Raw genomic sequence first — 72,089 nt, forward strand, 5'->3', positions numbered from 1 at the left:
TACAACCCAGAGAAATCATTACACGTGAAATTAGATTCCTGTAACCATGCAAGTCTGTTCAAGCCTCTCCTGAAATTCCTTCATGATGTTGGAGGAGGCACACAGCAAGATAATCATCCCTTGCTATTTTCTCCAAAACCTTTCCATATGGGAGGCAGAGCATCCATGGTTTCAGGGAATGGAGTGGGCCTTACACTGATTTTTTCTTCCTTCAGTCTTCTCAGTGTAGGATGCAACCATGTTCTCTCTCCTTTGAATGACTGTTCAGGTGTAACTAATTTCTAGGGTACCTGAGCAGTGATCCTGTATTTGGGATTTTATGATGATTCTCTTCTATTTTCTGGGGAAGGTAACGTCCAGGATATGAAGTTCACTATTCCTTGGTTATCATGAGACTTAGGAAGGCACTGTCAAGTATGTGAAGGACAAACATCACACATGTAGACAAAATGGCAAGTAACATCTCCACTCTGTAGTATTTCTGTAGGATCTGAAAAATCACAGAATTCCTTATTCCTTTTTTAATACTTAAAAATGAATGGGTCTATTAAGTTGTCTAGCTGTATTTATTTATTTTGGTAAACAGACTTTTAAAGTAATTAATTCATTTTATAAGTGAATTGATAAGGTCCAGATTTCTTCTACCATGGGGTCACTACATGCAGATATGAGTGTGGGTGTAAGAATTTTAGAGGTATCATGGAAGTTGAGGCAATGTATGAAAACATGAACAGTGCATGCAGCAGTTGCTTAAAACTAATATATTCTTGTGCAGTCAACCACTCCTTTTTTTCTATCTTTCTAGCAAATACTGGAATAAAATTGCTTGCTGTCTCCTTATGAGAATAATTGATCCTTCTTGTAGTCCCATTGCAGTACTCCTGCAGAAAACTGTTTTTTTCTTCTGTTACTGTTCTCATGGAGCTTTTTATTGAGAAAATAAATTGTCGGGAATAGTAAAATCAGACATAACATCAGAAAACATTTTTGTGAGACCAGAAGTTTATTGTTTGATGAAAAAACAGTAAAGGTTCTAACCTCATCTGCGCTTTAAGCTTTCATTGTCATGAAACCTTCTAGCAGGCAGAACCTAGCCAGACTTGTAAAACAAACAGAGGGAGAGCTGACACGGTTGATTACAATTTCCAAAACTTATGACTTGGCTTAAAGACTGGAAGATGGCCATGGATATAGTTTTGAGTTTTTGTTTTTTTGGCAACAAGGTATGAAAGTTATCAGAAGTTCTGTTGTTGAGACCTTAGATAGCATCAGACCTAGTCAGCCAAATGGAGTTAGAAATTTCTTGTGGTTTTAACCTTGTTCCTAGTTTGATAGCAGATGATTCAGAATATGCAGTGGGTGGTTTATGACAGCCTGTACAACTGAGGTTATAATAATGGCTACTGGGTGAACTCTGTCTGACATAACTAGCTAAACCTTTTTCTACTCTACAAAGACAGGAAGATAAGAATTTGTCCCACATGTGGAAGGCTGCTTTCCAGAGACCATGCAAAGTGAATTTGCCAAAACTGTTTGCAGAACTCAATGATTCTTCATCATTGTGTGGTTCAAATAACTCTTCTGATCTCCAGTCCAAAAGTGGACAGTCAGTATTTCCCTTTGTTTTGTAAAGGGATCTTTCTACAGCTTCAGAATAACCCCAGATGAAACATCAGAACATGGCAAAAACCAGGTGGAAATGCCAGAATTAATGTCACCTCATTCTTCAAGAATATTGCACAGAACATGGATGGAACGTGCACAGACAAAGGCATGGATTCAGTCTAGATGCTGAAGTTCACTCTGCTAAAATGACAAATTGATCAACATTCAAAGGAGGAAAGTGATCTTGACAGCAAAACGTGAAGACTCAAGGAAAGCAGAGCCTGACGGATGCAAAGGCATGGACCTGAGAGGGAGTTAAGGTCATGTAGGTAAGAAGGATCACCTGTGGCTAAGCCAGTTTGGGAGGGTGTTTGGTCTGCAGCTGTTTCTTGAATACTGAGTTTATATGTAGAAAGAAAATGTGAGTATAAGTAAATTATTTATAGAATTTGCTGCTTGCATGGGAGTGCTGGGAAGTGTAGTAGAGTAAATGTAGACAAAGGATAACCTCTCACAACCTGTTAAAGCTCTTATGACTGAATACTGCTTGCTGATGGTAGACTGTCCTTAGAAAAGGTCTGAGAATTCGGAGGCCTCAATGCAATATCTGGAAGCTGCAGAAAGTCTGAAAAGGAGTATTCCCTGCTTGTAGTGGCTTTCCTCAAGAGAAGCTGAAAGCATTTCCCCTGGGCCTTGCTGTAGAAATGCTTACTTCGCAGTTAGCCAACATGCCCAGCTGCCCCACAGCCCGTGCTCCTGCAGCTTGCTTGCTGCTGTTTGCCTCAAGTAAGTCAGAATATTTCTAGTAACTGCAGTCATGCATTTACAGTGCATTGAAGAGCTACTGCTGACCTGGCTGCTGATCTGAAACAGGCTAGACCATTTAACTTCAGGTGTGGAGTGATATTACCAGCAGATTCCACATCCGGCAAGAGTTCATCTCCTTCTGCAGAAAGGGAAACATTGAAAACATTGCTTTAGCAAAAAGCAGGTCTACTTTTTGCACTAACACAAACATACTGTGTGTTAGTATATGTAAATGTGTGTAGTTTAAGGATCTGGCAGACAGACCAACAACTTACAGACTGATTTACAGACTGATACACCTGCAAGAGTGTACAGCTACTTGGAAGACTGCATCCAGGAAGCAGGACTGGAAAAGTTTTGTTTCTTTCTTACATCAGGAAAATACCTAATTATGCAGCTTGGGCAGTTGAACAGCTCAATGAACAGTATAAAGAAAAATAGATTAAAAAATATCCAGGAAAATGGAGGCTAGTTAGCTCTTTCTTTTCTGATGGATCTATTAAATGAAATCATATTCTAGCACACAACTCTCAGCTATGATCTCACAACTATTAGTTAAGCTTGGTCATATGAAAATGCCATTTCTTTTCCCAGTAAGAAACAAAGGTTTGCCTGTAGCTTCTCCCCTGAGCCCCTGAGGGCTTGTGTGCTCAAGACTCTCTCATGTGCTGTTGGCTAATGCAATAGGCAGGTCGTAGTAGCATCCAATTCTTAACCTCTAAATCCCTATCCCAAAGAGGTAGATAACTTATGGTTCAACTGGCAGGGTGCAGTCTTCAACAATGCTGGAACACTACTTTAATTCATACCCCTTGAGCTATTACAGACATGCCACTGCATCCCTAAGAAACATACACGGATCATAAATAAGGTTAGATGTTATTTTAAGTAATAAACATTGAGATACAGAAGCTTCATTGCAGCCTTCTGTCTTCGCCTGTCTCTTCATTTCAACTATTTTTAGTTTGCAGTCAGCATTATGACTGTGAAATCAAGGAACACTTGGACAATAGGTACATAAATAATTATGGATAGGTCTCCAGAGCCTTAAACATTAGCAGAGAATTCAAGTTAAATACTGTCTGGGACTATTCAATGGCTTGGAAATGTTGCTGTGCTTATACATATTGATATAATTTAATTTCCTATGGTGAAAAAACTAACCTGGACATTGGCAGTGGTGGAATGGTCCGCACAGAAGCTTTGAGAGTTGCAAATCTATGTATTACTGAACGCAATTCTGCAGAATGAGCTGGAGCCATCTTCTACGTTTGACTGCTTACACTTCACAACAGTGACCTCTGAGAACTTTATACAGGTTAAAACTGATTAAAGCCGTGTTATTACTCATTTAAGAGTTACCCTGCCTTGTGATAATACTGCAGTGTTGCTGAAACCTGTTTGAGATATTAACTGCTAGAGCTGTCAAAGAAAACATACTGCACATCTGCAGACATGCCTGAGAGTAAAAAGAGATATTTTTACTGGTTTTCCAATCCATATTTAAAATATGAGTTAAAAAAATAGCTTGTAAGGATGAAAGCTAAGTGTATATCAAGGGATACTGCATTGCTCTTGCTTTGGGTTGTGATAAAAAATGACAATAGTGAAGAAAACTTGTGTAAACTACTGAACCTTTTTCAGTAACTTGCTTTTTCTGCATGTGTTTTTCAAAGACAGCTCTTTGATATTAAGTCACCCCTTGAAAAAGTCTCTTATGAAGTATTAGTTAAAGGGTGCAGAAAAGTAAGGCTTTTATGCAGAGATATAAAAATATTTTTTTTAAACATTGAAATTTCTATTTCTGAAAGCACTATGCAGACATTGATGTTGGTAAGAATGTTGCAAAATTATCATGTAGATTTTCTCTATTTGTTTTTATTTCCTTTTCAAAGTTTGTGAGAATAATTTGTTTTGATGTGTCTTTGGAGGGCTGGATCATGCAGGACAGTAACATAGAAGACTTTCACCTCCCTGGGTCACCCCTGCAAATGCAAGGGTAGGAAGAAATAGTAAAGGTTAAGAGTCCACTGAAATACAAATGTATCTCTGCAAATCTATAAAGAGAAGAGCGAGGACCAGTTAGGCAGAGAACTGATTTGAATGACAGCTTTGGTGATCAGGGAAGTTGTCTGCATAGCCTCCCGTTCCATGTTGTGACACTCTAAAATCAAGTGGGGGCCCTGGAATACATCACGAGCCAGAGCCAGGACTTTCTTGCTTAGTAATTAAAAGTCTCATTTTAAGAGGGCAACAAGACCTCAGGTCTTACCTAAGCTTAAAAAAGGGGGAATTTAAATTCACATTCCCTGTTCTTGAAAAGTGTACTAGCTTCCAGGTGACAAGTCAGTCTTTAAACTTGTGGTGAGTTCATGTCTGTGAGAAGGGGAAGCCCTCCTCTTGCTGCTGCACCTGTGCCTGCTGGACCACTCAAGGATCACTGAAATGGCAGAAAACTGCCTCAGAAGAAAGGAAAAAATAGCAAACAAGACAGCATCCTGCCATTCTAGTGAGCTGAAGTGGCTTGAGGGAGCCTCTAAGCAGCCCAAGAACAGTGTAGAGGGAGGAGGAACACTCCTCTTTATGGCTGCGTGCAATTAAACCAGTACATCTGCTTGTGAAATGGTGCTTAGGATAATCTTCCCTTGATTCTGAGATTGCTGAGGTATGTTGAGCCTGAAGGAACACAGAACAGAGCAGAGCAAAAACCTAAAACCAAGTGTGAGTCTAAACTTCTGTTAGAGCATGTGCCTGGTGGTGTCCTGGTCACCTGTGACAGCCTGTGTGTCTTGTATTTCATAAGCTGCAAATACTAGGCAGGAATTAGGTATGTTACCTAGAAGACTTCTGATTGGTACATGAGTGACAGAAGGTGAAGCTAACCATCCTTCTCAGGTAAAGTAAGTCTTCTATTTCACTCTCTGACTGTCAATCTCAGCCCCAGATCAGTCTCCTTTTCTACTTCTCCGCACTCTCCTTCTGTCCCAGTTTACTCCTTTTTTTTATTCCAGTTCAGCTTTTATCTCCACTGCAATGGAATGCATCAGACCACACCTATAGAAGCAAACCACACTATAGCAGGTGTCGCACAGCTGTCTATCTCTGCTCCCAAAATACTTTTGGGCACAGTGTGGTGGTCAGTGCAGGTCAAGGACTATCCCCAGCAGGCAGTTTAGAAGAAGCAAGCCTGCTTTGACAGGCAGTTGAGAAGGGACATACGGATGTGACCAGTGCCATGTCTGTCCACCTCAGAGTCTACGGACTATGGAGATGTAGTGACCTTTATCTACAGCTCAAATCCACTGAAACAATAAGAGAATTCCCTGCAAACAAGTTCTAGCACCCAACTCCACAAAGCGCTGAGACTGTAAATGTGGTCTTACTTCCACATCTCTAAGTGGAAGGAATCGAGTATTTTGTTGGCCTGACGTATACACAGTTGCTAAAGGAGACTGCTCAATAAGGAGAGAGTTACTGGAGACTTTATCTGCAAAGTTTTGAAAAAAGTTTGTAGGATATGCTCAAGTGATCATAAAACAAAACACAAGAAGTTCTACCTCAACATGAGGAAGAACTTCTTTACATTGAGGGTGGCAGAGCACTGGAACAGGCTGACCAGGGAGGCTATGGAGTCTCTAGAGACATTCAAACATCACTCAGATACATTCCTGTGTAATCTGCTGTAGGTAACCCTTCCCTGGCAGGGTACCAGATGATCTCCAGAGTTCCCTTCCAACCCTAACTATCCTGTGATTCTGTGAAATTATAAAAAAAAAAATATAATATATTTAGCACCCTCTTTCCAACCTTTGGCATATGATTCAAAAGAAGAATTTTTCTTAAGACGACACCACCAGATGTTTACTTATCATGCTAAAAATAATGCATGGCCTGAGCCTCATAATTTGAAAGAGGTGAGCTACTTTCATTAAAATTTCAAACATGCTCAATTCTAAGGTAAGATGTGAGGAAAATTTTGGGAATCTGCTTTTGAAAACTGGTGGGCAACTTCAATTATGAGCAGAGCTATTACTGTTTAAGTTTGATCACAGAAATTCACTTTACAAAAACTGAGAAGCTGGTATTTTATTCTAGTAATGGCATTGAGGAGTTGTGATTGATTCTGCAGAAGTGACAGAGATGTATCTGGACTAGGCAAGAGAATAAAGCCTGCGAAATCAAACTGAATATATTTTTTGAGAATTTATTTCAGCACTTGATAGAAAACTGCGGTAACCCTAACAGGAACAAAATTCAAGTCAATATTACAGAAAGAATAAGAAAAATCACCAGTGAATTTCCATGTCAAAGTACAACCATATACCATTCATTCTTTACATGTTGAAATTTGTACATGTTTCTGAAAGACAGACTGGCTTAGTTTGTTGGCAATCCACAACTATTTTGAAAGCACAAATGAAACTAGGTTACTGTACTGTAACATAGTATGACATTACTATGAAAGACTCAAGACCCCTCCCTCCCTCTCTGATCTCATTTTAAGTGTGACAACATCAGATTGGCATTGCTAATGCACAGCCCCCCCAGTGTACACTGGGTCTCATTTTTGCATGCTCTGAACTAGCTTTCCATACCCTCTTCACTTCAGACCTGTAGATGTCAAGGACTTCTAGTCTTGAGTAGGCAGGAATAATTAGTACACACAAACAAAACACATTTATAAAAGACAACATTTTAAAACTAAATGTGCTTGGTCTTGGACCTTCTACAGTCTGCACATGATCTGCAGTTTGATCTCAGGAAAACTATTTCAGCTTCAGACAAAAACATTTGGAATTTTAAGAGACTACTGAAAAGTCCTGAGAACAACCTTAAGAACGTTGCTGTTATAACTCAGTAAAATCCATTAATGTTTCCCATAACATTGAATCTAAACATGCATCAGTGTGAACCATGAATGATAATTTCAAGTTGCAATATGGCCTAAAATTTCCAGATATCACAGAAACAAATGGTTGAGGTCATTCATGACACAACATTGCACAATGTAGAATAGAGTGCCTCTTTTTAATACGTGTATGGAAATTCCAGAAGTGTGATGAGACAAAAGCAGATATATTTATTTGAATTAATTTATAAGACATGTTAAAGCTACTATTTAATAAAATAAAAACTGATTACTAGGTAAGAAAATCTTTTTTGAAATGCTTTCTCTTTTAAAAATGTACAAATTCCCTGCCAGCAATCTTACAAAACACACACATGCTGCAAAAATGAAACATACAAGAGGAGGAGCAATGACAAATTACCTCAGCTTTCATCACTACTTCACTTGATTGAAACTGTTCTCATGTTCCATTAAATATAATAATATATTTGGAAAATGTAAATAACCTAATTATATTTTCTTCTTTCCAGCTGCCAGGCACCAGTCATATATCGCAGTCGTATAAAAAGAAGATCCCTGCCCATCTGCAGCCAGCTCCAAACTTCTACTAACTTAGAACCTGTGATTAATGAAGAAGAAAATCAGGACATTATTAGAAAAAAATGAGCACTGGCAAGACACACACCTAAGCAGTCTTGAAACTCTGCATTTTCAGCACACTCAGTCACACAACCTAGATCTTAATATTAATAAAAATTTATATTTTGAAAGTTATGGCTTTATAGTAATTACATTATGCCGCAGGTGGGAGACTCCAGTTTGTAAGCAGCACAGTAATTCCATGTATGTGACAAGATGCACAGTCCATGACAGGAGTAAAGAGGAACCTGAACACCAATAATTAGTCAAATGATCTTTTTATCAACTTTGGAGAAGAGCACCACCACCTTATCTTACAGCAGTAATATGAATGTGCCAATCTTCAGGCAAGTAAGGAACCTACACCACGAAACGAAGCTTTCTTCCATCTCTGCTAACATTTGTGATAGGTGTAATGCACGTGTGGAACTGCATCGAAAGGAAGCTTTACCTTTCTAGCAAAGCTGTCTCAGGATGTTCTCTACTTGCACCCTTCATCATCACTGCAGTTCATTGCACTATCTGTTGTTCAGGAGTTGTGTTGAGGGGAAGAGATTCAGATTGAGAAAAGACAAAACCACAAAAAGGGTAAAAAAAAATGGAGGAACTGCATTTGATGGGAGGTAAGTGAGCAGAAGCAAGCAGTACCTCTTCAGCTGGCTTTGCTATGACAAAATATGCATGGAGCTATACTTTCCAGTAACCCAGTGTCAGAGACCTCCCTATGGGTCTGAAAGAACATCACATCTTCAGAAGAGATGGTGCCTCAGAGGAGGCCTTAATAGCTGAGAATTCTGGAAGGCAAGACACAGTGAAATGGAGTTGAATCAATAAGCGACAATGGTCAGGCTTCCTGCACAGTGTTTTACAATTGCTCTATTTTTATTAACACATTACAGCAAGAGGACATGTTAAAGTAGTGTTTTGTCCTAGCAGTATAACTACCTGCTTTTGCCTCCAGTGGGAGTGCAGAGTTTCTCTCCCTTTTTACTCCTTCACCTACTCTTCCTGTACCAAGCCATGGAAGGCGGCTGGCAAGGACAGGAAGTTCAAAATTTGTATGGAAAGAAGGCTGTATGTTATCAAAACTGAGTGAAATATGGGCAGACCACTGGACACTTTATTCTGGATTGACATGTAAGGAATCTTACAAGAATATAAACAATTTGCTTACCTTCTATTTCAGTCCAGTTAACAGCAACTTCTGCTATAGGTATTTTCAAGCGCTGGGCTACATAAAGAAGTTCCATGTCAAACGCCCTGAAGAAGAACAGGAAATAGAAAATAGTCACACTTATTTCTAGAAGAAAGACAGCGGCAATGTTAATTAAATCCCTTGCCTGATTTAATTGGTATCAAGTGCATAACTGAACTAATTGTTCCGTTTTACGCAGTTGATATCAGTGCTCTACAGGTCAGATGCACATGGAAGGGAAATTTATTTCCCTGACTGAAAATCTCAGAACACAGGCAATATACCATATTACAACAGTAACAACAACACTTCACTGCATTCTGTTTTTGAAAGTATATATTGGTCATGCTGTATTCAGACCACTGCTCGCTTTTCATTGCGGCCACTATCGTGGTTTAAACATTTTTAAAGACCATGAAGACCAAGCTGTCAAACATACAGTGTCATTCCACATCTTTAGGAGTTTCATCAAAGGGGACAACTACCTGCTGTGGCTTTACGCCAATTTGATGATCTCTCCTTGTACTTTCTAAGTCAAGAAACTCAAGGCAGCAGCACAGAAGGGAGAAATTACCTAAGTTACTGTGCATAACAAAACCTGAACAACAGTTTTACTTTATCCAGTGACCATTTAAAGCACAACATAGAAACCCTCTTGAGACACTTGTGTTTTTTGCTGGCACACTTTTTTGCAGGTTGTGCAGCAAAATGAACTGGGGAAGTGATCCTGCTGTAAATCAGCTGCCCCTTTCTGCCCACTTTGTCCAAAATATACCTCAATCCTCTCAGTTCTCTGCACAGAGAATTGTTTGTGTGTTTCATTGTTGCAACTGCATGCTCAAATGGGCCTTCTGGACCCGAAGCACTGAAGCTTTTGATATCAGACAAGTAACTTAGCAGCTTGTAATGCTCATGTAAAAATCAGCATATGAAACTGCCAGTAGCTACTACTGACAAGGGTGAATGCAAATCACAATTATGAAGATTCTGGTGATTTTTGTTAAATTTCTTAGATTTACTGACTGCTAGGTCTATTTTTTTTTTCCTCTTTGTAGTCTTCGAATGTCACTAGGGATGTTCTTGTTCCTTCAATGAGTTTTAATAACTGGAATTTAAGCTAAACAGTCCCCCATTCCCCTCAGTAAGCAGCTTTTTAAAATACTAGTCCCTATTGGAAAAAAACTGTCAATGGCCTTCCACATGTAGTTTCCACTAGATTTAAAATATATTCAAATATAGAGGTTTTGGGTTTTTTTTCCCCAGAAAACTAAACCTTGAAGGTTAAGGAACTGGAAACATTTTAGCCAAGCTGTTGGTAAGATTCCCAGTTTGAAGTCAAGGGAACAGATGTTCAAGGCCAGCTTACAGAGGGGTCTTGAAAATGCAGCTGTGAGGCAGTCAAGTACGATTCAACATTAGTCCACATTTTCTCTCAGTAACTTCTTAAGTTTAGATTCTCCTTAAATTCTCATTGCTAAGTCCAAGACATTTTTCTTTTAAAATGAAAAAAAATCTTCTCTTACTGGAGAAAATGTATGCAATAAAACCCCCACATTACTCATTCATGCTTCAAGGGTTGCTTGAATTCAAGTCATTGGTAATTCCATTTAACATTACAGAAAGGGTAGAAAGAGACAGACAGGTGATCAAGAGCAGGCACAGAGTCATACTTTAGCAGGCTGCTAGCCAAGTTCAGATGTTACTTCCTTCTACCTCAAACCACCCTTTCCTTCTTAGCAGTGTATTTCTACTAAACTATTAATGAATGCAACAACAGCAGTCAACTTTGAAATGTGCTGCAAAGGCAGCATAAACAGATGTTATCTACAGAGACTACGCTTACTGTGTATGGAGAGTTTAGAGCTATTTTCTAAATTTGATTTTGATCAGGACACAGACCTTTTAATTGTCACCAAAACAGTTACAGGAATACATTTTTTTTTCCTTGGTGAATTGAATCTGCTCAAAGCAGCCTTGCCATTTTACTGCTTTCTTTAAATGAGGGCTGAATATTATTTCATTAATTACGCCACAGTCTCTTTTGCTGAAGTTATATTATTTAATTTTTTTGCTGACATTTTACGTTTGTAAGCCAAAATGTCCATGTATTCACCTTTGAATGTTTATGAATCATGTGTATTAAGACTAAACCTAATTTTGTAATACTTACTACTTAAATGACTAAAAATCTTAAGAGACGCAGAATAATTGTCTGATGAATTAGACTATATGAGCTCCTCTAAAAGTATTACTACATAAGGTATTAGCCTAGTGAACTGTTATTTGCAACAATTCCTGTGGACAACTGATTACTGGAATGTCAGCATATACATCACAGAACAACAACATTAAATAGTTCTGTGAACTACAGTGCTCAAAGTAAAAGATTAAAAGTACAGAAATTAATCAGGTTGAACATGTGGTTGCCATTTGGGTAACAGTGAACATATCCCAAAATTAAAAAAAAACCTATTCAAAGCTGAAGGGAGAATGACTTTAGTAGAATATCACTGGGGTATCTTTTTTCTTCCCTTTCCTCCACCACCTTTCAGAGAATAAAGACCGCAGTATGTTCAATACACTGATAGCATGACATCCATACTGCAGATCACCAGACACAGATGGTATAGAAGAACCATACAGAAGCTTCCACAGCCAGGATTTAAGTGTGGGTATGTCACATGGAGCCTGTCCTAGAGGAGATCAAAGCCACACCAGTGGATGAGTTGGTGAGTGCGATTTGCCAGGAAGCCATTTGTGACTAGTTAATATGAGACAAAAGCACTCTTAGAAACAGCAAGGTATTACTCATACCATGTACTTCATCCTGCTGCAGAGACTGAAAGTAAGTGCCTCTTGGAAGAGGGACACACAGCTCAGAATACCTAAATTTGGCTCCAGCCTGAATGAATTCAGGCTCCAAGCTAAGTTTAGATCCAAAATTTAGACACACAAAAATATATGGTGTGAACAATTTCCCGATCTAACAGTGGCTCCATTATGTGTTAATTGACACTAATATGTAATGTAAAATAAAGAAAAATTTCTCCAGGTAGTTGTGTTTTGGTTAAGTTAAATTTAAGACAATGCTGGCTAAAATTCATTTGAACATCAAGTTGGTAGGTGTTTAATTGAATTCCATCCTTTTAAACTGAACCCTTAAAATGCTTGAGCTTATAAAATACGTATCCTGAAAAATTATTCTGTATTTTAAAATTGCACTAGGACTCTTCTTTTTTTCCTGGTCCTATATTATGAGTTTCAAAAAATAAATTCAGACCTTCAGTTATAAAGTTTTAACTGGAATTCAGGACTTTTGTACACTCACGATATGTTTTTCCAGTAAACTCTTACTGGGTAGAGAAAAATTCCAATAGTCAAAGAGGTCTGAGAATGAAACAAGATGTCAAATGGGTTAGTCTGCCAGCACTGCTCTAGCTAAACTGGGGCTTTTGAAAGTCCACATATTTGTGTGCCAGGAGCAAGACTTTTTGTAAAACAAAAGAGACAAAGTTAAAATAGCAACATGTTTTTGTGTTGATTAGACATTAATAAACAATTCTATGTGCCATGCAGAAAAACAGGAAAAAAAAATCATTCCACTGCTTGTGTTTGTCTACAATGCCAAAGAAGTGGGAAAAAAGTCCCTGTAGCAATATGAATGCTTATTTTTCTGTAATTTTTATATGGTGAGTCACATTTAGAGATTAGTGACAAACTGGATAAACAAATGTTAATTTTTTATATTGATCTTTCCAGTTTTCAAAGTGAAATAGCATGGCTTGTTCAGTGCACAAGGCAACTTTTATAGACAAAAGTAATAGCAACCATTTGATCTAACCAGTGATCTCCTGGCTTGGGTAATATCATAATAAATTGCAACTTCACAAAAGTTTGTCAATCAAACCAGGACTAGAACTATGTTTTTTATCATTATTCCAGGTAGGACAGTAATCGCTGCTATGTCTGGTTCTCCTAAGGATGGACATTTTCTGGCTGGAAGGAAATTTATAATTTTGTTTGGTTGTCAGAAGAAAGCAATGATCAAATTTAAGATAGGAAAATTCTGCCAGTGAGACCATTTAATTTTCCAGTATTTCTCCTGTGCATCAAAATTTAACACAGTTACATTTCTCAAGTCAAGAGTGTAGATGCAGAACTAGACCTTCTTTTGTAGCCTGAAGTAATTACAACTGTCTCTGTTATGTTTTTATAATATCTCTTTTAATTTTCTTTTAAGTCTTAAATTAAAAAATGTGCTCCATCCATTTCTGAAAAACAGATTAATGGTGTAATCAGATTCAGAACCTAAAACACAAAGCATATGCTCTCTGTTCAAAAGGTTGCTCTCATTTCAAACTAATGTCAAAACACTGCTATTTAGAAAGTAAATTTCAAGAATGTTTGGTTTGCATTCATATATACAGAGCCAGCTCTCCAAAGAACAGTTAAACAAAAAGACAATGAGAACACTCACTAAAAAGCTAGTTTAGGATTTAGGCATTACTACTTAATATTGAATATATAAACAGTTTGCAAAATCTATTGATTTTCAAATTCTTTCTAAACTTTAAGGGTAGATTAACAAAATATTCTAGGAAATATGTTGGTCTCTCTTTAAAAAGTGTTACATGATCCTTATTGCCATAATGATAAAACTGTAATTTTTCCTTGTATACTTCAGTTTGCTTTCAAGATTTCCTAAATATAAGCAACTATAAATCAAATTCACCACAGCAAGAAGAAAAATGTGGTCTGTTTCCGAGTATTTTCAACATTAAAGAGGTGATATTGCCATCAATGTCCACTGGAATGGAAAACATGAAGAAAGCATAAAAAAGTGAAGGTCTAAGCAGGTAGGAATTACTGGGTAGCTGATTTTATAGTAATTTTATATTAACATCATGAGTAAACACGTTTTGCATGAATTTTAATCTAAATATTTGTTATGTGCTCACATAAGAATTCACCTAGCATTGTAGTACCCCAAAAAATCCAAGCATGACAAAACTTGAGCAGACAGGACAGATGATCTGGTTTTCGCAGAAGCCTCACATTCATTCCCTTCAACAGCTCACCACATACTCCAGTGCAGCAGCTGGGGAGCCCTCGACAGACTCAAGGACCAGGATGCTCTCAGATGGCTTTTATTCGATTAAATGATGCTTGTTTGTTGAATATTCTCCAGCACTCTCCATTATTCTCCATTATTCCCAGAACATCTGAGCTCTGACCATCCTGAACTCTTCTTTCAATATCTAACAGAGCTGCACTTCACTTGTAGGATTTTAAGACTCCAAGAGAATCAAATAATTTCTTCAGATGTTGAATAGCTCCAGTGCAGTGATGCAGAGGCTGTAACAAACCCAGCTTTCAGAGCCTTTTACCCAATATCAAGATAGTGGTTTCTCTGCAACTCATTCATACTGGTCTCAGTATGAATGAGTTGTTCTGTAACACAGCTGGGGACCCCACATTGTTCCAGGTTCCAGCAGAAATACAATACTGATGACTACTTCTTACTCTTACATCTTCATACTTGTGGTAGGTACAGAACCTCTATGACACAATATCTAACCAGTTTTTATTTTCCTTTTTACACGTTATGCAATGGAAAGGTATTAGGGGCCAGATTTGTTTAAAAGAAAAGGTTTCCACTACTGGCCTATTTCTGCTTCTTACATAATTACATACAAAAGTATCTATGGAAGATCTGTGGGATGACTATTTGACGTCCCTATCTAATTTACAACTGCAATTATTGCACTTGTTTGTACAACACTGACATTTAACTTAGGCCTATAATTTCTTTTAATTTATCCACTCTCCCCATATTCCCCATATCTCCCCATGTCCCAGTTTATTTTCAGGTCTTATAAATATTAACTGGGAAAGGGACAGTACTCAGTTTTGTCCACTGACAAGTTATCTTCCAGTTGCAGATGCTAAATGACTAGCTGTGAAGCTGGTAAGTGCCTTTTGAATCCTTATTGTAGTTTTTTTTTTCTTCAGCGGTGGCAATTATCTGAGTTTCTCTCCTCTAAGAGGGTTTCAGTTTCCACAAAACTTGCCAAAGCTTTTGATCTTCAAATCTCTACTGTTCTGCCAGATTTGGTTTAAATTAGCCAATAAACATGAAATTGAAAGCAGGGAAACACAGAGACTGTTGATGGACAGATGAAGATATAACCAGACAATGTATTTCCTGTTTTAGCAGAAAATTAAACCAAACTAAAAAAACCCAAACAAACTATTGTTGTTTTAGGCAAATTTGTGACTTGGAATTATCTGAAGAGCTTCTTTATTGGAAGAATTTGTGTTATTCTTTCCTTGACAAACAAAACAAACATTCCTCTTCACTAACCAGTACATTTTTGATAAATAAGGGATTAGTTTTTGGATTACTATAAATAAAAGTGCAAGACTAGAATGCCAATTTTATAGCAGTACATACAAGGCGCAATGAATTAAGATATGAAAATCTGGTGTGTTACACATCAACAATATAATTACTATAAGTCAGCAATATCCTTTTTTCATTGCCTCTATTCCCAGATAATGGGGTACAGCACATTTATTTTTACTCTTTCATTCCTTTGGTGCTACAAAATTGAAGTGGCAGAAGAAAACTTGTTAAGATTTTTTCTGTAGAAAACACTTTATATAATCAGTAAGTGCAATTAGAATCAGAATCTTCAGTTTGAAAAAAAAATAAAATTTAAGATTGCATTTTTACAGCTTAAACTGATTATTCTCATTTATTTCTTTCAGTTTTCTTCTTGAAGAACTTAATTTATAAAGTGAAGTTAAATAGGGCAATTTTGGGATGTGCACTTCTGGACCTCACATATGTGTTTAACCATGTATTTAGAAAATCCCTCTATGTGAAATTTACAGAACTTTACAGATCAAGTTTGGGTTTGGAGATAACAGCACAAATCATACTTCTGGCTCAGCTATAGTTTCCTTTAGAGCAATATGCAAACCACTTGGGTAGAAAAGTGAGACAAAGTGATTTTCTGAACATTGACTGCTCACAGTTACAGATTCCATACAACAGAAGCTCTATGTTCCACACTTGTGTGCCCAAACACTACATTCACAATTTCACTCTGGAGGAGCAATGTAGCTCAGCTATCACTGCCAAACCTCAACCTAAAACTAGATGTATTGGAATTGACTAGGCACTGTAGGCTTGTACTCATTTTTGTACGGGAACACTGTTCAGTAATTCTGTTCTCTGTCAGCAAGCAACAGCCCACGAGAGATTTTCTTGAATGAAGACAACAGTTTGAAAATATTTGATTATACTTAATTAAACTATCCTTTTTAGCAACAATTTCGGTGCAGGAAATTTACAGAAATTATAGTAATTGTGTGGAAACAGTGTTTCAGTCCCTTAACAGTACTCATGACCGTATCACTCATAAGGGAAATGTTCTAGCTAAATTACAACAAAAGGAGCTCTAAAATAATTCAAAGAATATGAATCATCTTCTATTGTCTCAAACTAATGATATGTATCAGTAGTCCTCTCATCAAATATTTTAGCAAGAAAAGAAAAGAATAAGCATTTGCTTTCACTTTGAGTCTTCAGCAATTACAAACATCAGATATTGATTCTAGGTAAAAGGTTTTGCTTAAGCAGTACTGAATTGTAAAGAACATAGAATTTCCAGCAATTACCAGGATATTTGAACATAACAAGAAATCTAAGCTGCCATGCAAGCAGTACTACAACTGGTTAAACTGAGCAGCTAGGATTTATACACAGACATGACATGCTTCATAGTAGCTGCAATACTAAAATTACTTTTTCAAAACCATGTTCCATTATAAAAAAAAACCCAACAACAAAAAAAAAGGAACAATTTGCCACTCTTCTATATGAGGAGTTGAGAAAGTCTGCAAGGCAGCTTCTCTGATTAGAAGTTTAAATCCTCACTGTGTGTCCCTGATCTCTTTGACACAGAGAAACCAAACAAGGAAGTGGAACCTGTACATAAGACGAGTTCGAAAATGAGAGCGCTGTGGACAAAAGGCAGTAAGTAAGATGGTTTCATTTAAGTGATGAGTGAAGTGCTTGAACAGAGCTGTCTTACAGGACAATAATCCTGTTTTGTGACAGCTTTCGAAGTTTGTAAACTGTTTCTGTTTTGCACTGGAAGGGAAATAGAACGTATCAATTGTTACAGTGAAACAAAATTACAGCTGAGAGGGAAAGACTTGCCAGTCAAGCCCAGCCTAGGATAAGGGAAGTCCCAAGTTCTTTTTTCTGCTTTCCCCAATTCACAGCAGTTTTTCACTTGGAAAAATGCTTTATTAAGTAAAGCAGGAACCTGCACCTGGATTTCAAATAATGAATAGGAAGACCACAGTATCTTCTGCACGATTCTTTGGGAATTCCCCAAGGAAAAGAAGAGTGAAGGAGGAAGAGCATGGCATGGCATGTTACACACTCTACTCCACTGGACACTTACAAGCTATTTTTTCCCTCTGTCTAGTCCTCTTGTTTTTCTAAAAATTGGCTGAACAGATGCAATAAATTCAAAAGTTACCAAGACAGACAATGGACAATAAGCCAGCAGGACACCATAAAGTGCTACTCCTAAGAATACACATTTAAATTAAACAGGTTCCAGCTGCTAGTCCAACACAAAAATTAAAGAAGTTTTTAATTATTAAAAAACCCAGATGGGAGCATCTCCTGTTATTTGTCACCCAACTTCTTTCATTCAAGACTGAATGATCTCCAGAGCTTGCACACACCATGTTAAGGCACTTAAGAGAATGCTACTCGAGAATGCATCTTTTTGCAGTATATGATGGACCAAGTAAATATCAGGTCTTAAGTAAAGGCTACTGTGTAAGATAATATTTCATTTTATATTTCCAGCAATGTTACACAGTCATCTCTTTTCTTCTTTTGCTTTCAGAGATATATTTTATGTTCCTGGTAAATGTTCTCCCAGCCTACTCTTTGGTTACATTTTTGTTCTTGATGCAATAATCATGTGGATAAGTTTGTCCATGGACTCCAGAGGCTGGAGTTTGGATTTGCAGACGTCGCTCTTAGTCTTTTTTCAAGACAGTTCCTAAACAACCAGAACTCTGATCTACAAATCACTTCTGAACTCACTGCTGGTCTTAAGCTCAATTGAAGCGATTGTATCTAAGACTGCAAACCAAGTAAAATCTTTAGGAGCGATCAATTTAACTGGTAAGCATCTCTGGGTGAAAAGAGATGCCTTCAAAACTAATAATTTAGAACCTCACTTGAAAAATGAGAAGATGCTCAGCTTATTATGCAACAGCCTTTGGCTTAAATTAAAATCCATAGGTTGTGCCTTTCAAAAAGTGCTCCAGTCCCAGGTTAATGGTGGATCTGTTGTGGCTTCTTTGGCTCTGTGACCAAGAACACAAGGCTGCCACTAGTGCCAAAAGGAAGCGCTAAGAGGCTGCATGATTGTCAGACAGTGAAACTGTGCACTTACTTCACAAAGAGGCATTCCTGGGTTATGATTATCACTCCTAAGACTATTTATACCTGTCATATTTTAGATTCATTAAAGTACATTAACAATTCTGGAGACAGAACAGAATTCTTGATGTCTTCAGACTGAATTTAAGGTGAAATTCTGGTCTCAATAAACCCTATACAGCTGCTTATCACAGCTTCATTCTACCGTTTTAGATGCCACTAAGTACAGAGAAACATCCCAACATCCAAAAGACTATTCTGCAACTGTTTTATACCTATTGCACTACAGAATGGGTATTTTCTTCCCACTGTAGTAGTCTTTCTGTCTTTTTGTTTCAGACTAGGGACAGCTGGATGACAAAATGAAATGGGCTATGTATTTCAAACAAATCAGTTCTACCTAATCAGTCGGTGATTCCTTTATTAAAATCAGAAATATGTGGAGAAACAGGAAACAGAGCACAGACACATCCTAAAAATTGTACTTTTGTATTAAAAGATAAAAGTCCTCTCCCCTATGTAGCAAGACCTTCAAAGATGAAAAGAAATATGAGTGCACTGAAGAAAGTTTATCTGCATTCAGTACCTGATCATACAATGAAGCATTTTTCCTGGGTTCAAATTTCTGAACATTATCAGTGTATCTTGCTTTGAAATTTTGTAACTATTTTAGTAGTTGTGTATATATTTTAGAATTATTTCAAGTATTAAGCAGCAGTATAAACAAAGCTTACTCATGAAAACATTCAACATGATGAGCACATCCAATGATGCTGAAAAAATGAGCCCAGCAACGTGTCTGTTGCAATACAAGTCCCATGCCTGTACTTTGTCAACTACTCTCTGCCAAGACATCAGAAAACCAGATGCAAGATAAGGTCATGCGCCTATGCATCACTGTTTATTCCACAAGAGCCACACACAGAACAGTACTGTCTGTGTGTTCAAAACTCACAAATTTTACAATGAGTAATACAGAAGAATTACACCACTTTACCAAGAATTGAGATACTCTTTAAACAGTTGGCTGCTAATTATCCTTAAATCACTTTAAACAGGTTTCAAGATCTGCAGGTCAAGCTCTTGCACTGCAAGGGAATCAGTAATAAATGAACTCATTTTCCTTCCTCTCTAGCCCCAGTACTGGTTACTAGTTACCAATTTTATCAGGGTTTAGAGGCTCTGTTTGTGACCTGTTCTCAACTCAAAAATTTAAATCTATAAATTGGAACACTGACTGAAACAAGTACAAAGTGCCTGAAATCCAGAACACATCCTCTGTATATGACGGACCACAACCTACACTTATGACAATCTTTTCCTTATTTTTAGTTTCCATTCTTTTACAAATATTGATTCTTTAATTGCAAAAACTGTAGAGCAGATAAGCTCTAGAACCACAGGAAATAGCCATTTGGTTCTGTATAGGAATATAAATTAAGAAGTTATTACTTAAACTAGTATTTCAGAATCAGTGGAATCTTGTATTGACAACCATATAAAAACCTCAAAGTACTATACTTTTCTGCTTCTTCTAGCTGCACTTCTTCTACTGCTAAATTCTGAGCCTAAATCAGTCTCTTCTACAGTTTACAGACAATCTAAAGTTTATTACAGTTTGCATATGGTGCGTACAAATTACTTCAATTTATTCAGGTTTGGTTTAGGTTACACTGTTTACTGTATGAATACAGTATATATATTTAACAGCACAGATAAGCATGCAGCATTCCTAGGAACTGAATGTTTTCCTTAAATATTGTGCAATGGAAGGGTAACAGAATGCAGTACTTGTTGCACTGATGTACCTTCAAACAAATAAAATGCCATGGTGTTAGAAAAACACATAACCTCAAATTAAATAAATGCAACGAAAATGAAAGGTTTAGCATTGTTCTCGTGCTACTATTTCTCACATAAAATCTCTCAAATCTACAGCTGCTGCTGCCCTCGTAGCAAAAAGCATCAGGGTCACACTGCTGCCTGTTGGCTCCTGTACTTGTGCTTCTGAACTCACAGGCACATCCCTTGCAGCTCTGGCTGGAAGCTTGCACATCACTTCTGGCACTCTGGGAAACTAGCTACAAGTACCTCACTCATATGTGTTTAAACAGAAAATAAACCTCTGTTCTTTCAAGTCAAGCTCTCAAAAAAGAATGACTATCCAGGGAGGTGTTCTTGTTCCACAGGTTTTTTAATTTTTATTTACAATAAAAGTTCTTCCAAACACTGTTATTTAACTAAGGACCCTGATAAAAGAAAACCTCTTTAAAAGAAGGTGAAATTAAGATGCATCCTTAAAGGTATACAGGATGACATCAGATAAAATGAAAATGCAAAACAGTTAACAAAGAAAACTAAGTAGGCAACACATGGTATTTACACAGAACAGAACAACTTCAAAGAAGTTAAAGGAAGGATAAAAAGAGCATTCTGTACTGTATTGAAGTAGGCCCACTGGATGCAAAGCAGTTAAGAACTCTGTGGAAGCTCTTTCTGACCGCCCATTCTTGAGCCTTCTAAGCTTGCACCTAGGTCTTCAGACTTACACCTACATCTTCAGCTGGATTTCAAAAAAGTTGAAGAGAATTACAAAGGTCAATCTCTGTGCATGTGTATTAAACTAAAGCCATGAGAATTTATACTCACAGGCCATGGCTGGAGATGTTTTAGACCTTCTTCTACTTTTTCAATATCTGCAAATTTTGTAGCTCCATCTGCATCAGCCATAAGAATTTTTTTCCCCTGAGAACAAAAGACACCCTCCAATGAAAATAGTCAATAAAAATCAACAATTCTGAAATCAGTATTTGTCATAAGCTATATGCAAAAGACTCTAAAAACCTAATGTAGTAACAAGAACAGTGATATCTCACAGATTCAACACAACAAGTGAGTCTTAATATTCTGCTACTAACCACAATTTACCAACTTATAATAACATCTAGAGACTTTACACACTGTGTGGTGTCCCACAGTGACACACAGTGCATGAACACAAAAGGCTAACAATCCCTCTGAAGAGAAGGTTCCAAACTAAAAGCTTCACAAACCAAAATCTAAAAGTCAACAAGTTGCTACAGTCAGCTGTAGAAGGGAGCACAAGAAGCAGTGATTAGCAGCTGCCACTGCACTGAATGGCTTTTCTTTGTCATTTCAGCTCTGGAAAGGAGGATGCAGAGGTAGTTTTTCCCAACACTGTTTCAAGAGAATTCAAGAGCTATTTCTCAAAACTAATTTAAGATTCAGTCTTAAGTCACAGTCTCACTGCAAAACGTTTGTGATGCACAGGTCTCACAGCTTGTTTTGCCATATTCTCGGTCAGAAAAATTTCACAATTTTTGAAGGGGTCCAGACAGGAAAACAATTAGCAGTGGGTTTGACCGAAGTACTGTCACAACCAAGCATGTGTGAGTTTGGAAAACCCTGTCAAGGAAGTAGTTGTATACACATCCACTCTACACTCTGCACTGCAAAAGTGTATCACACAGAGAATTTTCTCCTTCTCTTGAAATAACATCAGAAGTATATACTTTACAAAAGTCCCATATGTTCTAATATAATGTTCTCTCCATTTCCTATATTTACTCATTTTTCATAAAAAAAATAAAATTGAAACATTAAAGATAGAGCAAAAAATACAGATAAAGACAAGTCACTGATAACTCACAGATGATACTAGTCTTTTTCGTAAAAGTAAAGTGTTATTCATCTTAGGAAAAAATATTCCTTCAAAATGTCTAACAGCTGTTTTATTTTTAGGACAACATGATTTCAGGATAATGTCTATGTGAAAGCATAAATTGTGCTGTTTCTGCTATCGAGTGTGGGTGATGACAGTGGGCTTCAGTAAAAACAAACTTTGCTGGATGAGAATGCTTCTTTATTAGCCATTTTAAAAAACACATCTATGACCTGAAGAACAAAGTTTGCAAATTTGGCTGTATTTTGTCTACAAAAAGTTAACTTCAATCTGTAACAGTTTGGTTGTTTTTTTTTTTTTTTTTTTGGTTGGCTTTTATAAACACAAGTCTATTTCTAAGTGGAATATGAAATTCAAGGGTTTTTTTACCCTTTGAAATCTCATACAAAAAAATGTCTTCATTATTGATCTTCCTGGCAAGAAAATACTGTTTCCAAGATCTCAAATAAGCTTATTTTGAAAAACAGGTTTTGCTTTAATTTATAGAACCTGTACTCAGTTTTCTCATAATCATTTTGTTAATGCATTGAATTCAAAATGTCAATCAGCACAAGTTTATCTTCTGTATATTTGGTGGTTCAAACAGAGAAGGAGATGAAAGTATCTATTACCATGCTGACTGCTTCTCCTTTCCCTTGATTTTTTACTGAAGAAAGCACTTACACTTTGTCACCTCCATATTTCTTGCAGTACTCCATTGCAACCTGACAGATGCACAAAAAAACACCATAAAACAAACCCAGGAATCAAGGTAGAAGTTTACATTTGCTCACCTTTTAAAACAAAATAAATTAACAGCACAGAGGTATAACCACTTCAGTCAGCACAAATGCATTGCCAGTGTTCGCTGGAGTCTGTTCGGGAAAATAAAAACTAGTTCACAGTCAAAACAAGAAGACTGAAGAAACCAGTCATGTTCAAAAGAACAGGACACTCCAAACCCCATCCTCCCACCTCCAAAAACCTCAAACCTAATTTAACTTATACTATTACAGACCTTTTATATTAACACCAATAGTTAATAAAAGAAATATAATTTTCTATTACAGTCACCTATTTATCACTTGTCTTGCTGCTGTTTGTGGTTTTAAAGAAAAATTCGCATTGATATAAAATCCCATTCACACTGCAAAGATCTGCAGATTTTGTTCCATGCTGTGAGGAAGAGAAAGCATGAGTTTTCTCATCTTAATTTTTTCTAAAGGTTGTCTTGAGTGCTTGTAAGTCCAGAGGCCTGCAGCCGTTGTATGCTCAGTTAAAAGAGATGCCAGAAGGAATGCACAGTAGTCAAAAGTATTTACGAGCAATCCTTAATGGACAAGCTTAAGGAAAGTAAATCAAAAAGCACTATGCATTTTAGTAGCTACCTCAAACATCTTCCAAGCAGTAGTAAAAAAAGCCCTCAAGTTAGCGAGCCTTCCTTTCCAGTGACATACATCAAAGTTGAACCAGAAGAATACAGAACTATTTTGAAAATACTACTACTGACACAGGGATTTTTAAATAAACAATGCCATGAAGAGTGTGAAGAAGAACTATGTCAGATGTTCTGTCAATCACAGTATGAATTGGGTATTTTAAAAGACTTTTTAGCTTCCTCAAGTTTATATTCACATCATCACTATGCATACATAGAGTATTTTGTAAGAAATTTCTTGGAGTTAGGATTAGAATTCTGAGAATCTCAGCTGCAGGAAAATGGCTGTCACACTTGCCAACCAAGAAAACTAGAATTTGCAAAAGAATTATATGTGTATTCATGTGCATATGTGACATCTGTGATGCATAAAGAACAATGACAGAAAGCACTCAGAAATATGAACTTCAATTGTCAACTATTTCAAGTACCAAAATATAAATGCAAAAACTGTCACATTCCACAAACGTAGTACAAAACCCCACACCTCTGATTGCTTGGGAAGACAATTGTTTTTCTTACCTTTGTAGTTTGATCTTTACTGCCATCATTAGCCACTATGACTTCATAAGTCTCGCTTCTTGAAAATAAAAGCAGAAATAATATATTTAATCCAATTTCATAAGTAGGCAGTAGGTCTTTCAAACATTATTATTCTTTTCTCTCCAGCAGGTTTTAAATCATTCATGGTTGCCAACGGACACTAATATGATATAGTAAATTTGTTAACATGGCATAATTAAAGAATTTTGCCATACTTGACAAACGTACCATTACACTGGGTTGTCATGCTACCATCCAGAACTGAAAAATCAATTCAATTGTAAAAGATGAACACTCGGAACATTATCACTGTTGAGAAAACCCAAACAGAACAAATCCACAAACTTTCACAATGGGCTTCTTACCCAGAGAACAAATCATAATGAAGAACGGATACTTAAGAAACTTGTTGGAACAAACTAGGATTTAGTTTAGAAAGTTAAATGTATGGCTAATCTTTAGCTTTGTCTTGGAAAGATAACATTCACATGAAGATTTTTTCATCGCATAGCAGTATATTAAATTTTTACTTAATTTAAAAATACTTTTTTGCAATTGATCTAAAAATAACTGATAAGAGACGGAAGTGTTACTTCTAAGTAGCCAAGTATTACTGTTTAATATACACTAACATAACAAAGTAACTAGATGACTGCTTATTATACATAATACACCAAAAAATAATGAATTTTGAATGCAAAAAGAAAATACCTGTCTTTTTTCTAGATAATCCAAAGCTTCATCCATCATAAGAGGTACTAGAGAAAAGGTGGAGGAGGTCAGGTTAGTAGATTATAACAGGCAAAGCACCAAAAGCACTTGCACAAGCAAGCTGTAAACAACCACAAAGCAAAGCTGAGCAAATCGACTCTTTCATAGGACACTACCTTCAGCAAACAAGCTTAGCAGCTGCAACTTGAAGTTCTGTCCTTTCTGACTGCAAAAAGAACACTGAAGAAAATCACACACATGATAAAAGACATGATAAAAATATTTCTTCTGAGGAACCAATTTTTCATGTTGAAATTTGTAATTCTCTACACAAGATTAAAAAAAAAAGAAATCATTCTTCATGACTGACCTTGAAAACCGGCACTGACTTTATCTACTTAAGCAAGCTGACAGCTTGTGTATTACCATGTTTGATTATTTCTATCACATCTGAAAGCCTTCACTCAGTATCAGGTACTCATATCTACGGCCAAGTCAAACACAAACCTGTGAGATCATCCTTTTTTCTGCTCGTCTGAAGCTGCTGCTGTTTAAAGGGTGGAAAGCTCTCAAATCAGTTTTAAAAGTCTTTTTTTTTACTTCTTGCCTTGCAGCATTTACAGGAGCAATGAACAACCATTCTTCTGGGGTTCATTAAAATAGAGGACTCGTAGTTAAAGTGCCCCATGCTATTTTTTGCAGCAGAAATCAAGTTATACAATGACTTAATTTTGAAATTCAATGTAATTGGACTGTTTTCTGGAAATTGTGTCCAAAATCTGATACATAATCTGGCCTGCCAGAATCTACCCCAAACATAACTGACCTCTGCATTATTACAGTAACAACAGATAGATTTTCTTCTTGTCCTCAAAACAAGAAAAATCTTACACCAGTCTTTGTCATCATGTGAAGGCATCACAACAGAGTTCCCTTGTAGGGGGATCATGTATACTTCGTACAGGTTCTTTCCTGCCTTCAGCGCTTACGAAGAATTTCTCTTCTTTGCGTCGGTGAAGGGTTGGTATTTTTTTGGGAGTTATGTAAGCTATTGCACAAATCTATGATGAAAAAGAAATAAGAAAAGTTGTTGAGCATTCTATTAGAAGTTGACTTAGCTGTTGAATGTGCTACAAAGGGTAACCAAATGTATTTCAATAATGAGGTGGGTCAATGCTGTGGAACTTCATCCACTGATTGAATCACACAGGACTAAAATCCTCTCATGTCGTTTGGTTACTCCTAGTCTGACCACTGTCAGCTTGTTACTATTTTTGACTGCAAAGCATGCAGATGCCTCCAAAGTTGTGGTCCAAGCGCACACAGCCCCTTCCCCAAGTAATCCCGAGCACACAAACTGGTGTGGCCCCTGATCCCACCCTGCGCCACTGAAATCAAGGCCTTGGCTCATGACCAGCCAGCCATGTGCTTGCAAAACAGAGGCTCTGATCACCTTATGAATAGCTACAATAAAGCCATGGAACTTGGGGTTTGGAGCACTTTATTTGGTAACACCACATACAGAACCACAGAATCAATTAGGTTGGAAAAGACCTCTGAGATCATCGAGTCCAACCTACAACCGAACACCACCAGGTCAACTACACCATGGCACTGAGTGCCACGTCCAGGAAACACCTTCATGGACAGGAGGCATACGTGGACAGGAGGATTCCACCACCTCCCCGGGCAGGAGGCATACGTGGCACTGCGGACAGGCAGCAGAATTCCACCTTCCAGGGTGTCCAATTTCTACAACTTGCAGGGTATTTCAGCCACGCAGAGACACAGCGATTTCCCAAATTGTTACCGTGAACGGGCGTTACCAGGACAATTCCCAAGGCGTCTTTATCCCCTCCGCAGGTCCTCGGACGCCTTGCCTGCACCAACCCCCGCACCAGCGCAGCCCCGCCGGCTGCTGCCCGCACGGCTCCAGGTGCCACCTGCTGCTCCAGGGCCAGCCCCCCGGGACCCCCTGGCAGGGCCGCGACCCGCGGGCAGTGCCCCCGCTCCGCATCGCGGGAGCGGGCACGGGGCGGCACCGCGCACCGCCCCCGCCACGGAGCCCCCCGGGCCTGCCGTGACCGCGGTGCGCAGCTCTCACCAGGACGAGCAGGAGGGTGGCGAGGGTCTCCAGCGCCGCCGCGGGCAGGGACAGGGACAGGGACAGGGACAAGGGCAGAGACAGCGGCGGCGCCATCGCCCCCTGCGGCGCGCGGGGACTGGTCGCGCGGCGGCAGCGAGGCGGATGCGGCCGCACCGCCCGCCGCTGCCGCCGGAAGCCGCTGGCGCCCCCTCGCGGCCGGGCCCCGCCAGCGCCGCTGGCTCGACAGCCGCCGCCAAGGCCGGTCCGCCCGCAGAGCCTGCCGGGCGGGCCGACCGCCAGGGGGCGCCACATCCGGGGCGGTGGCGGTGCCGCCATGGCAGCCGCGTTCAGGTAAGTGCAGGGCCTGGCGGCCCCGGTCCCGCCAACCCCGCTCCGGGGTCCCGCCCGCGCGCGAGGATCGCGGCAGCGCCGCCCGGGTCCCGCGGGGCCGCTGGGGCCCTCGCGCCGCCGCGGCGGCACTGCGCGCGCGAGGGGAGCGGGCTCTGCGCGGCCCCCCGGGATGGGGTCGGTGTTGAGGGGGCTGCGGTGCCCCGGTGTGTGAGAGGGGGCCGAGCGAGCAAGGAGTGTCCAGCCGGGAAAAGGCCTGGCAAAGCGCGACGCTCAGTGTGGCCCGGAGCTACCTGGTGTCAAAGAATCGCAGAGTATCCCGGGTTGGATCCACAGGAATCACCGAGTCTAGGTCCTAGCCCTACACAGGACACCTAAGAGTCACACCACGTGCCTGAGAGCGTTGTCCAAACCTTCTTGGACTCTGTCAGGCTTGGTGCTGTGGCCACTTCCTTGGGAAACGTCTTCCAGCACCTAACCACTCTCTTGGTGAAAAACGTTTTCCTCATATCCACCCTAAACCTCTCCTGACACAGCTGATAGCATTACAAGGAGATTAAAACTGTAGGGAATTCAGTGGCTTCTCATTTATAACTACTCGTTTTAGAATAGTAGAATGGTTTGGGTCAGAGGGAATCTTCAAAGATCATCTGATTCCAACCCCCCTGCCGTGGGCAGGGACACCTACCACTAGACCAGATTGCTCAGAGCCCTGTCCAACCAGGCCTTGAACTCTTCCAGGGATGGAGCATCCACAGCTTCTCTGGGTGGCCTGTTCTAGTGTTCTTGCTTCTGTATATGTGTCTTAAATGTGCAAAACAATGTTTAGCAAGTGCTGTTACATGAATTGGAAGAGAACAGGCATTTTGTTGGGCTTCAGAGAACCAGTAGTACAGGACCAATATATATGGAGCCAACAGGAGCTAATTGATGCTTGCCATTATGTTTGTGATATCTCTGTATGTTAGTTCACATTTGGAAAACTTGCTTTTCCCATTTATCTTTTTCTGTTTTTTTCCTTCAGAAGCACTATATTAACAAAACTGTGACTGCTTTGTTTAAGTATTAAGAATACTTTTATAAAGAAAAGATGGGGTCGTTTTTTACATTAATGATCCTTGCTTAAAATACTAATACACGAACACTGATAGTAGTATGTAATTAATAATGAGCGTTAATTATTTCTCACCTGAAGCACTGCATGAAGCATATTTTGTAATTTTATATTTTCTCAAAGGCTCTAAGAAAAATTGTAGCATTTAAAATTGTTTTATATCATTTTGTACATCTGAATGCAGTCCTTGAACTAACAGATATTTCAGACACAGTTATAAAATTATAATTTCTGCGTTTCTTGAAAACCATTCTACAGCCGTCTGTTCAGTAAACACTTCTGTTGATTTATAACTGATATTATTGAGGTGAAAGCTAGTAGTTTTTGTTAGGTATATGTGCAGACAGGTTCCTTGTAAGGAGGAAGCATTTTCGAGCGGAATGTAGGAAAACGGATCGGTTCAGAGTTTTCTCATCTTTCCATAACCATCTTGCTAAGCAGCTTTGCTTAGCATTTGCTTTGCCATACTGCTAGGCATCTTGATTCTCCAGTTGTTTGTTGTTGTGCATTAGTGCTTGCTTATCTTTTTTTTTTGCTATCTCTTGCCTACTCAAGAGCTTGCATGTGAACTTCTCTTTCTATTTGTTTTAGAACTGTGGAACCATTGGAATATTACAGAAGGTTTTTGGTGAGTAAAACATGAGATGCCTGTATAAATTGCCTGTAATGAATTTTTTCTTTCTTGTGGTTCTTCAGATCTAACACGATGGAATATTGTTCAATTTCTAACTTAAGGGTCTTGTACTGTGCAGTTTCTGCCTGATGGTATTTCAATGTTACGGTTTTTTTGGGTTGTTTTGCTTTAGTTCACTCTCTTTAGAGCTCCACTAGGTGGGGATGGAGGAGGGGAATTGCCTACGAAACCTTAGCAGTGCAGACAGGTGGAAACTCTCATTTGAAGTTACCAACGAGTATTCATTCATGGATGATGTTCTGAATCTAGCCTGTAATACTTACCTTTGAGACAATCAATTTATTGTTATATTTTCTAAATAAATTATAATAAATTTTAAAAATCAGGGATTTTTTTGCAGGCCTAGAACCACAAACTACATATCAATTGATGAAAAACCAACTAGAGTGTGACCAAGTTTTTACTAGCATTTTTGAGACTGTATATTTCTGCTAAAAAGAAGAGAATATGATTTTATATCAACTTCTATAGCATAGATATTACTGTATTATTTAATAAAGTATGTTTTCTAATTTGAACTTTGTAATTTTTGTTTAGAAAGAGAACTGTCGACCTGATGGAAGGGAGTTAGGTGAATTCCGAGCAACCACTGTCAACATAGGCAAGTGCTTATTTGGAATAATAATAATAATAATGGGGGAGGTATTATTAATATCAGGTTATAATAGTGACCTTAATGACTTGCTAATCGGTTTTCTTGGTTCTTACTTTGAAACAAGGAAGAGAAAGGATTTTTATTTACCATTTCAGTAAGCGTGAAAGAGAGTGCATGGCACAGTAATATACTTTAACATTGTTTTCAGTCCTGATCCTGGGCTAATGTGCACAGTGTAATTACTCAGGTCTGCTCCTGTCCAGGTACGTGCAGCACAATTTAGGTGGTTGTGGAATCTTGTCTCTGTCTAAGGTCAGCAGCATATGTTATAGATGCTGAAGGCAGCGACAAGGCATACACTGACCAGCACAAAATTGATGCCTGAGCATCCTGGGAGGGACACTGAGTCCTGGCTTCTGCTGTGTTCTGAGCTTGGTGGGCACTTGCCTCAAGCAGAGGCAAAATGAGCCAGCGATGTGCCCTTGCTGCAAAGAAGCCAATGTTGTCCGGGGCTGCATTAGGCACAGCATTGCCAGCAGTTAAGGAGCATGATCCTGCTCTCTGTTCAGCACTGGTGAGGCCACACCTGGAGTGTTGTGTCCAATGCCGGGCAATGTATATAAATACCTGAAGGGAGGGTGTGGGAAAGACAAAGCCAAGTTCTATTCATTAGTGCCCAGTAACAGAACATGAGTCAAAGGGCACAAGCTGAAACACAGGATGTTCCCTCTGAACATGATGAAACACTTCTTTACTGTGAGAGTGATGAAGCACTGGCACAGGTTGGCCAGAGAAGTTATGGAGTCTCCTTCCTTGGAGATAATCAAAAGCCATCTGGGTACAGTTCTGGGCAACCAGCTCTAGGTGGCCCTTCTTGAGTAGGGATGTTGAACCAGATGAGCTCCAGCTGTCCCAGCCTCAGTCATTCTGTGTGATGGTTTAATATAGAGATTCTGTCCCACTCCGGATTTGAGACGTTGCTTATCCTCTGTTTAGTATAAAGTGATGGAAAGTTAACACTTTGTGAAGGTGGATGTTAATTAATGTTCTCTGAATGAAAAATAGATTTTATTGAACAATACTTTTTCTCTTCAGGTTCAATTACAACTGCAGATGGTTCTGCCCTGGTGAAATTAGGAAATACCACGGTGATTTGTGGAGTGAAAGCGGTATGGTTGGTTTTATTTCAATTTATGTGCTAGCAGAATTTGTGCATTGGTGTTTAGAATGAATCGCCCACAGAGTTACAATAATGTGCCAATCAGACACAATTACAGTCTTTCACTGGAGTTATTTTCAGACATGAAAGTTAATATAGAATTTAATTACCTAATCCTACCTGTTTAGTCTGAGAACATGTATTTTTTGTGGTGCCCATCGTGTATGGGAAAAGATGTATACAAATATAAACTCCTTGTTATTTCTAGATAAAAGCTATATAATTGAAAAGTTACTGAATATTGATCAATAAGTGCACTGGGGATTAGTTGGCTGGACTATCAAGTGCCTTGTAGCCTCAACTTTAGTGCTGGCCTGCCATGAACTATGAGCCAAATTGCTGCATGCCCCTGTACTGGGTTTTTCCATAGGAAATTTACAGACAAGGACCAATTAAAAATGGCTTTTGTAAATCTCATTGTAATGATAACTTTCAAGAAAATGACTAGTTTTTATATAGAATAGCTGGAAAATCTTGTCTTTTTTGTTTCTCCAGGAACTTGCTGCACCTGCAGCAGATTCTACTAATAAAGGGTATATTGGTGAGTGTGGATCTTGCTCGGGTCTTGTATTGCTTCAGTTAAGAGGCTGTAATGAGATTGTGTTGGGAAGATTTCTTAAAAGAATGGATTTGGTAAAATTACATTTCCAAATTGACATCTAGGCAGTGGTACCTCAGAAATTTTAGGATGCCCTCTGCTCGTGAGTTTTCCATGTAAAACTACTTTCTTATTGCTGATTCCAGGCCAGGCTGGAAACAGACCTGCAGCAGGAGCAAGTGTGTATATTAAGAGGGGGAAGGTAGTTAATCTATAAAAGATTATGGCATGCAAGGTTGTGCAAAGGCATGTTAACTTCTGTTTTGAAGACAGTAGACAAAAAATGTAACTCTTAAAAACACTGAAATAAACCCTGTTTATTTCTTGGAAAACTCTAAAAGTCCTGGGGGTACCTCCCTGCTCCTGTTTGGAGTTTCTTTGGAAATAAGATAGTTCTGTGGAACTGAGAGGTTAGACCAAATCCCTCTTTTGCAAGGCATCTCCAAAGTATGTTATTTTCAGAGAGCTTGGGTTTTTTTCACAAATGTTTATGCATGTTTTTGCTTTAAGTCTAAAGCCTCAGTTTTTAATGACTGATGAAAAACAGATATCATACCAGTCAAGTCAGGCAGTGGGATGAAAATACTGCTGTTTCTTGATCTACTGAAGAGTGTCTAACACTTAAAGAAGAGTTTGTATGGGGTCATGGTAGCCATAGCAGGATTATAAACAGAAAATGGTAGTTAGGATTATGTGTTCTACCATGAAATATATAGTTTCTAAATACAGAGTACTACAAGTTCTTTAAAACCAACTCATGTGTAACTTTAGTTTTGAAAGGAGTAGAGAGGCTTGATTGAAAAATTTTTGGTCTTGCCTTGCATTTGAAGTACATAAGATGGTATTAAGAGTGATTGTTGACTTAAATCTATTTTTGATATCCCATTGCCTGCTTTTCTGATACCTAGTACCAAATGTAGAACTACCATCCCTCTGTTCAGAGAGGTTTCGCTCCGGACCACCTGGTGAAGAGGCTCAAGCAGCAAGCCAGTTCATTGCAGATGTGATTGAAAAGTAAGAACCATCACAGTGCATTTAAAACACACACAACTCTGCAAGACAGTTTTCTGTTTCCTGGCTTATTCTCTCATGTTATTTTAGTTCACAGATGATAGCGAAAGAAGATCTGTGTATTGCAAATGGCAAGGTACGTTGTATATCAAAATGAAGAGGGGAATACTAACAAGATCTCAGTAATGAGATGTTAAATAAGGTATTTGGGGTTATAGGTTGTTTTGTTGTTGTTTTGCTTTTCAGTCTTCATAGCTTGGTTTACATGTAAAAAAAAATTGCATGATATAAATAAGTATCTCCATTCAATGTGGGTAGAAGTTTCTTGCCTATTGCATGATTTGCTTAGCTGCTGTGATATCTCACATGTGCAAACCTTTTTTGATAGCTTGCTTGGGTGTTATACTGTGATATCATATGTCTGGACTATGATGGAAACCTTTTGGATGCCAGTGTCTTTGCTTTGTTAGCAGCATTAAAAAATGGTAAGTCTTCCTTAGAGTAAGGGACATGTTCTTATTAGTGTTGGTTGGAGAAATGCGTTAATTTTGAACCATGATTAATAGATAACTGGTTCACAGTTTGTTAGGACTGTTTGTTTCCTGTCGTTTGAATGCTAAATTACTAAAATGCAAAGTGAAAATGATGGTATGGGTGCCATAGGTGTGTAACACCTGGAGAGACTGTATTCCTGGTTTTTATATGTCCAGTAGGCTTTTTGGGGGAAAAATACTTTTTGTTAAATATGACTCCAAACTATTTTAATTGCATGGCATTTTAGAAATAGAAAATGCTTCTGTGTAAGGATAAATGCTTCTGTTACCTTGAGGAGAAAAATCAAATACTTCCTTGAACAGGTAGTCCTAAGCTAAATACTTTGTTTGAAATTGAGATTTTTTTTTTTTTTGTACAGAATACTGTTAACGTAGCCAAAACTCTATTCTGATTGATTTTTGGTGGGTTAAAAGGACAGCTTAAATATTTCAGTAGTCTTGGACCTCTTTAGGCCTGCTAAACCCAGCAATGTTTAATATTAGACCACTGTAATTTTTTCATCTCTTCAGTACAATTGCCATCGGTTGTTATAAATGAAGAAACTGGTTTATCAGAAGTGAATTTAAAACAGAAGAGTCCTTTGACTATCAGAAAGCATCCAGTTGCCACATCGTTTGCTATATTTGATGAGTAAGTTCATAACTGTTTTGTACTTACGGAAACAACTGTGTCTGTAAAAGTTTGAGTGAAGGACCGAGGATGCTACCAGTGATGCTTCTGCACTTCTAGTGATGAGTGTGCAGCCTCAGGCAGTGCTGTTTAACTCGTCTTATATCCAGGCCTCTCTTGTTGAACTGACCTGTAGTTCTGTGATGTGAATGAATATGCAGAACAAAACAGTCTACACAGCTTCTTCCTGTGACTTTAAGCTGAACTAGCTCCCAACCTAAAAGATATGCTTAAAAGTACAGGGATAGGTATTGTTTTAGGTTTTTGAAATATCCATGAGATGAAACAATGTTACCAATGCAATTAATGTTTTAGAAGCCTATGTAAACAACTAATATAAAAGATAGTGCTTTTCGAACAGCTTATACTAAGGACATAGTCAACAGAGGAAGTAAGAAGTAACAGTCTAGTTAGAACAACATAACCTCTGGATAACTGACACATAAGTACCTAAGGTGAAGTATGACCAGCACTCCTAAGTCATTGTTTATGTAGGAAAAGAATTGAATTATGAGATTTCAGAATAATCACATCTGATAATTTTACTCCTCACCTGAAATTGTTTACTGGCTCTTTGTTAGTCCAGGTATGTTAAGGATATATTCTGCTGCTGTTTATAAGAAATGCAGTCATTTCTGGTGGCATCCATTTGAAAGTAGAAAATGACAAACAAGACAGTGTTTACTGTACTATTTAAGATTTAGGTCTATTTAGACACATTGGTAGTTTATGACACATTAATCTGTATTCACAGAAGTGATTAGTAGGGCCTTTCACTCAAATAAGAGGGTGGGGAAAACAATAAACTCAAATGTTGACCAAGTAATTACCAAAATGAATCAGAACAGGATTTTACTGGTGCTTTAGAGTGCCTGTGTTAATTGCTTTAATACCAGTTCTGATGGCTCTGAAATTTGATGTAGACTGAGAGAGTTTGGGTAACATACTGGACAGACACACAAATCACACTTACTTACATACAGACAAAAAAATTGCCTTTGTAAGAAAGCTTTCTATGCATATCTCTCAGGCTTTGTTTCCTTCACTGAAATCAACTGTTGTGTCAAACAAGCTACTTAAGTCTCCCTTTAGCCCCCAAAAGTAAATATCGAGGGGGTATGTGCCTATGTTGTGTAGTTGGTTGGTTTGTTTGTTTTAATTCTGATTTGTTAGTTTTTCTACAGCTGTTGACACAGCCCTCTAAATAAAATGCTTGACATACTCTGGCATTCAGAGGCATTTTTCTTCTGTGTGAAAGCCCTCCTTGAATAAATAAGATTTGTAGGTTGCTGGGTGGTGTGGAGCACTGGTGCAGAATGTGGTGCAGCTCCACAGCTGGCTGCTGGGGTGTTGACTTGTACATAAAAAATAAATGATACTTTTAACTCTTCATGTGTCCCTGCATCACACAAAGGGCTGATGTGTCACAGTGTTAGACTTTTAAAAAGCAGCACTTTTGTACAGGGTAGCTATGTTTTTGTTACTATTGCTATTAAATGGCAATCTGAAATATTGGTGAGGTTTTAAAGTTCAGCTTTAAGTTCAAGTTTTTCTTGTTGAACAAGGTTGGCTTATAGTTTAGATCCTCTTTTTTTTCCATTGATTTTGTTCCATTTTTAACTTAAATGGTTCAAAAATAACAGTATTTAATCTCTCAAAGATATGTATCATGTGATGTATGACAGTTTATTTTGTATGCTTTAAGGACAGTCAAACACCCTGTAAATCCATTTTTTAACTATTCCCAGGCTGAGTGATGTTAGAGTTCTCTGACAAGAGACTGAGAACTACTTTGGTGAACTTACCATTGGAAATGAGTTTTGCATTAAGGTGACTGGTAGAGATTAGTGCAGGCTACACCCCATACCAGTCTTTGTGTAACTACACAAGTGACTGCATCCTTCAAATGGCAGTTTAGTGGCATTTTCCTGCAATACATGGATGTCACAAATCTAGGAAACTTTAGGCATAAAGCTGTATTTTCAGTAGACATATACACTTGATTATGTGGAATCTCCCATATTTTTTGACTTTTAAATTTTTTTTAAATCAGCACACTTTGGTAAGAAAACAGCCTGGGCACTAAATCCATCTACAAGTATTTTGTAAGACTACAGTAAAAATTAATGTTACCTGTATTTTGCAATAATGTTAATGGAGCAATATGTACAAACATGTCTGCATGTGTTTTTCTTTCAAAAGCACATTACTCATTGTTGATCCAACTGCTGAAGAGGAAGATTTAGCAACTGGAACAATAACCATTGTCACTGATGAAGAAGGGAGACTATGTTCTGTCCATAAACCAGGTACTTCCAAATTTATTACAGTATATTACATATAGGTTTATTATTAAACCTATGGAGATGATAACGTTTAGGTCAAGAAAAGACTATGTATCTGCTTTGTTTTGTAAGATTTGGGGGTGCTTTACAGTAATGGAGTGTTAAATTACTTCCCCTTGAAATTACTTTTTAAGATGGTGGCATGACTGAAGTTCAAAAAGAAGTCACAGCTTGACTTACGTACAGCAGAGGACAGATTTTAAGCATGTCTTCTGTTACAGCTCTAGTTTTTTTCCATTATCTTTGCCTGAGGCTAGAGCTGGGAAAGCTCCATGATCCCCAGGTGAAAGGTGTGTTGGTCATGAGAATTACTATATTAATACTCTTATTTGGAAATCACATTTAGAGATACATAACTGAAGTATAAGTAGAAAATCAAATTGTTCCCTTTAATTTTTAGGTGGAAGTCCTCTTACAGGAGCCAAGCTTCAGGACTGTATCACCAGAGCAATTACAAGACATAAAGAAGTGAAGAAGCTGATTGACAAAGTAATAAAAAGTATAATGTCTAAGTGAATGAAAGGAGAGATCTTTTAAAAAATGGATTTGTAAAAATTGTATTTGTTACAGTGTTCACAAACCTTTTATACTAAATAAACAAATACCAATACTACCTTTACAAAGATAATTTTTTCTAAAACGGTTTTCACCCTTATTCTATGTATAATGCTGCTGAATGGTAAAAAATACAAGATAAAACATTCTGTTAAAAAATTTAAGTAACTTAAGGAAACCAGATCCTAGCTGCTTTATAGATGAAATTTCTAGGTTCTGTAGGGTTGGCTTCCAAAATCAGTTCATTTTTTTTAGATTAATGTCAAAACTTAATTTTCCCACCAGTAATAAAACCCACAAATTTAACTTTAAGCTTTCTCCTTATTAATCTGAAAAAAATCCCTGTTGAATCAATTTTTGGGGGGGGAGGCAAATCTCATAATTTTGGAGGGGCCGGTGTGCCTCTTTTACTTTTTGAGTGGCTGCCTGAATGCTGATGATGATGCAGGTGAGCTGCTTGTGCTGCTGCTGCTGCCATGGCCATTTGATGCTGCAAGAATCAAAACTGCTACCATGAAGGAGAAGGGGGAGAAAAAGCTTGCTAGTGTTGACTATAAAGCTTTCACGTCAGGAAGAATGAGAGGAAGGTGGGGGGGAGGGGGAAAGTAGAAAAATGAGGAAGCACCAGGTTGACAAAAGGAACATACCATGTACTGGGGCAATGGGTACAGTCAAGCAGCACCCAGGACACAGAAGTCTGCAGAGGGTACAGCTAACATTTTATATGTGTATGTGCCCTGTTTTGTTTTTTTGCCCTTTCTCTTCATTGCAGTAACTGCAGTAACTCAGCAACTTCTGTGAATGTTTGGGTTACACAGTGCATTTTTAACATAATACCTTCTCAGTGTATGCATCGTATGTATTTTCTTTATATATTACAAAGATGACAGAATGGTAAAAGGAATGCTTTGCAGAGCTGTTACTTCCATGTACTGATTGTAGCAATGCTACATTTGAACTTGCAGGTGCTTACATTCATGCCATTTTAAAGTCTATTGGCACCTGCCAGACCTGATTTAGATAAGTGCCACAAGCACCCCTTGAATGTTTGCAAGTCTGGAAGGTGGATGGCTTAAATGAATAAAAATAAATTCAGTGCTCCAAGCTGAGAGAACCACAGATTATAAATCTTGCATGATAGTTAGCCAAATTCAAGGTTTTTTGTAATTTGTGAGGCCATAGTGACATTAGTTAAAGAAGTCAAAAGGGCAAGATTTTTGATTTTGGAGCCAAGAATTGTATTTTGTTTGTTTGTTTGTTTGTGGTTTTTTGTTTGTTTGTTTTTGTTTTTTTTTTTAAACTCTGTCAGAGTGAGGTTGCTGGATTGCTTGTATCTGTTGCTGCTGCTGCTGCAAGGCTTGTTGCTCTTGCAAGGCCAAAGAGAGCTGGAATCTCTGCTGAGGAAGGCTTTGCCCAGGTCTGTTCACGGCAGAGCCAAGCTGAGACAACACTGAGAAAGGAGAACAGAAAGGCAGGCAGGTCAAAGAGGTCAGGTTGAGTTTGTCAGGGCTGAGGAAGGAAGACATAGGAATACAGTGTAGCAGGAAGGGGGGATCAGTAGAATTAGTTTCAGAGTCAGATTGAAAACAGTGCAGAGTAAGGTATACATGATATACGTACTCAGAACATAACTAGATTATGAAGTGCTTGTGGAGACACAAATAGGTTTCTCACACTAGATGTTAAGCACAGAGTTAAAGAAATACTCCTCAATGAATTCTGGCATGGAAGTTCCCATCATTTTCTTTTTGTATTAAGTATAGCTTATTTTCATGTGATACAATTAATTGACTGCACTTAACTGCCAAACAAAACAGAGAAGTGCATATGTTAAAAGTCCAATATTTCTTGTGTAACTCACATGCTGATAATAATCAATAAATTGTTCTGATCTAACATATGACTTCTTTAAGACCAAACTCCACTTCAGTGTGAATTTATCAATATACACACTTAACTACAAAAGGAGGCTCAGCAAGCACATACCTGTGGCTTGAGGTTGCATAAAATTCCCTGCTCCAGTCAGGTTAATTACAACAGCTTGCTGGGCAGATAATGCCTGATCTTGAGTGGATGGACCTTGGTCAGACCCCTAGCAAAAATGAAAAGCTTGATCCTTATTACTAAACTTTGGTTTGAAGTGTTGTTTAAAAATATTTAATGCTATGTCCTCCAGTGTGTGTAGATACAGGCTATAATGCAGTCACTACAAATAGAACCGATGTTGAATCCCCCCAAACAGCTTTGTTTTGGCAGAAATGGTACTGCACCTGTTACCCTGCAGAAGTCCCATGTAGTTGTCAACTTCCCTGTAGTCTAGCAGAGACTAGACTTTACGGTTGTAATCTTATGACTGTTTCCTGTCCCACTCCCAGCCCCAGAGTCTTCAGGTGACCCTGAAACCATCCATGTGCAAAGGTCCTAATCAAAGTGTGCAAAGCCTGACACTTTACTTTCCCATGTTCATATTGTGCCACACACTCCTTAATTTCATAAAAAATACAAACCCTACTTTTAAAATTATATTTTCAGAATAGAGTAGTTCTCAAGTAATCACACAAATAGAGTGAGTGGAATCTGACAGTATCTCCTGAAGTCAAAGGGTGCTGAATTATGACCTCTTCTAGAACTTAAATTATGCATTGTTTTATAACATAGGGAAATAAAGCATTATATTCACAATGCAAGCAAACTGCACGGCTTATCAGTCAGATAAAGAGCCTGGTGCATTCCAGGAGCTGTGATGCTTCTTTAGCATAACCATATGATATAATGCCACTAAGATCTAAGAAAACCAGACCACAAGACTGCATGTTAAGAAGACATCATCACCTCTAAGACTGATGACTAAGACTTGCAGAGTCATAGAACCATATGGAGAAAACCCTAAGAATGAGATGAGAATGCATCTATTCTGTTGGGAGCCAAGAAAATTGTTGGTCTTTATGGTTTGTTTCCACTAAGCACTGTGAGTACATATGTTCTTGTCCTTATGAAAGATAAGGGATCTACTGTTCATAATAGCTCATTTTAGGTAACGACCCCCTAGTCTTCCTCTAGAATGCACAGAAAGAGGGAAATTCCTTAGGGCAATTTAACCAATGCAGATATTGATTTCCTCCACAAGAACTTTCTACCACAAGAAAGACTAAGCTTACATCAGCCTTTTTGTAAATGCCCTTGATGTTCAATGTCTAGACTATAAAACCCAAGAGTATGAGCTAGCATGATTTTTTTCAGTAATTTAACTAGTAACTGACATTCAGACATTTGGATGCTGTGAACAAATCTGAAAATTTCCCATTAAACTGTTCCACATTCCAGAACAAGGCTTGTGACACAGGAGACTATACACCATAAAATATTTGAGACAGGCATCTTGTTTATGAGCAATCTACAGTAGCACAAGTGAAATTATTATGACAAACTTCAGTATCCAGTAGAGACTATTTGGTAAGCAAAAGTCTTGCATGTCTGGGAAGACAAACACAAAAGCAGAGCAGCTAGTTTTCCCAAACTGCTGCATCAGTGCTGGTAAAGATTTTTAAGTGCAGGTAGAACTAACCACTCAAAATTTGTCGTTTTGAGAATAGGTCTCGATCAAGACTTTAGACTTTTTCAATGCTTAAAGCCTTTAACACCAATTACAGGCAAGAGTAGTGCAAATGTCTTAAGATTACAGCTTTAAAGCCAACTGATACTTCCTCTGGTGCAAAGAAAATTCTGTTGAACTACAGCAGTGAGGATTGTAAGCCAGCTCACAGCAGTGTAAGTAAGAAGTTTTAGTTAACTCTGTAATAATCGTGACAGCATTTTTTTCTCTGTTCATCTGATATATCTGCTGGTTATGATAAACATTAACACTAAGCTGATTTTACACATACAGTAGGCTGGCTCTCTTCATGATAGAGTTAGACAATGCTCAGCCAGTGGTTTTGTTACAGCTCTTCTATACAGGATACAAATAAAGAAGTATAACTCAGTTCCAGCCACAGCAACAGAGCCACTGCAGTCTTTGCTCTTTGAGAAGATTTAGGAGGAAGACTTTCCTCTCTTTCTGCTCCAGATCTGTTGGGTAAAGGCTCGTTTACTTGTGAAGGTGGGGAGAATAGGAGAAACTGTTTCATCCATGCACCCCAGACTGAGGGCTGTTAGCACACACCCGTTCTCCCTGTTGCTGAGGACTACAGGTTGTAGGCTGCTGAGATTGTTGCTGTGGAGAAAACTGTGATAGCTGCTGCTGGAGTGGGTTAAAAATAAGTGAACTGCCTGGAAGCTGTTGAAGATTAAAAACAAAAGGCATGATTCAATCAAACTGCTGAGTTTCCCACTGTTCTAGGATGAACATAACATTGATAATGACGTACTCCCTAGAGGTTTCTTTTTTGGTTTGTTTTTTAATTCCTTTAAAATCAATAAGTTTACAATTGCTGCTGTTTGGGAAAAAGTCTTATGTTCTGAAAACAAACCTGCATGAAATTATAGTGAGATATGTCCACAGAAAAATACATTTTAATTATTCTAATTAAAACAGTAGATATTGTACTGATACTGAAAATGTAAATGTTAGCCTTCAAAAGCCTTGCATGTTATTTCATCTTTCAGAATATTCCACTGGATTTTAATAGATAGTGAGATGGCCTTGATTCCTCTCCCTTACCCCAGGTTTAATTGCTCTGATTTCAGCCAAATATTCTTGGTGTATATAAGTGGCAGAGCTAGCTTGAAAGGATGTGCTTCAATGTGGAATCATACAAATACAAGCATTTAGATCTATAGAAGAGCTCTACTCTGGCATAATTGCCTCCTGTGCCTCCCTTTTCCATGTTTCTGGAGTGCGTACAGGAGTGGGAGGTAGAAGTGGCAAAGCTACAGCTGTTCTTTTACTGGTAATAACTTCTTGAAGCATGGTGAAACATGTGGAACACTGTAGCTGCAATTCTGCACCTGTAACTGGCAGCTGACTTCAAGATCCTGGAACTCCACTCAGTTCCACAAACAGTCCTTGTTCTGCTTTTAAATGCAACTCTGACATAAAAAGCAATATTCTGCTCATGTTTGTATGTATGCTTAGTGGAAAGAAGGCATTTACAGACCCTCTAAACTCTCTATCTTACATGAGCTTTTATTTCCATTACCAGAAGCTCTTTTAACTTATTATCATACCTAGCTGGGCATGCTGAGCTCAGCTTTTAGGCATTCTATGTGTAACCCCTGAGTGATTCTACTGTACTGTTTTGTACAGTATAATCATAATTAGAGTATAAAGAATGATTTGCAATAAAAACTTAGGCAAATCCTGAAAATAGAAGATTGTATTTTAGCATTAATCTTTTGAATTCAAATGTCAGCATTTTTAGATTGTTCCAGAAAATTAACTACTTTGTTCTGAGCTAGGAATATAATTTCCGCCTGGTATCTCTATGGAAATAGCCTTTTCTCTTATTCCAAGCATTTTAAATAAGCAATTTGAATTTGCTGTAAGTGGTCTGACCAACTGGCTCCAAAGATCTGTGCAGGGCAGTGCAGTAAACAGGTCTCCACAGAAACATAAGAAATAATCATTCTTATTGTGTCCAAGTATATCAATTACCTGTAGAAGATTTAAGGGCCAAAGATTTGCTGTGTTTTTCAAACCAAAGGGACTACTGTTAAAGAGAACATCTTTTTTTACAACAATTTCTTAGTGACTACTTTAACCTAATTAATGTTTTTGTCCTAAAGTGTTAAACAAATACTATATATGCGCTGCCTGCACAATAGCATAGTGTTAAAAACTTAAAAGTTGAAAACAACAGAGTCAACAAAGAACATGTACTATTTCAATCATCATGAGACTTATCTAAATTTCATCAGATAGTTAAACTGCCATTTGCCAAATTTGGATCAACTATGAAGCAATTATTTAAGAATCAGAGGATAATACTGCATCTTTAAAAGCTATTGAGTAACTCCTGCTTAAATGTAGCATGTACCACTGTATTTGTCGTGGATGCAGTAGCCAAAGTGTATCAATAGAAAAGCTTGAGCTGGTTTTTTTGGTTTTCTTTCTTTTTTTTTTTTTTTTTTTTCTTTTAAATCTTTCATGTTCTGCAGAAAGAAAGGAAATAAACGCCAATGGAGGCTAGAGCTTTAACATAACAACTGTGTGCAGCACATTTACACAATTCATAGCACTAACATAAAACCAGAGTCAATATGATAGAAGAAAACTTTTATAAGTTTTTTTCTTTGTGCAAAACAAGAAGGCAGAAAATTTACATCTTTTGAACTACTCACTTTTTAAATTATTTAATGCAAAAAGCATATTATAATGCTATGCAGGACACTGGAATGTTCAGCGTACAATTATTCGTAAGAAAACTGAGAAACTGCAGCTATGGTTTCCTCTTTGTATGAATCTGTTCATGAAATGGCTCAAGATGCATGCATATTTTAAAAATCTTTTATGATCTATAGCTATGATTACAATGAATCTGTCAGTGTTAATGAAAATACTTAAACTACGACATCACTTCTGATTGAAATTTGCATTTTAACACTTGAATATATGGTGCTATCATCATCAGCATCACCACCACACTTGCAATCAGCAACGATTTGTAAACCAGTGTAGGAGTGTTTTTAAAAAATCATCTTATTGTTTATTGTATCATCACCTCAGGACTGATCAAGTTATATACATACATTGATACACAACTGCACCAGCTTCTATAACATTTAATAAACTAGATGCTTAAATTATGTAAAGGCAAACTGACCTAACGTACTGTTTTTATGCTGGAGAAAAAAAATCTACACTTTGGAATTTTACCTCATCACATCATCTACCAGCTTTTCATATATGAGGAGATCATGCTAATTGCATAAAATGTATTAAAACATATACACAGAAGGTGCATACATATATATACAGAAAACAAACATAGTTACAATAAACAGAAAATACATACAGTGAACAAGAGACCTGCCTAAAACTGCATAACTTACACAATTTAGGGTACGCTGTACGCTTAAGTTTCATCATTCCACAATTTAAGAAGTTTACCTCAGGAAGCATTTATGCAAAAGCCTGAGATTTAATGGAGAATTTAGGTCGTGACTCACTTTGCGAAGAGCTTGCAGGAGACATGGCAGCTGGAGAGAGCAGGCAAACTCGATTAAGATCCATAGATTGTTTCCGAGAAAGACCAGGAGGCTTAGAAGGAGGAGGAGGAGTTGGGGATTTGAGATGACCACTTGACTGTTGTGAACTAAAAATATTCCCTGAAAAAGCATAATTAAAATATATTATTGTTCTGTGAGTACAGATTTACTCAAATATTTGTTAAGATACACTTTTGTGACCAATATAATCAGAAATAAAAAAAAATTATGCTCTTCTCACAGATAAGATTCTGGTATTTTTTTAATTAAATCTTTACTAAAGGGATATCCTGTAATTTTACAACAGGCAGAACATGTAAAAATGAGATGCTTGAGTCAATAAATAGTTACCTGAAGAGCTACTTAGTGAACTTGAAGTAATTTGATAGGAGGAGGTTGGTGTTTTACACCTTTCCCCAGCACTGAAGACTGAACAGAGCCTGATATACTTTCTGGCTGCTGAGAAGAAAGAGAAATTAATACCACCACAGCAATGATGTGAGCTTCCATATAGCTGACAGAAAAGACAATTCAATTAATTTGTACTAAGATGCCTCAAAACTATGACAAAATTCCCTTCAAACATTTCAGATTTTTATGTATTTATTTAAAAAAAACATAACCTATGACCAACGCTTTTTAGATGAAGTGTTTACCATCAAGAAGCAGCATGAAAGTGCTGGTAAAAATTTAAACAGAGCAAAAAAATAATTAAAGTAATTAAGGAGTTTCACTTTTCTCCATATTTCTGAAATCTTTCTTAGTAATTTTCACAAATGCAAAAGTGACAAATACACTTGAGGTAAAATAACACTTTGGTTTTACTTGAAAAATTGCATAATTTCATTCATGCACTCTGTATATACCTGCCATTTCCAACCAAGACAGATTTAAAGAATAGGATCAGAATTCCTGATTCTAGGAGTAGGATTTAAAATACATTCAGCAAAATCCTGAAGGCACAGAAATCAAGACACATTTCCCCACAGGCTTTAGTGGGATCAAAACTTCATTAATGTTTTTAGAGGAATATGCTCCCTTTTTATTTGTTCTTAAAATTTACTTATCAGGCTGTCTGAACATAAATTAACTTCAGCTACTTGAGTCTGTAGTTCGCTGTCCTTCACAGCAGACCCTAAATCCATAATTCCAATAGCTGACACTGTCAAAAGACTCAAGAATGAAACATATTTACAGTCATAGGTAGTCTACGTATTTTTACCTATAAAGCAGGTACCCATAAACGAAAGTAATGTCTAAGCAAACATACAGCCCACAAACTGCTGAAACTAGCAGATGAGGCTGCTGATATTGTCAATGGAATATTTCAATGTTGGAGACTAAATTAGATGTGCATTTGTTGAGAAATCAGATCATTCTGCATTGTGCAAAATCACCTTTTTTTGGTAAGCTTACCTTCCACTGATTCTCAGTAATGAGAGTCCCTCTATGTGTTTCTAATTGCTTGCTTATAAAAAATAATCTTTTGAGGAAAATTCTGAGGACTATCTTTCTCTTCTTCTACTAAAATCTGCTTTCTTGATTTTGAAAATAAAGACTAATGCCCCATTCCAAAGGTGACTAGATCATTGAATACTGTAACCTGAGTAACTTTGGTCCAGCTTTTGGTGGGGGCTTGGAAAAGCAGACAAGATGACTTCTGTAAGTACCCTCCCACCCCAAGTTATTATATGATTTTAATGCATATATACAAGCTTGCAAGTACATACCTGTATGTGTATACACACAAACATTTTTATCCCTTTCTGCAACTGCTGGCCTTGGAACGCTGCTGGTCTGGCTGACACCAAGAACTACCTCTTTCAGGCTGTTGGAGTTTAAAACTAGGTGTTTAGGGGGGAGATGTCGATAAGGAAATAGCCCAACAGATACAAATATCATTTAGGACTTGGGGCCTAAATACAGCTCATTGCGAAAGTACTGAATCTGACCAACAAAGCCAGAAGCAGCACATAAAACACAAGACGATGCCAACAGGCAGGAAAATTTGGGAATGCAAGAATTTATACTGGAAATGTAGAAGTGTGTGTGCATGCAAATATACACACTTTAAAGTTGTTGTTTGTTTGGTTTTTTTTCCTAGTTTTTGTTTTGGTTTTTTTTTTATTTTGGTGTTTGTTTGTTTGTTTTTTTTATTATTTTGTTTTAAGTTTTCCTCTTCAAAGTCAAGAGAAAATAATTTTAATTTCTAAAGGTAAAAAAAGTTTAGCTACTACATCTTCTTCTGTGTTTACTGACCTGCAAAATAAAACACATAGGTGCATTTTACTATACTGCTCTGTGAAAGGTTTATCTGAATAGGGAAAAATGCTAAGACAAAACCTTGGAGCTAACTACACTATACACAGCCAAAAAACCCTTGAAACATCTAAAAGACAGCATTTGAACACTGAAAACATGAACGCTTTCCTTTAACTTTTCTGATATACTCATGTTGAATGATTGTGACCACAACACATTTAAAAATTCATTCAGAATGACATTTTAAATGTGGATAGCAAAAATTACCCTGAGATTAGCTCAGTTGGTTAGAACATGTGCTAATAATGCCAAGGTCACAGGTTTGATCCCCATACGGGCCATTCACTTAAGTGCTGATGATCCTTGTGGGTCCCTCCCGACTCAAAATACTCTTTGAAACAAACAAAGCAATCTTTGAAATTCTAATAATTCAATAATCAAGGTCAAATAAAAAAATGTGTGGCTCAATAAACTCACTTCCATTTCCTTCCCTGGAGAAAGAAGACTAAGATTGCCTGACCCACTTGAATTATGAAATATTTTTCATGGGACATTAGCTTCCCTCTGTGGTAACTGGTTCGCCACCCTGAAACAAACAATGAGGACATAAAGAGATTAACAACTTTTAAGTGCTGAAGTAGATACATATATATAAACACATAATTGTATATGTTATGGTCATATATTTTATGCATTATGTAAGCATATCTGTATAAAATAGATATGTACATATGTAAAAATGTTTATATCTCTATATATCTTTCTACATTATGTTCCTGGGCTCTTAGTTTTATTCCCTTTTAGCTTTTAATCCCTGTCTTCTTTTTCTAATGCAAAATACAGTGTAAGAAACACTCTTTTGGAGGAATATGGATAACAGTAGATAGAAGACTTCCCTTCCTGAAAGCAACTGCAGGTCTTTGGGATGTCAGTCAATGGGGATCCCATTCCCTTCACAGAGGTCCAGAATCTTTTATAAAGGTGTCTCTTCTGCTTATGCTCCCTGTGGAACAATCAGCCCCTCCTTTAACTTCAGGTCTATGTCAGATGAGGAGTCTAAATGCAAGGGATGAACAGTCACTCCTCTTTGAGCATCATGACAGACACTTGATAAAGCACCAATAGCATCAGGCAAACAAATTTAAAATACTGTTCAATCACATGACATACTACATCTCTACTCATCTATGACAACCAAGTCGAAGGAAAACTGTTTCATAAACATGAGCAGAATATACAAAGTGACCTTGCAGACTTGAAAAATCAGGCTGAAGTGCTGTTGTCACTTACACTCTGGCAGACTGAACCTCAGAGAAAAACTGCTGGAATATTTGTATTACCTTACACCTAAACGTGATGAACTACACTTTATTTTGATATAACACTGATTCTGTAATATGCTGTTACTTGAGTAATGCAGACCCAAACAAGGGCCCTGAGACACACGACAGAAGAAAAGGTGCAGTGTACTTTTTTCAGCATTATATTTGAGACTGACTTAAAATTACAGTGGAATTAAGAACAGTAAAATGCCATGTACTCAAAAAAGTTGTCCTACTCTCTTCTATTGTTGCATCTTGTCCTAGTCCTTGAAACCCAATTTCTTATTCTGATAGAAGGACTTGTGCAATGAGATAAAATGGTTCTCATCTCATACTGCACCAGTGAGGACTCGTCCCTCTTGGGAAGTAGGCTGATTTTGCCAGGACACTATCCTCATACCTCTAATTTTTGCCTAAGGATTGCCAACAAAAGCTGTTAGACTCCAAATCAATATGTCCCTGGAGTACAACACACTCTGTTCTCAACCAATATTAAACAATTTGACTGTTGTGCTGAGCATCTTTAGGCCTCTGGACATCACTTTGTGCCTTCAGGGATCATTATCAGATCCAAGTAAATTCCTTCTATGAATCAAACAAATTACATTATTATTTCAGAAATAATACATAAAATACAATTTCAATTTCTTTCTAAAAGAAAATACTTATAGTTTCTTTTACATTTCAGTTAGGGGCTGTGTATCTGTGTTTTTAGGTCAAATAGAGCTTTGATAGATTCTGTGAGTAAAATAACAGTATTCTTTTAAGTTTAGAGTGAAACATTTATTCAGAAAAATAAAGAAAAGGCGAATTGAAATCAATAGGAATGTTGCCCAACTTGGGCCATACACCACTGTTTTCAAAGTCATCATAGATAATTCATCTTAGTTTGTACATGATGTATTGTAAGAAATATTGAGGATGACAGGGATCTATCATTCAAAAAAAATTGGGAAAATATGAAAAATTAATTATATATTCAAAATTTTAATTTTTATCTGAAGAATTTTTAAGAGTAATTTGGCAAGAAAAGTGACTGGGAATGAAATTATTCTCTAATGCATTCATAGATTTTCAGAGCAAAATATATTTGATTGCTGTTAAGTATTGTAGAGTAATTCTCACTAAAATCTCACTACATTTTTTTAATTGTTCTTATTACAGTCAGAAAAAATATCTGTTCATTTGGGTTGGTGTTTCAATGCATATTCTTAAACTCTTCAAGCAAGGCAAACTTGGTCCTGAAAAAACTTCCTAACTGAAGTTGTAGTTAAAAATCACTGCACTTATGTGGCCTATTTAATAATGCATGAGGAAATAAAATTGTCAGTTTTATAATGATACAAAACCAAATGATGACATTTCAAACACTAAACTGTCATTGAGAAGAGTTCTCATGCTAATGAATTTTGTATGTGGAGAACGCCTCATGCAAAGAAATACAGAAAATCACTGAAGCATCTCAGTGCAGCTGCCAAACTACCTGAGAGAAAAGAAATATCTGAATGTTGTAATCAGGAGGCTAATTTATTTACTCCTATGAACTATCTTTAAAAAAAAATCTGACAGAAGATTTGGAGTCTAATTTTATGTTCCTTAAGGTCTCTTACTTCCGAAATGCTACCGAAATAAAACAAGAGAATAATTTAGGTTGGATAGGACCTCTGGAGATCACCTGGTCCAAACCTGCTAGATCATCTTTGAAGCTGGATCTAACTACAAATTTTTATGAGATTGCTCATGATCTTTTTTGATTGATATTTGAATACCCGAAGACAGATGACGCAAGCATTTGTGTGACCCAATTGCGGGTTGTGGGGTTTTTTCCTGATGTCAAATCACGTTTTTTTCTTATTGCAGCTTGTGTCCATTGTCCTACACCCTATAGCTGTGCTTGTCTAAGAACAGTCTGTCTTCTTCTACATTATAAGAGAATATAGATATTTGAAGAAAGCAATAAAATTATTTCTTAGTCTTCTTTTATTAAAATTGAAGAAGTCTAGATCTCTCATTCTTTCCTTATCTCTCATATTTAAGAATATGAATGGCCATAGCATCTACAGGGCAGTTCTCTGACCCATATTCTCTTTTTTCGCAAATAAAAACTCAGAGCAGCTGCAAGTAGCTGTAAGTAGCTGTAAGTAGCTAGCAGTCAAAGTGCTTGATAAAGAACGAATCAAAATTCTCTTTTGATCAGAATCAAAATTCTGGTTTTTATCTGTAATTTAAAAAGTACAAGGATATTCTTTGCACTATTTTGCACTTTTTTTTGCAGCAGGATCAGTGATATGCAACATTGCACTTCTGTATTGTGTACCAGAAGGATCAGATTTGTGTTAGAAAGGTTTTTGTGCCACGACTTACATGATTGTGCAAGGTACGTACTGACATCTGGTGGATGTTTGACAGAACACTTCAATAAAACAGTGCTACTACATAATGCTTGTTCAAAGCAACACCTATGGGAGAAAATAAAACCAAGTAAAGGCTTCAAGATCGAGATTTCTGTTGATGCCATGCTATTTGGGAAGAGCAGATTTCCACAGAAAGTCCAGTTATTTTCTGTTTTTCTTTGTAAACAAATGCACCTTTTAAAATACATATGACAGCATGTTGAACCATTTCAACACGTATGACTATACTCACATATGTCCATCTGGCAGTATATGACGTAGCTTAGCCCATCACAAGTTCAAAAAACCCCACATTATAACATTTGCTGGCTGCTAGTCCATGAAGCTGTGCTTAATGAGTACCTAGTTGATCATAGAACAGATGCTGTTAAAGAATAGATGAGTGTGTTGGTTGACAGCAGTGTGCCCTGGCAGCCAAGAGGTCAAACTGCACCCTGGGCTGCATCAAACACAGCATAACGAGCTGACCAAAAGAGGTGATTACCCCTCTGTATTCAACTGGTAAACTTCATTTTGCACATGGAGGCAAAAAACCCTACCATGAATACCTAAACCCAAAGTGCCAACAATCTGTATGTTTCACTTAGTTCTGCATTTTTATTTGTCATTTTTCATGCTCAGAAGTTAAGTGGAAGCACTTGGAAGATGCAAGTCCTCTTCTAAACAGGGCTGGCAAGATAATTGCAAATGACACAGAAAAAGCTTAGGTATCCAGTGTCTTCTACACCCTAGTTTTCATTGGTAAGTATCCAGTCCCCAAGTATCCATCTGAATAAGGAATGAGAAAGCAAATGCCAAAATACTTTCTAGGGTGAAGAAAAAAATCTGAGTGAACAATTGCTTGTTTGGAAAGATTCCACACAGTCTTTGTGGACAAGCTGGTAAAATAGGACTGGAGAGATGTACCATGATATGAATGGAAGCTGGATGAACCACCAAGCTCAAACCAAGCTTCAGGGAAGATGGTTAATGGTTAAAAATTGAACTGACAGCTGGAGTTCCTTAGAGGTTGATACTGAGTCTCCATATTTTTAAAATTATGGGGGAAACAAGAATGAATGAATCCTCTCTATGGGGAAAACACTAAACTGAAAAGAAGACAGACTAGAAGAAGAGCCGCCGTAGAGAGAGACCTCAACATTGAGTCAACAAGAATGGCATGAGGTGTGAAAAATATAATGCCCTGCACCTTTGACAGAATAATCTCAAACAGCAATACAGAGCAGGGTCCAATTGACTAGAGTGTTGCTCTACCAAAAAAAATTGCTCTACCAAAAAAACCCTTTGGGGTCCTGGTGGGCAGCAATTAGGACAAGAATCATCAGTGTGTGTCCTCAGTGGTATCAGTAAGAACATAGCATAAGCATTTAAGTCTGCCTGTTGTGGTTTAACCCCAGTCAGCAGCTAAGTACTCAGCATGGTGGGACAGCAGCAGTCAGTGGTGGTGTGACTTCATTCAGGCCACAATAGTCTACTGTTAGTCTCTATTCTCTGTTAGACTTTTTCACTGGCCATATGGGACTCTCCTAGGGTGAATGGGTCCTGCTGGTCAGTACTTGGCTCTCCAGTTGACAAATCAGCCTATGGATCAGAATCAGGGAGCAAAGAACACTTACTCTTGATAGCTGACATGCAAATCTGTACAGGTGGGGAGTGGGACATATCCTCTTTTGATTTGCTGGAACCCCTGGGATAGTTTTCCCTGCTTTTCGGACAGTTTTTCCACAGCCAAGATGCAAGTCTGTAGCAAGAAGAAAGGTTTTATTTGTATTGCCAGATTTGGCAAGCCAATTCATCTGTTGGTGGTGACTCTTTGTCTCTCCAGGTCATTACTGCCAGTGACTTGGCATTTGACAATTGTGTACTCCATTCAAATTTCCACCACATGGGTCATCTGCATTGGACTTCTGGATCTGTGGGGGACTGCATGTTGTTCAGATCATGGGCCAATTCCCTCAGGTGCTAGATATCTCTCTCCATTGTGGTCTGTTTACCTGTATGACATACAACATTTTCCTTGAAAGAGATATCTTTCCTTCAGGCTTGAGAGGAGTTGCCTCCAGAGACAGAATACTTGTCAATGCCCCTTTCTGTGGAAAGTGATACCATCTGCTTGGCTTCCCTGTCCCCTAATTCCAGGCTACTAGCCCTGTTATCACAGCATTGGAGAAGCCAGGTGATAACATGTTGAAATTTTTTCATATATCCTGCAGCTCACTCAGGGGTAGGAATTTGGTCCTTACCTCTTGTTCCGTCTCTTCGTGCTGTTCTGGTAGTGACTGTGCTTCATTCTCCTTTAGTAAATGAGCTGACTTTCATGTTAATTTCTTCTTATATATAGAGGTGACTGATACTGGCATGGATTGGTTCTCTGGTTCAGCTGCATCACGCATTGCCAGGGTCTGAGTAGCTGCACTCAGGATCACAAGGGTATAAGTAGCCACAGTGCTTGTCACCGGGCTTTGGGCAGCTGCAGTGCTTGTCACGGGGGTTGAAGTAGTCACAATGCTTGTCAGAGGGGTCCGAGTAATCACAAATAGTTGCTTAACCATAAAAAAAATCTGAACCACATTCACTGTTCCTAGCAATACCACCATGCTGGTTTCAACATCGCAAGGATATTCAGAATTTTCAAAATTCTTAAACGTTACTGTAATTGTCCCGGAGGAGAAGGGAAAGATATGGGAAGATGTCCCCTCCATAGATTGTCTCTCTTAACAGGTAAAAGATGTAATTATTAGTGGCTTCCAATAGATGGCTCCCGAAGTACAGAGCTGACGGCTACGCTGACTGCAAACACCGGATTACTTTCAGGACCAGCAATTCCATCGTATCATAAGGAAGTATTACAAAGTTCAGCAACATGATAACCTTAGCTGAGCCTTCAGAAGTGATATATAGCACAACGGAACATATACTGCAAGTTAAACATAACTCTGAGAACAAGCACAAAAACTCTGAGAGCAAATAAATGGACATTGTAAACAGCGACTATTAAACTTGTATAATAAATGCTTATTATGAATTTATTTTAGCGTGCTGTTGTCAGATCTGTTGTAATCTCAACCCTTTATGCCCTACCTTGGGCGTCAAAAAGGACTGTCATGGTTTAATCCCACCTGAGAACTAAGCACCACGCAGCTGCTGGCTCCTTCACATCACCTCCCATAGGGGGATGGAGGAGAGAACTGCAAAAAGGCAAACCCCGTGGGTTGAAGTAGAAACAGTTTAATAATAGAAATAAAGTAAAATATTATAATAATAATAATAATAATAATAATAATAATAATAATAATAATAATAATAGGGGAAAAAAAGAAAAAAAGAGGAATAAAAGACAAGAAAGACAAGAGATGAAAAATACAATTTCTTACCACTCACCAACTTATGCCATCCCCCAGCAGTGACCAGACCCTTCTGGCCAACTCTCTTCACTTTATATGCGGGGCATGACATCCTATAATATGGAATATTCCTTTGGTCAGTTTGAGTCAGCTGTCCTGGCTATGCTCCCTCCCAGCTTCTTGTACATATGCTCACTGACAGATTCCAGGAACTGGAAGTCCTTGACTTAGGGTAAGCACTACTTAGCAAGAAGCCTCAAAATATATGCAATAGCTTCACCACAGGAAATGCCCATTCCCAGTTCTTATTCCCTGGTTATTTGTCCAGTTCTAAACTGAATCAGAAGCCCTGATCAGTGCAAATCAAGAATATCAGTAAAAAGATGTCAATTCCAGCAGAGGGCTTAAAGCAACTTGCTGCCATCCTGCAGAGATCAGGACATCACATGAATAGTTTTTCCACACCAGGAAGGTTCCACATATAGGTACAGTAGAAGAATGATAGATCAGGGCTAGAGGGTCAAGTTTGAGAAGATTGTTCTGTAGTGTAGTAAATTTGGTTATGCTGTTGGTAGTACCAGGCCATGGGGTTTGTACTGACTTCACATAGCTTTGGGACTGAGAGACTGAGAAACTTGTCAGTCTTACTTTTCTATGTTTTAAATCCCTAAACATATAGCTTTTGTAGTCAGTTGAACTACTCATTCAAATAAAGCTATTGACATTTTGTTATTATTTATTGTCAAATCACAATGCTTTTTGAGAATTGTAACATTAATTTTATTTGCTTTGCATGTAACTTTATTTATACTAGGAAACTCAATAACAGCTGGGTTTAACTCCATTTGTCTTTTTCTCTCCAATTTTGATAAAAGAATTCTTTTAAGGCAAGAATGTAATGACATGTTTTTTCAAACTATTTTGATAAAGCTTTCATGCTTAGAGAAACTATTTAAACCACATCATAAATTCCTTCCACTCTTTGCTGACCTCAGCTTTTACACAATGTCAAGAGCAATCACTTTGTAGACTACATCTGTGTTAGTAACTTAAACAGAACCAGGCAGGCAATGCTCTCAGGTCTGAAATGCAATTGTCTGTATTTTTAAGCTCTTAGACCATTCTCTAGAACAATTTTGACCTAAGCCAACTAGTAAGTTCTTAACTAATTCATGAATGTGTTTTAGGAAGTTGAATATTCCAACTACTGTCTCTAAATGCCAGCTGGCAGTTTGCATGTAGCTGCTCTCTTTTTGTGGCTAGAAGCATTTACTAATAGATATGAGTCATTCTATTTAACCCCTTGCCCAGAAAGGTTTCTGAGTTCTGTTTAATCTGACATAGCTATTGACATAGCTTTAGCTTCTGAACTTGAAGAGTTTCATCTATCATGTTCTTCTGGCGATATTTGAAGTACAGATTTGTGTACTTCGAAAAGATTTTGACTAATTGGAAAGAACAGCTTTGTAATATAAGTTTTTGCCCTTTTTAGGAAAATGTGTATTAGCTATATGGAAACTTATAAGCACTAAATCTAATTATCAACACTAAAATAATGAAAGGGCTCACAGATATTTTAAACTTAATTTTTTCAGACACCTTTCATCAGACACTAAACTGTTTTGATTATAGCATCTTCCATCTGAGGATTTCAAAATATTGCTAAAACATTAATAAGTGAGTCAGTGAAACCTTGTAACATATCAGTGAGCTGGGGAAGATTGAAAGCTGAATTTATCATTTATTATTAGTGCAACTACATGGCTCTGGGAAGCAGAAAAGCCATGTCAAACAAAAATCCCACAGCCTTCCTAAAGAGATATCATTCTCATATGACGAGAACAGATTAGTAAAGAGTATTTAATCTACTTGCCAAACCCTGGTGAGTGTAACTCCCACTAGTACTAGTCTCCAAACTGCTATTTTCTCCCTCTTACAGAGTTTTAGCTCCCATTATTCATATGTCTAAGGTCTTGATAGTAATCACAGTTCCTTTATGGTATGGTTTCCCAAAGCTGTTTTGCTCTGTGCTCTCTCCTAATGAGCAGACTGTACTATTAAAAATCCTATAATTCCAACTGGAAAAGGGAGATAGACCAAACATCTAGGCCAGTAAGGAATTCCCAGAAGGCCCCTTTTGTGGGAATGAAGCAGTTGTCACCTGTCCTAGTTAGGACAGCTGAGACCAGTTCATCATGGTACGGGTGTAACCCAAAACTGTGTATTCTATAGCCTTCCATGCCATTTCCCAGGAATTGTTAGCAGTAGAGGCCTGTAGATGTACCTGTCCTCATACCCTTTTATGGAATTCCCCGCTCTGAGGGAAGGACTGAGCATCCTCATACCCTTTTATGGAATTCCCTGCTCTGAGGGAAGGATTGAGCATTCCTGCCTTAACTGGAGAATATATAAACTTGGAGTTTTGGAACCTTTTTACCCACTCATGGGATCCAGAGGAAGACTGCAGCTCACCGCTCTCAACCAGACTGCAACTCACCACCCTCAACTGGACTGCAATCACCACTTTTGTGACCAGACTGCAACAGCTCTCCCACCAGCAGGTTTTTTCCCCTCTCCCTTTACTTTGGACTCGGGGGGAGCCCAAGAAACACCACTTTGTTCATGCCCCAGGGTGCTGGGTTATACATTTGGGTTTTGTGGGTTAAAACCAAATTGCTTGTCTGTATAATTGTACTTATTGTATTATTTTATTAAATTGTTATTCTGACTTATAATCTTTCTTTTGAGTTGAGTTCATTTCCCCTGCTGGTTTACCTTTAAACTAGCACATTACCCCAGTGCAGGTGAAAGATTCGGGCCAGGCATGAATGCAGTCAGTAGATGATGTGCACTGTGTCCTCAGCACAGTTCACTTCAATAAGTACCTGCTATAAGATGACCAATACCAAGCACAACATCACTGAACAGCTTGGCTCAAATCCCTTTCTGAACATCTTTCACTTGCTACAAGTATATCCTTGCTACAGGGAGATGCAGTGGATAAAAAGAGGATGCACAAAAGAAACAGAAACATTTAAATCTTTGGCATTTTCCTTCACAATTTTTAAAGAGGTCTTCAGTGTTATGTGACTACAGAACAGCTCTCCTGACCATACATTACATTTATTTTTATTATCCTATCTTTGCTTTTGCAGCATAGTGAGTGTTTTGACTATATATAGTTCTTGTCATCTTTTGTAGGCTGGCTATTGTTTAAAGCCTTCCTATTAGAATAAATATAGAAAACTATTTTCAACAGTCTTTATGCCTGGGTGAATTATATAGATTTCTAGATAATTTATACAGATTTTATTATCCCTATCTGCTGCATGGCTGGACAGAGTTATGTTGTTGTTTTTCCTACTACCTTAAATTGCAGTATAAAATTCTTTTTAAAAAGGTCCTCAAAATATCTGAGCTAGTTAAAATGCACAAACAGTTATAGCCACAAGAGAGAGCTCTTGTAAAAGCATAAGGCTACTTGATAAATATGTACATTTTGCACTTTAACAATGAAAAATAGTTTTAGTAATTAGTGTTTACTTTAATTATTATATTTCAGGAAATTAAACACTGATGCAAATTAGCACAGTATTCCCAATTCCATTTATATTCACCTTTTTATTTGTTTTTAATTAAAATCAAGAACTAGTAAATAACATATATAGCTACATTTTTTTTTAAATAACAAACTATGTTATGCAATTATATTTTTGCTAAGATTTGATCCTTTGCTCTTTGCTTACACAATGCAATGACCCTTAGAGGTAAAATAGATCAATTCAATATGAAAATGCAGCACCACTCCCAATAATGTGTTTGCTTTACAGAAAAAGGTTTATGTCAGATAAAGTCTTCCTCATGCCCTTTGTGTGTTAAATTAAACCTTTTTAGGCACTTAAATACAAGCTTGTGTCTTTGAGACCTTAAAATAACATACCTCTCCATATCCTAGAAGAGGATGCTTTGTAAATGCAGAATAGAACATGATACAGATAGTCATGTAACCCAGTGGAAGTCTGCAATTTAGCAGTACTTATATCTTGGTGATAGATACCCTACCTTGTTCAAAAACAAACTGAACTTTGTAGAGAGAACACAGGATCACAAGAGAGCTAGATCTCACATCCTGAGCTATCTAGATGTGTTGAAGATCAAAGTACAATGCTGCCCTGGTTTATGTCACTGACTGAATCAGTACGAATGAGTATCTGTCTCTGTCACACCCTGCCCTCTTAAAAATCATTTAAATCCAAAGGAATGAAGTTCCCCTTGCTAACTGTTTCCCAGAAAACTGTTCCCCTGACTAGAGGACTTGGGCAGTAGTTACGTTTAGCCCCTTTAAGTTCAATTTGTGTTTACAAAGCAGAAAACTACATCAATTGGAAAATGTGGTCTTTTATGTTTACAACCTTTTCTCAGCACTTCTGATGACATAGTTTATTCTACTTTCATTAAAATCAATGGCAAAACTCTGTTTATTCCAGTGACTGCAAGATCTGCCCATTAATATGTTAATTTCTAATCTTCCCTTCAAAATTCTACCATCTGGGTTCTTTTTTTCCTGTTTTGAATTAAAAAAAATGTGTTTTACAGACATATTTTCATTTACCAATGTTATTTCTTTCCTTATGCCTGATTCTCTTCAGCTGAACTTTCCAGATGGTATCCAAGATCCAAGCATCTTTACTTTAGGTTCTTAATTTTAAAGTTGCTACCGCATGATAAATATTGAATTAGAATAACAACCTTTCTCAGGTACTAAAATAGCTCACCCTTCTGATCTCATTATTTTCTTCCATTCTTTCTCTACATCTAATAGCTTTCTGTCCTCAAATTGCAGTGCTTAAAATATCTATGACTCATTAATTGTAAAAAAATTGTCTTTTTATTCATTAGTAGTAGAGCTTTTCATTGAATGTCCCAGCAGTGGCCTAAGACAATTTAGATAATAACCATTATTCCTTCTGTCTAGACAGGAATTAATTTGTAGTTTTGCCCTTTTGCATGGGAACGATGGAGAATTGTTGTCATTTGATGTAATACGGAAAAGACTTTTGCACTTTTAAACTGTAGATCAGATATTGTCAATATTCCCTTTATGACTAAGGTGGCCACAATTCAGACAAGTGCAGATGTTTTTCCTTAATGATGTAATTTTACAGTAAATATGAATGCAATAAAGTTACTCTTGTGTTCAGTACATTGACTTTGAGGGTTTTATTATTTGAATGGAAAGAAAAGAAATTATTTTTCTTTCTTATAAACAAAACATCACTAGGCTTCACTTTCCCTAGTAGGGACTTTGCACTAAATACAGATCACTAAATTCTAAGCCTAGAAATAAACTTCATAACTAATACAGAGTAGCAGACAGAATCATTGAACAAGAAAAAACTGCATGACATGATATTCAGTAACTATAGACATCAATAAAATACATATTTAATAAGAAGTATTATGAACATAGATTGTTATGTATGTTATGTATGTTCCATAAGTTTATAGAACATATTACAAATTTTCTTTCTCTGCACAGAAAACTTTATAATACATCCTTATACTCAATGTAAAAAAAAAAAAAAGTTCATTTGTGTTTCAATTAAGGAAATAACCTCTCTTTTTCAGAAATGCACATTTACTTAAAGTCTCTTGACATGAGCATAAGCCTTTTATAGATGCCATAACGAGTCTTAAAAATCTCTGAAGCTAGTTAAACCATGGCAACTGCTAAACATTTTATGCTGAAAATGTTCAGTTACAGAATGTCTAGTTTATTTTTCCAGTCACTCCTTTTGTGCCTGGTTTCAAGGTACTTTTTCAGCTACAGCAGAAGCTGTTTACAGAACACTGTGTGTCAGTCAGGCAAGCTCCTGCTTGTATGTGTGCAAACATGCTTGTAGTAATGCTAAATAACATCAGTGCATTTTGTCTTCATTAATTTCTAGCTGTGGCCAGGATCAGATATTTGCGTCTGTGGTAGGTTGTTTTTAGGTGAAAATATGTCTTGCATCTATTATCCGTAGTCCTACAGTAGGTGTTTGAGCACAGCAGTGGTACACCCAAGTGATTTTCTTCCTGGTTGAATCATGACCAAAGTAATTTATGGAACACATCTATGACATACCATCAACAACGTATATGCAAGGTCGTCCAGAGCCTGGCTCTTTATAATGTATCCATTATTCCTGGGAATGATACAACTGACACAGACTACATCCCTGGTAAACTGCCACATGAGTATATGGTCCAAGAAGAAAAATCTGTGATGTCAAATCAAGCGCTGGTCCTTCCCACTTGCTAAGGTAGCTGCTGGCTATGTAAGTGCAATGAAAAAGAAGACAAGCTATGCTATGAGAGGTAAGAAGTAGAAAATCTCTTAATCCTGTTCAGCAATCAGAAGGACCCCCAAAATACTAGAAATTAAGAGGAAGATTAATAACGAATAAGGGCATTTACAGGAAATTCATCTAAGGACATGTGAGGCAAGGACCTATCATGTCTGACAGGTCACTGAGTAATTTTAGTTGTTTTACAGTGGAAAGTACTTTTATAATAATTGCTAACAATTTGTTTATGAGCAGTGTATGTCCATAGATTATATGCTTAAATATATCTCCCTCCACTGTATTTTCCACTCAGATGAACCATGTTTTTCAACACTTATTTTACTGGACTAAGCTAACTGTAGGTTTTTACTCTTATATTTAAAAATAAATTTTTCATTCATCTTCACTTCTTCCAGTTCAAACTGACCACATGTGATCAGAACTGGATGCAACCACAGGTAGACTAACATTGCCTTCTGCAAAAATTTTACTAGGATTTCCAGGCTATTTATTTGTTTATTTATTTTAGCTGAAGTTCTAGAACGTCACTGTGAAAACAGCACTGCATGGGAAGTGCTGTTTTAATTTCTCTTCATCTGTCATGGCCTCTAGAAAACTAGCCCCTAGTTTAAAGAGATGTTATGCACTTCATATTACAACACAATTTATGTGATATCTGTTTTCAGCACAATTTGTTTCTTCCAGAGTCATGACATTCTCTCTACAGTCTTGGCCAAACTTTTCAAATTTGTGTTTTACATGAATTTTGTGACCTATGCCTGAAAACATAGCTAATTAAGAAACTATTAAATATTTATTGCAAGACTGAACCTAAGAAACACTGCAATATCCCTTTCATTTCAGTAACCTGCATTTAATAATCACCAAAAAGTCTCTTCATCCATTTTATATTTTTTTAATTAACCAATGAAAGATCTCCAGCTTGAATATTTCTTTTAAATAGTATCATACTGTTTAGATATCAAGTCTTTTCAATTAATTTTATGTTAGAAATTATCCTATTAGGAAAGATATTTGATAACTGTAATGTGATATATCTTCAATAAGCCCATTTATGTTTCATGTCGTTGTCTATTTCCTTATGTCTCTGATAATATTGATGTCCTTGTCATGGTTTGACCCAGGGGCCAATTTTCAATTTCAAAGGTGAGAGAACTTTCCAGACAGGCAGAACAGACTCAGCATGGGGGAATAATATCAGAATTTATTACTAACAGAATGGAAACTATAGAATAATATATACAGTAATCCTAACTAATCCTCCTATGATGATAAAACCATGTATTTACAAAAATCACCCCTTTTCCCTCCATAAAGTTCAGGAGGAGAAAGAAGTCTCTCCTTCACTCTCAGGGCTACATTCCAATTCGCTGTAGCTGGAAAATCTCTCTCTCTCTCTCTTCTATAGTGTGTGAGGCCTCAGCACCCCACCTCTAACAACTTGGCTCCCACCGAGAATTCATCCACGGGCTTCGAGGGAAACAATCATCATCACTGTGTCTTCACCACGGAGTATAGGGAGTTAAAACTTTAAGTCTTTGTTCCCCACTACGTGGAGGTTTCATTCCACGGGAGTTTTGGGGCCCCCCCTAAGTCTGGGGGCCACCCTTCCTTCCAGGATCAAGGGTTCTGGGGTTTTGACTCAGTCCTACCCCAGAACGTTCCAGCTTGGCTTCTCTCTCTCTCTGCTCTGTTGCAAGTTCTCTCCGCAGGGCATCCCCACATCTCTCGGTCTGGGGGTCTGGGTCCAGCTGGCCACTGGTACTGTCTGGGCCACTCCAGGCCCATTTTGGCTTAGTTCGGTTAGGCTTTCTCCCGCGTTTTCAGTCTAGCTGTCCTGGTCCAGCTCAACGGATGTCTCTGGACCCCTTGGCCTGTCTCTGCTACTTTGGTTTCAGCTCGAGTTGCCCCCTCCCCCTGGCTTGATGGGGGAGGTGGCAGCAAGACTGCTTGAAGTTTCTCTCTCCTCTGCCTGGAATTCTTTCTGCTCTGCTTCACAATCGCTGCTGCCCCCGCTCGCAGTGGGGGGAAATGGCAGGGAAACTGCTGCAGCCCTGGCTGAGCCAGGGCCGGGAGGTCCAGGGGGCCCTCTGGATTCGAGGTTCCCCCTCGGCCACCCCTAATTCTAGCTAATTCTTTCTGCATTCACGTCTCAGCTAGGGGCCCAACTTGGCTTCAGTGCTGCACCTGACCTTGGGCCAGGACCGTGGGGGGAAAAAGCCCTCCGGCCCCCGTGGGCCGTACGGCCCCCTCTTTCTCTTTACCTTGTGGTCTCCAATTCCTACTGTACAACCAAGTGCGTCTATTCCAGTACTATCAAATATGTCATTTCACAGAGATGTAACTACAGCTTTTGATTGGCTCTGCATCAGAAGAGCCACTCTGGACCAAACCATTTTCAGCCCCAGTGGAGTGGCTGGTCAAACCACGACAGTCCTTGATAAAAATTATTAAAATACTTTCAATAAAGTAGCAGACTTTTACTTGTCTCATTCTTCTTAATTTTTATCTTTTTTTATTGGACCAATTTTTTTTCTCCTACTACATTACTGAGGTTAATGTGCTATTTAATATGTTAATTGTTTTAGTAGACTGAATATAGATTTTTCAGATATTCAATACAATCATTACGAGAAGATCAACTTGGCTCATGGCTCATATATGATTTTCTAGTAAGTTTATCTCGTTTCCTTTATATTACATTTCCATTGGTGTTACATGCATCATCATCCTTATTGAAACAAAAGCAAAACATATATTTAGTATGTTGGCAAAACCTATATCATTCCTGATCTCTGTCTTTTCCTCCAGAAAAGGCTGGACTCTAGTCCTTTTATCTTTTTTATCCTCTTTCCATATATATCTGTGGATAATCTGTTTACCCTTCATTTTATTTTCTTTAATTCTTTGAATTTTACTTTTTGAAGTTCTGAGGTACAGTTATCCTGATCATAGACTCACAGAATCACAGAGCAGTTGAAGTCGACCTTGGGAGATCACCTGGTCTAACCTTCCTGCTCAAGCCAGGGCTCCTTGAGCCAGTTACCCAGGATAGTGTCCAGGTGGCTTTTGAATATCTCCACAGATGAGATTCCACAACCTTGCTGGGCAAACTGTACCAATGCTCAGTAACTGGATGTCCTGGGTTTGCTAGATAGCTTTCTCATCAGTCTACCTCTCATTGGACAAGAGAACTGTACTTATTAAATTCTTTGCTCTTGCACAGGAGCTCTAAGAAAAACGGTTTCACCCTGTGGGCAGCCTTAGACTAAAGCACTTTTCTTTTTTTCCCCCCTATTTATTTTTTTTCCAAACAATATGAACAGTATGAGACTAATAATTTTTATTTATTATTTTATCTCCTATTTTTGGTCTTATTTTAACTTGCTTCTAAACAGCTTTTCTCACTCAAAGATGTTGTTAATATTACGCTCCAGGTAAAGTAACCAGCAAGTGGAACTTCAGTAAAAACTATACCGTTCTATTTTCCATTTTCCTAAAATTCATCCTGAATTATAGGAGAATGCCCTTAATTTATGCCTATGTCTACTGACTCCTGGCTACATTGAGCTGAAGCATATCCAATGTCTGTAACTGTAGGGAAGAAACAAAAAAGTATGTGTCTGGCACAGAGCATTTTTGAAGCTGTACTATTATGCCAACCAAGATATGTGTATTCTCTAGTACAAAGAGCTAGTATAATAGATTTATACATCAATTGTCTTCATTTTATCATCTTTGAATATTTTGACCCTTTTAATAAGCATCAAACCCTTATTTTAACAGATAGTTCTGCCTTCTGGACTCCTGTTGATTTTATATTTTATTTCACATTATATTTAATATTCCAAAATAATGCCATGAGGATGTTTGAATGAGATATCTACTTACTTAAAAAAAATGTCCTGGAGCAACTCAAAATGTAATATTTTTTTTCCCACACAATTAACACAAAACCAGACTTTCATATATTTGCCTTAAGCTGTCACCAATTTTATTAAGTCTCCTTTGTAGGAGCTACATGTAGAGTTAAACACATTTCTACTGCAGTAACTTCAACGTTCCCTAATATCTGACAAGCATAGAGGATCTTTTCTGCAGTGCAATGAAAAGCATATAATTTTTATGCTGAAGAAATTGTTCCTGCTTACCAGCTGTGAACATATTCCAGACTCTTCTAGCAATTATGTTTCACTTTTGGAAGATTTTGACTTTTATTAGGTACTACTGCATGGCAAACACTTGACAGAGCTAAGTTCATTCATAGTGGGTACTATGCTGAGGATTTTGTTTATTCTTCTGCTGTTGGAACCAAGAGCCTGAAACTCATTAATGTGCATAGATATGGCTTTTAGGTAATGCCCTACTGAAGATTTCTTCCCTACAACCTCATCCCCTGCATCATTTTAATGATGTACTTCTTCTGTAAACTTCTTGCAAAGCTCCTACAAGTCCTCTTCAGCATTGTCCTTTCATCTTTATTGGCATGTTTGCTTCTTCAGTAAAGTTGCTGGGATGTGCATTCATCTCTTTGCATCTTTGCTGTGATTCTGCCAGCACCAGTAGTTTTTCCTGGGACCTAAGAGCCCTCTTTTTTTCCTGTTATGTCTCAAAGGTTTCTGGATAGTCACAGAATTTTTGAACTCCAAAGACTGCTTCAGAATTTATAACATTTTGTTGATATCTGAAATTTGACTATACTGCTATAATGATTTTGTTCACAATGCAGTCCTGAAATCTGAGGTTTTTGGTGCTACAGAAATGTCCCTCATCTGGAAGCATTCTCTGAAGATGTATTTCATTAGAAAATGAATCCAAAGTACAAACATATCTGTTTGAATGATCATAAATAAGATTTTCAGCTGACACTTCACCTTTATCTGCGGTGTTAGCATTTGGTACTGAGCCTCTTTTGTACTATACCCACAGTATATCTACTTTTTTTTGTGCCTGCAGTCTTTACAGCTAACATCATCCTTTAAGTAGGTCGTGCAATGTAAAAAAAAGAAAGGTCCCTCCTGTATGTTAAAAGTGTCAGTGCAGGTAGCTTCAAATGTTCCTCAGTTATTTACATGCACATTAAAAACTTAGAGAGACTGGAGGAAGAAAACTGAGCTTACTGAGCTTTGAACTTGCTGCCCTGATAAGTGAAATTGCAACACTATTTTCATGCAGTTACTTTCTGTTTAACTCCTTTTTCTGTCATTGTGGCAGTGGAAATATGTAATCAGTGGAAATGATTACATATTTGTGGCAGTGGAAATATGTAAACCAAACCTTCAGGTTTGGTGATTTCCCAAATTTTGAAAGTGTCTATTATAAGGCAATTTCAATTTATGCTAGTTACCCCTGTCTTACACTTTTAACCATGTTAGAAAACGATAACAGGGATAGAAGGAAAAGGGATAAAATATGAAAGAATAATATGAAAAATGGTCATGTTAAGGGGGGCTTGTATTTTCAAAAGATCTTGAGACTGAACATCTTATATATTATAATTGCATTTAAAATTTTTTATTAGCATTTATCTCCTTTCTACATTTTTATAAGGGTTGAAATTTTGTCAGATCCCATTCAAGTTTTGAATATCTCCAAAGATATTCAAAGATATTTGAATATCTCCAAAGAGTCCACAGTCTCACTGGACATCCTGTTCCAAAGTTTGATAACTCTCACAATAAAAAGTGTGGGGGTTTTAACCACATGTTTAACTGGATTTCCTATATCTTAAATTCTGTCCATTTCCTCTTGTCTTTTTTGTGGATAACACAGAGAACAGTCTGGCTCCTAATTCTTTACTGCCCTCCTTGCCTGCTCAAATCAGGTATCGACACATATGCGTAAGATTCCTCTGAATTTTCTCTTCTCCAGGCTGAACAGTCCGAGGTTTCTCAGCCTCTCCTCAGTGGCTTAAACTGAGAGAGAGTGGCTCTTTGCTAGTCTCTCTCCAATAATTCCATATCTTTCTTGTACTGGGGTGTTCAGGGCTGGATTCACACTTTATTTGTGGCCTCATCCACAGTAAGGGGCAGGATCTCCTCTCTCAACCTGCTGACAACACTTTTCCTAATGCAGCCCAGGATACCATTAGCCTTCTATGCTACAAGGGCACACTGCTGTCTCCTTTTCAACTTGGTGCCTGCCAGTGCCCCAGGTCCTTTTTTACAAAACTGTTTTCCAGATGATCAGCAGCAACCATTTACTGATACAGGAGCTTATTTCTCCACGGGAATTTCCCCAGGGAAATGTGCATTTGATTTTGCTGAACTTCATTAGATTCCTATCTGTCCAAATCTCCAGCCTGTTCATCTGAATGTCAGCACACCCACTGGGTGTATTATTCACTCCTCCTGGTTTTATGTCATCTGCAAACTTGCTGAGGGTGCATGTCATCCAATTCTCTGGGTCACTGCACTGATGAAGATGTTAAACAACATAGACCTTAATGTTGATCCCTGACACACACTGCTGGTGACTAGGTTTTGGGTTTTGAGTTTTTTTTCAAGTATCAGGTTTGTGTGGCCAGGTTTTGGTAGTGGGATTGGGCTGCAGGGTGGCTTCTCTGAGAGGCTGCCAGAAGCTTCCCCCAGGTCCAACAGAGCCAATGCCAACCAGCTCCAAGATGGACCTGCCAATGGTCAAGGCCAAGCCAAGCAGCGATGATGGAAGCACCTCTCTGATAGCATATTTAAGAAGGAAAAAAAGTTATTGTGCCTGAGCAGCAGCAGAATCAGCGTGTGATGAACTTGACCATAACTTCTGTTTCCCATCTCTTGTATGTTCTGTAGAATTCTCTTTCGCTAGTAATTTATTTAGGAGTCATTATGTTCAATTAATATGGTCACAGAGAGTAAAACAAAACTCAACAGTTGAAATCTGACTGTACAGCCTGAATATAACCTCTTTCCTCTTTATCTTTTCGATGGTTTCCCAGGCAAAGCCCTGGCTCTGTTCAGTGAACTTTCCTGCCAGTTTTTGAATCTCACATAGCCTGCCAGGTCTCTTCTAACACACATCTGCTGCTGTACTGATTCCCCTCAGTGACCTGCTGGGCTATCAGATGCTGGCTCAAGCTACTGTTCCTGCCAAGACAGGACATGCTGAGATTGTGCCCAGCTGCTGCGCTAGCCGTGACTGTGGTACTCTACCATTGCTGCTTCTGCCTGGTTTCCATTCAGTGGCCTGAATTTCTAGCTGTAATACTTTTGTCTCACAAAGACACAAAACCACTTCTAAACGTACCTGTGCAAGGAGTCTAAAGAGTGAGATACCTTTGTTCACCATGTCAGATTAATTCTTACCTACTTTTCTATAAGTCTCCTCTGACCTGGGTTCTTGTTTTGGTATTTCTTCTGATCTGAATATAAACAACAACATGCTTGGATTTTCACTAGAATTTAGCACTGCTAGGCTAATGTAGATGAAAAAGAATTGGCTGAACACTACTCTGGCATGTGCATTAATCACAGAACTTATACTTGCAATAAGTTCCTTGGTAGAATTTTGAGCTGAAGAATCCCAAAACTACTGTTTACTTTTCCCCTTACTAAAACCAGAAATGTTTTCAAAAGCTGAGAGATCAAGCAGCTATCTTCAAAGTAACTCCACTGAGTGCCAACAGCCACCTCACTCCACTGAAGAACTAAAATGTTGAACTGACAAAGCTACAGCTTGGAACACATTGCAGCAGTGTTCTTTCCCACCAATATTTATATTCCGTAGAAAACATGATGTTTTCCTGGACCTTATGCAACACCAAATCCTTTTTTTTTTTTTCTTTTAATGAGTTAGCTGCTCAGTTAGTGGTTGTTCAAGTTACATTTGACAGCATGAGAAGGCGAAATAAACAATTTTCTTTAAAATAGTCTGTAGGGTAAGCATCTGTAAACTAGCATTTGTTCAAGTAGATTTCTTACAAAAATCAATGCTAAATAAAAACATTTGGAATATTATATATATTCACTCACTAATTCTGCGTCCATGTCTATACACATTTATTTATTTATTTATTTTTTGGAGTAATTCCTGAGAAACCATGTTTTTATACTGTAGAGATACATAGAGTATGCAGTTTATACAGCATATAACCTCGTGACAGATCACAACATATATTACTTACCATAACTGGGTCCAAGAAGTTAAACAATTTAACTTTTCATTATAAAAGGCTGCACGGTCACACTTTTCAGCATAAATTCAGTTCAGCCTAAATAACAAACCTGTTGCTCTTACTGTCTGGTTTAGGTAAGTTTATTACTTTTTGAGTGTTAGCAATACATTTTATGCAGTAAAGATAGAAGAAGAATATACCCTAAGATTCTATGGTAAATTAGTGTCAGTGCTGTCCTAAGGCCTTAGAAGTTCTTTTTTCTCCCAAGAGGGGAATCTTTTTAATGGGATTCTGTGAAAAAGCCCTGCTGGACATGTGGGTCATATGACTACAGGAATTGGAATTGTCAACAACATGCATTTTAAAAATACATTTTCAATTCTCTGCGTTTGTGTAATGGTTTTGAGCCTTCAGGGTTTCTATTTTCAAATATTTACTTCTTCTAGCCTAAGTACTAGAAACTGTATTGGTTTAGAAGCAGACATGCTTCTATAACTAAATCATTCTAGAATCTAGGAATTAAGGAAGACATGCATATATGTTTATGTATATGCATTTTATAGATATTTATATAAATATGTATGCATGTATATATATCTATTCTAAATGTTATAAGAATGTATACCTACCGGCCATATCTAATAATACTGCTCTTTTTTCCTCAGCGATGAGTTGCTCATCATCACCACTACCATCTTAGAAACACCTTTGGTTCATAATAAAAATTTGTTTTATTCAGTAAATCAGTACAAGTAATTGTAACGACAAACTATACACTCCCTTTTTTTTCCCAACAGTGTCTGTAGTTTTCTAGGTTCACATTATTCACAAATCATAAAATATAGGTGAATGAGAAAAATCTACAAAAATAAGAGGTTATCGTCACACATGATCACAGTCATGATACTGATTGTGACTGCTATTTGATTGGTCTCTGAGCTCAGCCAGAATAATCCTGCTCTAGGAGTGTATCTATCAGCTTGTTCTGTGTTGTGGCAGAAAGGAAACAGTTTTCAGAGAACCGTCCATTACTATTTAGCAAAGAAAAGAAAAGACTGGAGTTTCATTTCTTCCTGAGAACACAACAAATAATACTTTTTGAATTTTACTTCTGAGAAATAAATATTTCAGTATTGGCCTTATTAGTTCTGAGGAATAGATAAGATTTCAAAAATGAAAGTTTTTTGCTTTAACCATAGTATATGAACAAATTCAAGTTATTAATCATAAACTTTGTTTCTCTACATCTGCTGACCATTACAAGTTCATCCTGACATTGTTAGATCATGGAGACTACAATAGTCCAAACTTCCTACATCTAAATTGCCACATTTTTTACATTAGACTTTTTACATTTTATAATTATCCCAATATGTAAATAAAAATATTTTCTTTTCTGTGACTTATATATGCACACACACATTTTGATATATCACAGGTTCCCATAAAGATTTGGAAACTTTTGATCTAAACTTGTAGTTTCTGAAAAAAGAATTGTCTTCAGGCCCTGAAATTAAAATATTTGGACTAATGTATATAGTATGCAGACTGTCAGATGGTGTCTTCCGTAATTGATTGTCCTTCCAAAATTTCTTCCAAAGTAGGTTATAGTATCTGATAGGCAATAAATTATAATGAAATGAGTTTTGCTGCTGAATTTATAATGGGTCTGGTCTTTTGGTATGTAGCAAGATACCAAGGCTTCATTTATTTACTTGGGACCCAATGTTGTTGATAAAAATCTCCTTATCAAAATGTATTATTTTAACTTCCAATTTAAAATTGCACATTATGTAGAAGTTAAATTAAACTGAATAGCTTGTAATACTTGATTTTTCTTTTATTTTAAGGTAATTATCAATTATATTTTTCACTGATTGACTAAATTAAATTGTGATGTAAATCATAAATTGATTTTGAGGGAGAAAAAGACAGTCCAAAGTGAAATTGTGACAAGGTGTTTATTCATCAATATTTATTTAGGATGGACTTATAAAATATTTCGTAGGGAGTAGTAATATCCAGAACATAGCAGTCACACGCCAGTTATTATTTTGTCAGTAAAATATATTCTTTAAACTTTGTGTATGTACACATAGCCTCCTGTTTTGTCTGAAACATCCTTCAGTCATGAACCTCATGAAATAACATGAAAAATTTCAGATTTGATTTTACTTCCATTAAACACAATCTCATTAGCTCTGATTTGCATAGTTTTTTCTTATTTTACATTATAAAGAATACAAATCCATGGAAGACGAGAAGTAAATTTTCATCAGGGAAGAATATCCTTCCACGAGTTTTATAGTTCTGAAGTCTAATTTTCTCTAAATGTTTTCAGGATGTAAACATTAACACTCTATATAAGCCAAAACTACAGTATCACTGTTAAGGCTCAAGACTCACCACCACCTTTTGTGGTGTTTTAAGTTTAGTTTGATGTATAGATCCATTCGTTCTGGATCTATAAACGAAAAGATATTGCAATGCTGAAAATCAAGATGATGAAAGAAAAAGATCTGAGGTTCTCCTCTTTTAGTAAATTATAGGATGCTCTACCACGTGAAACTGTAATTGCTTGAGAAACCATGTTCTTACACAGCTAACATGTCATGGTGATTCAAGACTGAAGGGCAGCCAACATTCTGTACTCTCTCCTCGGCATGGCCATAGGCCCACAGGGGTTTCCCAATTATTCATACAAGTCCAGATGAAGGCAGTGCTGGTAACAGGGGTAGAGGAACAGACACATAAGAGAACATTTAATGAGGTCAAACGTACTCACTGCAACAAACTGGGGGACAGGAACAGTGGCATTGTCTGCTAGTTATAAAATAGAACGTGTTTTACCATCTAACAGCACTTCAAACAATACACATTTTAGTGTAAGCTAGCTGCAGCTCCCCCATTTTAAAATGCTGTGAAATTTTTTGTAATAACGCTTTGCCATTTTCACAGATCCTGTCATATTCCTTGAGGAAGAGATTTCAAATTAAAAGAAAAGCAGCCATTTGTATCAGAAAAGTTCACTTATGTTTCTCTGAGATGCAAGCTTTTCCATGTGTATGCGGAGCAAAACATTGCACACGCACACACACGCTCACTTTCATGTCTTCCTTTTCTGAGTGTTGAATTCCTCAGGAATGTGTTGACAGCTTACCTGAGTAATGGAAGATAAATAACGTGCATTTGGGCCAATTTGGCTATCATGGGGGTAACCCCTCAATCAGGTTTGACCTTGGATGCCTGAAGCGTTGAGTGAGGCAGGGATGACAACAGGGAGGTGCTTCACCATCCTGACTTCTATAGCATGCAAAACCAAGCATACAGTTCTCCTGAACTGAATTTATGGGGTAATGACAGTCCTGTTCTGAGAACTCACTTTTTTCTCATCTTATAATGCAACCCATGTGTCACAGCTTTGCATATTTAGGTCTCAATACTATGCATCATATAGGCATTTTAACATTAATCTCTAATTTTAAATTTGTTTATAAAGTGCAGGGTGTCATGTATATAGTGCACTGCATGGACATTTGATGCACTAGGTTTATTAAGAAGGGTAACTGGGAATTTGAGTGACTACTGCAATATTTGTCCTTTTACTTACATATTTAGGTTTCTTGTATTCAAAAAGTAGTTTTCCATGGCATTTTATAATGTACACAATGAATACTGAAGTTAATTAAAATTTTAAAGGCAAGAATTAGGACTTAAAATTATTAGTTACTTAAACCTTGTCAACCTGATAGTAAGAAGAAAATGACAGTGAGGACAATTTAATCATTATGACATCAGCTGAAACCGCATGTTTTGAAGGATTCAAGTCGCGTGACTTGAATTGAAATTTTTGGATTCTAAAGGAAAATTGTTTTCAAACAGTATATCCTAATATTCATTATTACTTTTAAAAAGCAAACATTATTTAACAAAATTCAGAAAACTGGTTAAAACTCCATTGGATAACAAAAAAAAAAATCCTAGACCTATTTAATTTTAAGACTCATTATTTTGATTTATTCTTTTTATTATTTTGGATTTTTTTTCTTCAAGTCAGCTGTAAATGATTTGTATTTGGCCTCATTTCAATACAGTTACACACTGGTTCACTGTATTCAGGCAGTTCCTGAATTTCTTATTTTCAGCTACCCACCTACAATTTCACAAGTATGGACTATTGGAAATAACAAAATCTAAGTTTGAGTGATCATTGCAGTTCTCTTAAAAATATGAAATGTCATTTAAACTTCACAAATGCAGAAATCTCTCAGGAATCTAGTATGAACTAAAGGTTTTCCTAGGACACTCTTCAGAATTACCAGTTCAGCATAGGGCACAGATCATTACCTTCATTTTAACAACAATAAACAGTATTTAAGAATAGTAAACCACGTATTTTAAA

The 72,089-nt window shown here is 37.6% G+C and overlaps 2 protein-coding genes across 2 annotated transcripts; one reads left to right on the forward strand and one right to left on the reverse strand.

The window, feature by feature from the left end:
• Positions 1 to 6,600: 6,600 nt before the first annotated feature.
• ALG5 (ALG5 dolichyl-phosphate beta-glucosyltransferase) lies at positions 6,601 to 27,372 on the reverse strand. The gene is given in 8 exon segments (XM_064645564.1): positions 6,601 to 8,694; positions 9,075 to 9,160; positions 23,053 to 23,133; positions 24,219 to 24,276; positions 24,951 to 24,997; positions 25,842 to 25,879; positions 25,881 to 26,011; positions 27,055 to 27,372. Coding segments are annotated over 5 exon segments (549 nt in total). The 3' UTR covers positions 6,601 to 8,694; positions 9,075 to 9,160; positions 23,053 to 23,133; positions 24,219 to 24,261.
• LOC135409675 (exosome complex component RRP43-like) lies at positions 27,254 to 36,797 on the forward strand. Its single transcript, XM_064645563.1, has 11 exons — positions 27,254 to 27,387; positions 29,090 to 29,126; positions 29,730 to 29,793; positions 30,883 to 30,956; positions 31,502 to 31,547; positions 32,513 to 32,618; positions 32,706 to 32,751; positions 33,004 to 33,100; positions 33,680 to 33,800; positions 36,042 to 36,148; positions 36,585 to 36,797. The coding sequence occupies exons 1-11, from the start codon at positions 27,371 to 27,373 to the stop codon at positions 36,698 to 36,700; spliced, it is 831 nt and encodes a 276-aa protein (XP_064501633.1). The 5' UTR covers positions 27,254 to 27,370; the 3' UTR covers positions 36,701 to 36,797.
• The last annotated feature ends 35,292 nt before the right edge of the window (positions 36,798 to 72,089 follow it).

Source organism: Pseudopipra pipra, chromosome 2, assembly GCF_036250125.1.
Source record: "Pseudopipra pipra isolate bDixPip1 chromosome 2, bDixPip1.hap1, whole genome shotgun sequence".
Taxonomy (NCBI): domain Eukaryota; kingdom Metazoa; phylum Chordata; class Aves; order Passeriformes; family Pipridae; genus Pseudopipra; species Pseudopipra pipra.

Bases quoted from the DNA above. Each gene is read 5' to 3' on its own strand.
- LOC135409675 (XM_064645563.1), top strand. The intron at 29,127-29,729 runs GTGAGTAAAACA...ATTTTTGTTTAG, and splicing joins AATATTACAGAAGGTTTTTG to AAAGAGAACTGTCGACCTGA. The intron at 36,149-36,584 runs GTACTTCCAAAT...TTTAATTTTTAG, and splicing joins ATGTTCTGTCCATAAACCAG to GTGGAAGTCCTCTTACAGGA.